The sequence below is a fragment of the Stegostoma tigrinum genome, unplaced genomic scaffold, assembly GCF_030684315.1.
Source record: "Stegostoma tigrinum isolate sSteTig4 unplaced genomic scaffold, sSteTig4.hap1 scaffold_49, whole genome shotgun sequence".
In the NCBI taxonomy this organism is placed as follows: Eukaryota; Metazoa; Chordata; class Chondrichthyes; order Orectolobiformes; family Stegostomatidae; genus Stegostoma; species Stegostoma tigrinum.
The window spans coordinates 5295087-5367175 of record NW_026728419.1 but is presented as its reverse complement, the minus strand read 5'-3'; the positions used below and the strand labels follow the sequence as shown (position 1 = coordinate 5367175).

Here is a 72089-nt window from a genome sequence, read left to right as displayed (position 1 = left end):
AGATGCTCTCACATACAGTCTTGTACATACACACACACATTTATTCACAGGGACAAAGAGAAAGAGAGAGAGACACACAGAAAGACACAGAGACGGTGAGAGAGAGAATGATTACACTTGTAAATGTATCAGCAATTAGACAATTTATGTAGCGAGGGTGGGAGAGACACAGATTTTCACAGGTTTTGGGAGAGAAAGAGACAGAGGATGACACAGATAGGTGCAGTGACAGAGAGAATCACAAATAGACACAGTGACAGGGCAGAGAGAATCACTGATAGACGCATGGAAAGAGAGAGAGAGAAAGAGAGAGAGGGGGAGAGACATAAATAGACACAGGCTCAGATGGAGCGAGAGAAACAGATAGAGACAGGGTCAGAGAGATAGACAGAGAGGCACCGTGGCTCAGTGGCTAGCACTGCTGCCTCACAGCGCCAGGGACCCAAGTTCTCTCCCATCCTTGGGTGACTGTGTGAAGTTGGCACATGGTCTCCAAGTCTGCGTGCCTTTCCCCCGGGGGCTCAGTTTTCCTTCCACGGTCCAAAGGTGTACAGGCTAAGTGGATTGACCATGCTAAATTGTTCAGCTAAGTGTATAGCAAGTGGGTTATGGGGGTGTGGGTTTTGGTGGGAGGCTCTGAAGGAATGTATAGCGTTGTTGGGGTGAATGGCCTGTTCCCACACTGTAGGGAATTCATGAATGAATGAAACAGATATTCACAGGGACATAGAGAGATTACTGATATATATAAGGAGACAAACAGAACCACATATAGACACATGGAGCAGAGAGAGATTATCACACTTATGAACCGATCACAGAGACATCGCAGCTACATTCAGCAACATGGAGTGAGATTCACAGAAACAGAGACAGACAAACAGATTCACAGAGAAACGGCATGAGATAGATAGAGAAAGAGACAGACAAAGCTAAGATGAAAACGATGACACTGTTATCACAAGGAGAAATGGAGACTGAGACAGACACTCTCTCCCCTTTACCATGAGTACAGGGGGACAGAGTTGTACATCATCTAAAGGTCCCTGCAGGGATCACTCAGGATTATTCAGCATCTCCTTCCAAAAATGATCTTCCACAACAGCACCCACTATTCCAGGATTGACTGCTTTCATCCTTTTGGGAACATCCCCATCCCCATTCTCTGCAAACCAGACACAGAGCACACTGACTCCGAACGATATTCCCATTGCAATGCTGTCACTGGGTCTGAATCCATGAAGTGCCACCCTCACAACACTGTGAGTGAGCTACATCTCATGGACTGTAAAGGGTTCACACCCTGACTGATTGTCACTCATATCCCATGAAGGAAGTAGAAGAACATTGGAAGCTGGAGAAGGAGAATAGACAATAGACAATAGACAATAGGTGCTGGAGTAGGCCATTCGGCCCTTCAAGCCAGCTCCATCATTCATTATGATCATGGCTGAGCATCCACAAATCCTGTTCCTGCCTGATCCCCATAACCTTTGATTCCACTATCTTTAAAAGCTCTGTGCATCTCTTTCTTGAAAGTATCCAGAGAGTTGGCCTGCACTGCCTTCTGGGGCAGAGCATTCCATACATCCACCACTCTCTGGGTGAAGAAGTTTTTCCTCAACTCTGTTCTAAATGGCCGACCCCTTATTTAGACACAAAGACAAGGAGACACAGATGCCGAAACCTTACCAATGGCTCACTGCTATGCTGTCTGAGTGCATCTCCCCCACAGTCTCACTGTGCCCAGTTCCCACTTTTGAGAAATGCTGGGGAATAGTCAGAATAGCAAGTGCAGCCTCATTCCAGTGAAAGACCTCATTTACTGCAATCCTGGATAATCGTAGGGGAACTCTCAGCACACAGTCTCCAGCAGATCCTTCAACACAATCACAACATTATAATCACAGGGACAGAGACAGTCACAGAAACACACAGGTACATAAGAGGCAAACCTTGATATTCGAAAGGACAGAGAAATAGGCCTCATCGTATGATCAATACTGCGAACACACAAACTCAGCTAAAGTCCAGGGCACCCAGGTTCAAATCCAGCTCCGACTGAGGGTGGAATTTAAGTTCATTAAAGAATTCAGAGCTGAGAATGCAACAATGATGTTGAAGCCATTGTCACTGTTTGGGAAAAAAAAAACACTTGCTTCACTAATGCTCGTTGTCTGGTTTGGCCTGACAGAGTCCAGGCCCACAGCTCTCTGCACAGTCAGTGATGGGCAAGAAACGCGGGCCTGTCCAGAAATGTTTCCATCCCAGATGTGATTAAAATAAATAAACATTGGGACAGAGAGATTCAGAGACACGGTAGTGAGAGAGACAAGAGAAATATGTACATGGAGATAGAAAGAGAGAAACACAGTACAGGTCATGTCAGAAACCAAGGATCACAAATACAGAAAGGGACAGAGAGAGACACAGCTCTACTCAGGAAGAGAGAGAGAGCTAGAGATAGACATACACACATAGAAAGACACACACAGATCAACACAGGAATGAGAGAGACCTAGGGGTAGACACAGGCACAGAGAAAGAGACACAAATAGATTAACACAGGGATGACAGAGAGAGTCATAGATAGACACCAGGACACAGAGAGAGAGAGAGAGAGAGAGAGAGAGAGAGAGAGAGAGAGAGAGAGAGAGAGAGAGAGGGAGAGAGAGAGAGAAAGAGAGACAGATAGACACAGGGGCACAGTGAGAGAGAGTCACAGGTAGACACGGGGGAGACGGAGTGTCACAGCTAGACACAGGGCTGAGAAATTATTACGGATATGAAATGAGACACAGCTACATTCTGGGACACAGAGAGAGATTTACAGGAATACACAGGGACAGAGAGTTATGGAGAGATTCACAAAGGACACGGAGTGACAGAGAGAGCACAAGAAACAAACGTAAGATGAAGACAATGACAGCTCTACACAGGGAAAGATGGAGAATAAGAGAGAGAGTATATAAAACCTTAATTACTGTAGCCCTTTACCATCAGTTCAGAAGGACAGACCTATGCATCATTTGCAACATCCTCTGCAAGTATCATTCAGGGTTATTCAGCACCTCCTTCCAAAAATGACCTCCCAAAACAGCAACCACTATTCCCAAACGGACAACAGCAATCCATGCCTGGAACATCCCCATGTCCAATCTCTGCTTCCAGACACAGAGCACAATGGCTTCAAATGATATCCCCATTCTGACCCTGTCACTGGGCTCGAATCCCATCTTCAAAACACTGTGGGTGAGCTACACCACATGGATTGCAGAGGGTTCACTCGCCAACCGATAGACACTCATGTCCCATGAAGAAACTGGAAGAAGGAGAGAATTAGAAGCATGCAGGAACAAAGGGAGGCTCAAAGATACACCCAGAAACAGAGCAGCGAAATTAGCACAGATTTGGTCTGAAGTTGCTCTGTGGGGTCAGAGGGACACTCGATGGGCCAGCAGTCATTCCCCTTCACTACCTGCCCTCAGAAAGGCGATGGTGGTTGGTTTCACTGACCCAAAGCAGTCCGCCTGGCTTGGGGAAGGCCAGAGTATGATTTTGGAAGGAGTTCCTGGGTGAGACACAGTGCCAGGGAAGGAGCAATCATCTTGATCACAGCCAGGATATTGTGCCTTTTGCAGGGACACATGCAGGTGGCTGGCAGATGAATTCCAAGTGCTTCTGTCACCTGGTCATTTTCGGTGGTGAGGGGTCATATAGTTGCTGGGAACGAGTGCTGGAATGTTGCTTCCATTGTTATTGCTGTGGGACACATGCCTGACCCTCTGCATTGAAGAAGAGAGAGAGACGATGAATATACTTGTAAATGTCACATCAGTTAGAGAGTTTATGTAGTGAGGGAGGGAGAGATATTTGTAGATATTTGGGGAGGCAGGGTGGGGTAAGAGAGAGAGAGAAATAGGGACAGAAAGAGAGAACACACACACACACACACACACACACACACACACACACACACACACACACACACACACACACACACACACACACACACACACAAAACGATTGAGTGAGAGACAGAGGGAGATACAGAGACAGAGGGAAATTGATAGACACAGTGACAGAGAGAGATCATCACACATGAACTGAGACAGAGACAGTTTCACAGCTGCATCCAGGGATATGGACAGAAATGTACAGGAACACACAGGGACAGAGAGAGACCAAAAAGATTCACAGAGGGAGAGAGAGAGAGAGAGCACAAGATAGAGAGCAAGAGTCACAAATGTAAGATGAAGATAACGACAGATTTACACAGGGACAAATGGGGAATGAGAGCAACACCCTTCACCATCGATTCAGAGGGACAGAGTTGTGCTCCATTTCCAAGGCCCTCCAGAGATCACTTTGGATTATTCAGCATCTCCTTCCAGAAATGGTCTTCCAAAACAGTATCCACTATTCCTGAATGGACAAGAGCAGTCCATGCCTGGAACATGACCATCTCCAATCTCTGCTCCCAGACACAGTGCACACTGGCCCGAATAATATTCCCATTCTGACACTGTCACTTGTCTGAGTCCAGGAAGTGCCACCCTCACAATGCTGTGGGTGAGCTACACTGCATGGGCTGCAAAGGGTTCAATCACTGGCTAATGGCCACTCACATCCCATGAAGGAACTGGAAGAATATTGGACACTGGAAGAGGGGGGGAGAGAGAGAGGGAGAGAGAGAGAGAGAGAGAGAGAGAGACAGAGAGACAGAGACAAACACACAAGGACAAAGGGAGGTTCAAAGATACACCCAGACACAGAGAGCGCGAGCGAGGGAGTGAATCACAGAACGGGTCTGAGGTTGCTCCATGGGATCTAAGAGACACTCGATGAGCCAGCTATCATTTCCCTTTCCCACCTGCCCTCGAGAAGGTGATGGCACTCTGCTTTGCTGAGCCAGTGCAGTCCATCTATTTGAGAGAATGCCACAGTGTGATTTTGGAGGTAGTTCCTGGATGGGGCACAGTGCCAGGAAAGGAGCGATCCAACTTACTCACAGGCGGCATGTTGTGCCCCTTGCAGGGGCACATTTATTAGTGAGGTGGGTCCGATCTCTGCGCTCCTGTTGCCCTGGTCATTCTCGGGGTGTGTAGGGCGGGCAGGGCAGGGTCACATTGTTGCTGGGAATGAGTTTTGTAGAGTGGCTTCCATTGTTGTTGCTGTGGGACACATGTCTGACCCTCTGCTCTGAAGGAAGAGAGAGAGAGAGAGAGAGGATGATTACACTTGTAAATGTCACATCAATGAGGCCGTTTATGTAGTGACGGAGGGAGAGACACACACAGATAGTCACAGGGTGAGAGGAAGACTCAGACCCAGGGATAGAGATAGAGATACACACATAGCAAATGGGAGAAACACAGAGAGAGAGAGAGGCAGATAGGCAGAGAGACAGACACATGCAGAATCACAAGTAGACAAAGAGAGACAGAGACACACATAGGCACAGGGACAGAGACAGACAGTCACAGATTAACATCAGGACCAACACAGACACAGGGCCGGGGGTGTGGAGGGAGATATCGTCACATGGAGACAGGCAAAGAGTGACAGATAAACACAGGTACAGAAACAGAGAGATAGAGTCTCAGATGGACACAACAATCAAGATAGAGACAGAAAAAGACAGAGGGACAGAGAGAGAAAGAGACAAACACTGTCTGTGTGGTCATTGGCATGTTCTCCCTGTGGCTGTGTGGGTTTCCTCCGGGTGCTCTGGTTTCCTCCCATGTGCTGGCTGGGTGGATGGGACAAGATAAGTTGCCCATAGTGTTCAGGGATGTGTAGATTAGGTGGGTTGCAGGGAGATGTGTCTGGGTGAGGTGCTCTGAGGGTCGGAGTGGCGTTCTTGGGCCGAAGGCCCTGTTTCCATACTGTAGGAATACTCTGAATTCTATGAAAACAGTGCTGAGTGATCTCTGATGGGAATATTGGAAACAATGCACGGCTCTGTCCCTCTGAACAGATGGTGGAGGGGTGGAGTTATAAAGGTGTTACACACAGTGTTAGTCTTATTCTCCATTTCTCCCTGTCTAAGGCTGTCATTGTGTTCATCCTACATTTGTGACACTGTCTCTATCTCTTGTTCTTGCGCTGTCCTTCTGTATTCTCTGTGCACCCGCCCGTGCTCTCTGTCGCCGTGTGTTCCTGTGTATGCGTCTCCATAATCCCTAAATGCAGTTGTGAATCTTTCTCGATCTCACTTTACATATGTGATGATCTCTCTCTCTGTCCTTGTCTATCTGTGACTCTGTGACAGAGAAAGAGAGAGATGCAGATCGTCACAGGGACAGACAGACAAAGAGAGACAGATAGACACAGTGACAGAGACAGAGTCACAGATAGACAAGAATAGAGAGAGATCATCACACATTTCAAGTGAGATCGAGAAAGATTCACAATTGCATTTCGGGATTATGGAGAGGCATGTGACTGAACATTACTTTCTGCAGATTAAAATATTCTGTGAATCAGTAATCTCACAGAATTACAGTCAAAGGAGATTGTGAACTTGGCAGATTCATATTGAAACAACCGCCTGAATAAAAACAGCTCATGACAAAGGCACTGAATCCTCACTGACAAGCAACACAGGTATTATCAGCTTTACAGGTAGAGATCAGAATTGTACAGAAAATCTTACCAGAACATGCTGATGACGATGTGTGCTAGAAATTTTTCTCAGTGAAATAACTTCGTGATCTGCCACTTATTTGCTCAGAAATGATTCTGTGCATCATCTATGAAAAGCAGGTGTATAGTTTACTGGCCACCTGATTGACAGACAAAGGAAAGCTGATCGGGTAAATTACACTGTTAGTGACAGTCCATCGCACACAACAACAAGAGTTTCTTACACTGAGAACAGAACGGATTCTAGTTAAACAGGCGTACATACCAAAATGAAAATCTGCTGCTTTGACAAGCATGCTGCCTGTTTGAACAACATAAACATGTTGCCAATGTAGTGAGACATTTGAACTGCCCAATACAACTGTCATGTCTTTCTCAATTCAATAATCACTGTTTCTATGCATTTTTCAAGCTATTATGAGTTGTGTATGTATAATTAGCTCCTGGGACAATCTAGATATTCTGTTGAATAAACACATTTACAACCTGGATATTGCTTAGTCTAATTTTCTAAGTAAAATATAACCTTTTTCAGTCAATCACAGTAACTATCTTTTAAATGGTAGATTCATAATCACAATAAATTTCTAATTATTCTGAGCGAGGAACACCTTGCAAAGGAAATTATTTTTCATGTCCGCACTGACATTGTGTATTTAACAGTTTCCAGTGCCATCATCCAACTCTGTGTACAAGTATCCCTTAGGTCCATAAAGCTGAAACTAAAGCTCTTTTTCTGATATCCTTTCATTACTTTGTTGTTGAGTTACACTTAATAGCACAAAATATTACAGGCATCAATTAAGATTGAATTGTCAATGCAAAAACTGGTACAAATAATCGCATATTATTCAGCTCATTAATTGTAGTTAGTTTCTAATGTTTTTTTTCACTGTATGATCACATTAATTTCACTGATGTAATTACATTACACTTTTTAGCTCTACACATATGTAAAATGAATGTCAAGTAATTCATAAGTGATACCAAAAACTGTTCACGTTTTGTTCTTTTTTAGTCCAACAATTACAGAATATGTTTTCCAAAAATAAGTAAATTCTGTCCCAAAGAACATTCTCCAATAATTTCCCAACTACTGACCTAAGGTTCACATTTCTGTAAATTTGCTGAAATGGGAAAATCCTGGATGGATTGATTAATGAGTGAATTTGATTGAATTTGGGTAAAGGGATATTTCAGCACATTAATTAATGTTTAATGTTTCAGGTCATGTTGCTCTTCCTCAGGACTGATTCCCATTTTTTGTTTCAGATCCAATGACTTCATTCCACAGGGACAAAGCTTCCAATTTGTACCAGGTTAACTCTGGCCTACTCTTTTCTTTAGAAAAGAGTTTGATGCTATTCAGTCTTTACTGGCAATTACAACCTGCATTGTGTAAGATTTGTGAATGACCCTTTATTTTCCCAATCCTTGTGAGTGATGCCAGCAGCAGAAATATTTCCTAATCTGCAAGTGATTTTGGTTGGGAAATCTCTATTTACAAATTCACTCTTATCCTCAAATAGACTGTGTAAACCATAAAAGGTCTGAGCACAAACCCACAAAAACACGAAGGCAGCATGACAGCCTGAGCTGAATGAACCTGGTGATGTGTGAGCTGTCATGAGGAAAACATGACCATGAGCACAACTGGTTAGAATCACATCCCTACAGTGCAGAAAGAGGTCATTCGGTCCATCACTATACTGACCCTCTACTCCCATAACTCAGCATTTACCAGGGTTAACCCAACCACTTAACCTGCACACTAGGGGGCAATCTAGCATGGCTTGTCCACCTAACCTGCACATTTTTGGACTCTGAAAGGATCACAGCTTAGCTATAATGACGCAAATTTTTGAATGAAGAATAAAAAAAACTCAATGTTGAAACAATTCCACAGTTTTTGTTTTAAAAATAAAATCTAGGGAAAGCTGCGCCACAAAGATTTCAGATTTTCTCTGGAGGAAGAGAATTCAAAACTCGTGCCACTGACACGGGGGCACAGTGAGGTCACAGAGGGCTGGGACCCATCAGAAATGTAAAAGGTATTGAGCAAGGTAGGGGTGAGAGAGGGGCAAAAAGGCAGTCTGTCACGGGGGAAGGCAGGAGAGATTAAATTGCAGAAATGTTATTAGTTTTTCATGGCCACAAAGATTGGAGTTAGGCCTCAAAAAAAAACAACAAAAGATGTGCCTGTGCTGGGTGTGTCGAAGACACAGAAACAAATTGAAACGAGAAATGCAAACAAATAGGGGCAGAGTTCACAGCCTGAAATTGCTCTTCTCAATGGTGAATCCAGAAAGCTGCAAACCTGTGTGTTTCAATCTCAACCAACACAAACATGATGGGCCAAATAATACTGGCCAGCCAGCGACACCCACATCTCACAAATAAATTTTTAAAAATGGTCTTGGTCTGTGCTGGAATGTTCTGATACTTTTGTTTTGAAATTTGGAGTTTGTTTCTGACGATGTTTATAACCTCTCAAATTGGGCTAAAGTTTAACATTCTAGGGAAATGTAAAATAAATCAGCTTTGTTTCAAACACATCACTGTAGCTTGTTGTATTTGTCCTGAGGGTTGAACAGCACCCGGAGCTCAGAAAGGACAATCTCAGGGTTGGGGGGGAGGTGGGTGGCGAGTGGGGGCATTCGAATGGCAGCGACAGAACTTCAGCCAGGACACATCCTTCAGGGTCTCACTGAGGGGGTCAGATGGCACTTTACTCTTTCACGTCTCTATTCACTGACAGCCAAGCCACGGTATGGGTTAATCCTGCTGTGTCTAAGAAATGTGTCCCAGCTACTGTCTTCCATGGCTCACAGCTCCCAGACACGGAACAGAATTTCATTCCAACTGGGTTTAGAGTCAGAGGAAGAACAACGGTGAATGCTGGAAATGTGCTTCAAATCAGAGGTTAGCGTAAATCAATGACCTGTTCCTGACTGGAAGTGAATCTGCAGGTTTGTAATTCTGCTGCACTGGTAAAGATAAAACAGTATTTGGTAAATGTATAACATGGAGATCAAAAGTACATGAGCAATGGGAGCAGGGGTATGAGCAGCCTGTCACTGCCTCTGTTGTAACCACACAGAATGCGCCAGGGTGACGTGAGAGAAGGGCCTGGGTTAGAAATTATACTTCACCGACAGTGAGTATACAGGAAGGGTTCAAAAATGTTAATTTTCATTTTCAATAACCATGTGCAACATTTATTGGTCAGGAAGGGGTGTAACAGGAGTTTATGCTGGCTGCAGGAAGGCTTTTCTTTCTGAAGAAGACTTTTTGAGGAAAATTTCTGAATGGCAAATCAAGCCAATCATCGCTTCAAAATCTGAAAGGATTTCTCAATTTATCAGGGCCTGCGTATCAGCTGTGGAATGTGGAAAACGAAATAACTGGGAAAGCACTAGGACAGATGCAACATGAATGGGAGACAGTAAACTGATGATGAAAAGAGCTTTATGCAGTCACTGTGCCTGAATGACAGTGCTGCAGTCGGTGAACTCAGATGTGTTCTGTGTGTAGACAAGGTGTAAAGTGATTGCTCAACGTGGAGAAAGACAAGGACATGGTCACCTTGGAGAAACATTGGAATTGTGGGAAATGTGGGAAGGGACTTAATTACCCATCTCAATTGGAGATTCACTGATTCAGTCACACCGGGAGAAGCTGTTCCACTGCCCCATGTTTGGGAAGGGATTTACATTACATTCAACGTTACATTCCCATCAAAGGCCTCACTCTTCCTCTGACTCTAAACCCAGTTCGAATGAAATTCTGTTCCGTGTCTGGGAGCTGTGAGCCATGGAAGACAGTAGCTGGGACACATTTCTTAGACACAGCAGGATTAACCCATACCGTGGCTTGGCTGTCAGTGAAGAGAGACGTGAAAGAGTAAGGTGCCATCTGACCCCCTCAGTGAGACCCTGAAGGATGTGTCCTGGCTGAAGTTCTGCCGCTGCCATTCGAATGCCCCCACTCGCCCTCCCTCAACCCTGAGTGATGCCATTACCCTGCTCTGTGAGTGGGAAAGGGATTAATTCTCTGTCTCAGCTGCTGGGGCACGAGCTGGTTCACATTGATGAGAGATAACAAGGCAAAGAGCTGGATGAACACAGCAGGCCAAGCAGCATCAGAGGAGCAGGAAGGTTAATGTTTCAGGCCTAGACCCTTCTTCAGAAATGGAAGAGGGGAAGGGGGATCTGAAATAAATAGTTAAAGAGGCCGGGATGGAGCCGGTGAATGTAGGTGGGGAGGTAGGGAGGAGATAGGTCAGTCCGGGGAGGACAGACAGGTCAAGGGGGCAGGATGAGGTTAGTAGGTAGGAAATGGAGGTGCGGCTTGAGGTGGGAGGAGGGGATAGGTGGGAGGAAGGACAGGTTAGAGAGCTGGGCTGGTTTTGGGATGCAGTAGGGGGAAGGGAGGTTTTGAAGCTTGTGAAATCCAAATTAATACCATTGGGTTGCTGGGTTCCCAAGCAGAATATGAAGTGCTGTTCCTGCAACCTTCAAGTGGCATCGTTCTGGCACTGCAGGAGGCCCAGGATGGACGTGTCATCTGAGGAACGGGAGGGGGAGTTGAAATGGTTCGCGACTGGGAGGTGCAGTTGTTTAGTGTGAACCGAGCATAGGTGTTCTGCAAAGCGGTCCCCAAGCCTCCGCTTGGTTTCCCCGATGCAGAGGAGGCCACAACGGGAACAGCGAATACAGTATACCACATTAGCAGATGTGCAGGTGAACATCTGATTGAGGTGGAAAGTCTTCTTTGGGCCTGGGATGGTGGTGATGGGGGAAGTGTAAGGACAGGGGTAGCACTTCCTGCTGTTGCAGGGAAAAGTGCTGGGTGTGGTGGGGCTGGAGGGGAGTGTGGAGTGGACAGGGGGGTCCTGGAGTGAGTGGTGCCTCCGGAAAGCAGATTAGGGTGAGGAGGGTAATATGTCTTCGGTGGTGGGGTTAGATTGCAGATGGCAGAAGTGTCGGAGGATAATGCGTTGGATTGGAGGTTGGTGGGGTGGTACATGAGGACGAGGGGGATTCTGTTTTGATTGCTATTGCCAGGAGGGGATGTGAGGAATGAGTTGTGGGAAATGAGGGCGACACGGTCGAGGGCATTCTCCACCCCTGAAGGATGGAAGTTGAGGTCCTTGAAAAACAAGGACATCTGAGATGTATGGAACTGGAATGCCTCATCCTGGGAGCAGAAGCATTGGAGCCGAAGGAATTGGGAATTAGGGATGGTGTTTTTGTGGGAGGGTGGGTGGGAGGAGGAATATTCTAGGTAGCTGTGGGAGTCAGTGGGCTTGAAATGGAAATCAGTTTCCAGGTGGTTGCCAGAGATGAAAACAAAGAGGTCCAGGAAGGAGAGAAAGGTGTCAGAGATGGTCCAGATGAGCTTAAGTTTGGGGTGTAAGGTGCTGGTGAAGTGGATGAACTGTTTGAGCTCCTCGTGGGAGCACAAGGCAGTGCCGATACAGTCATCAATGTCGCGGAAGAAGAGATGGGGTTTAGGTCTCACATAGACGAGAGGCTGTTTAACTGCTCTGATTGTGAGAACAGCTTTAAAAGATAAGCTGGGTCAAACACCAGCTTGTTCACACTGAGGAACAGCTTCATGCTCTCACTGCTAAAGGTCATTTAGACACTCATGGATCCTCATTAAATATCATTAGATTCACACCGGGGAGAGGCCGCTTCCATGCTCCCTGCGTACGAAAGCATTCACTCGCCAATCTGACCTAAATTCCTATCAGCCTGTTCATATGGATAACAGCCATTTTGAATGTTCTGAATATATTCTGAATGTAAAAGCAGAGGACACTGCTGAGACACCAGTGAAGACACATCGGGGAAGAGAGTGTTCATTTGCTTCATGAGTGGGAAGCAACTCACTCAGTCATGTCACTTATAGACATATCAGTGAGTTCACAAGCGACCTTAGGGGATGGATTGTGTTGTTGCTGCTGTTAATTACAACAGAGTTCATGCTGAAAGTTGTGTTTTATTTCTGTTGATGTTGTTAATCCCAAATCTGGACTGGAACTTACGTACTCTATTGAATCAAAATGTATGAATGTAATTTGAAACAGTGTATCCTCAGTTTCTGGAAGATACGATGAGAATAAGTGATGTCCTGTTGATGACTGCTGCATGTTTAGGGCCCTTCTCTTTTCTAACTCGGGATTCTTTCTGTTCCCAAACTTCGGTTACTCCTATGGGCAAGAGAGTGTCTCCCTTCATCTTGGTATCCAGCAAAGGTCCTGTGATCACTTAAAAACAAAACCCAATCTTTCTGTCACTTTCAGCATCAAGATCTAATATGTGTCCCTCAGCAAACATTATGTAAAGCTGTTGGGAAAATATGGTGCGACTTCAAAAATGAAATTCTCAATGTCAAAGACTGAAAAGTCAAATTTTCCACCCAAGATTTTAACAGAGACAAAGAGCTTGGTGGTAAGTAGTGAGACTCCTGTTTGCATGCACTTACACCTCATTATTATCTATTCCCACCTGATTTATTTGCAATTTGATATTCTCCCGTGTGGCAGTGAGAAACTTGGTGCTGATGATTTCCAGCATGGAAGTCTGACCAGGTAATCAGTCACGCTTGCCTGCTTCTGCATCCTCCATCTCGGCAGCGTTCCCCAACATTTCAGGGTTCATGCTCCATGTGCAGTGATTTCCTGCATCTTCCTTCTTCTGAGGTTGACATTGGAAATGCACGAGCCTCCCATCATCTCCTGGCACATCCCTGGTTCACTTAGAGAACAGTTCACCACTTCAATATGGAGCATACAGAAAGAACTGGGTGGGAATGTGTGGAAGCTCAGAACTGATAGGGTCGACAGTATCACAAGAAACAAAATGGAATGAAGGTTTGGGAGAATCATCTTGATTAAAGGGCTGAGATATGGCTCAAACTGCAATTGAGGAAACAGTTTCTACCAAACTTGGAGTGGGCAGAGTAAGTGGCTATTCGTGTCTGAGGACACAGGCTCAGTGAGTAATGTGAGAGCCTTCTGGGGTCAAACTACACTAATCAGACACTCAGAGACTGGGTTAAAGAAATCTGTAATCATGTGTCCTGTATGTGAAACCCATGCAGCGATCAACAGTGTGTGATTCCATTCCTGGCCACAAACAACCTTAGCCATGTCATTGATCATCCCATGTTGATCACTGTCATCTCTGTGAAGCAGAAGTAATCTGAGGTCACCTTAGAATTGTCAAATGCAGGGATCAGAGATTTTTGTGAATGGAATCAAAGGTTGTTTGGAGTATACAGGAGCAGACATGATCTGATTGAATGGCAGAGCAGGCTCAAGGGGCTGAATGGCCTACTTTTCCCAGTATGTATATTTGCAGGTTGGCAGGAATGACTTTGTCACCTGGTACCCAGAAGCAGCAGTACAAACACTATCAGCTTAAGCAACTGACCAGGGCTCCTGAGACAGCACATTCCAAAATGATAACTTGATCGCCCAGAAAGTCAAGGGCACCAGATACTTGGGAAATAATGGTGTCTACAACTTCCCCTCCAAGCCACACACTGTCCTGACTTGGAAATGCATCATGTTCTTTGACTGTTTTAGGCCAAATTTGCAAGCCTCATTGTTCAATCATCTGTTTCTAACTGGAGAGTAACTAACATGTTTGATGAAGTGCAGGATGTCCTCTTCAATTAAATGTTAGGTGCATAATTAATTTTATTACCTTACTTCAGTCAAAATAAGTTTAACTGTTCAGAAGATAGAAGCAGAGAAGATAGAAGGATCAGGAGGGCATTTGGCCCGTTGAGCTTGCTCCACCATTCATCACATCATGGCTGATCATTCAAATCAACAGCCTAAACTTGCTTTCTCCCCATAACCTTTGATCTCATTTCCCCCAAGTGCTATATCTAGCTGCCTCTTAAATACATTCATCGTTTTAGCATCAGTTACTTCCCGTGGCAATGAATTCCGCAGACTCACCACTCTTTGGGTGCAGAAATGTCTCCTCATCTCCATCCTAAATCGTCTACCCCGAATCCTCAGGCTGTGACCCCTGATTGAACACACCTACCATCAGGAACACCCTCCCTGCAATTATCCTGTCTCGTCCTGTTAGAATTTTATAAGTCTCCATGAAATTGCCCCTCAAACAAACTAAGCTTCAGCGAAAACAATCCTAACCCAGTCAATATCTCCTCATATGTCAGTCCTCCCATCACTTGAATTGGCCTGGTAAACCTTCATTTCACTCCCTTGAGAGCAAGAGCACCCGTCCTCAGAAAAGGAGACCAAAACTGCACTGAACATTCTAGCTGTAGCCTCACCAATGCCTGTATAACTGTTACAACACATCCCTGCTCTTGATCAAGTTCGATTGAAATTCATTACCCAAGCCATCTTATTGGTATCTAAAGATATTTGCTTATTTCCCCTATTAGCCCCAATACCTCAAGCAGTGGCCAGGCTATCAAATGCAGTTTTATTGAAATATTCATAGAAAAAGATACAAAAATCTACAAGAGAAGCTTTCTAGTTATTAGTCTTACCTAAACTTTCCTTTCACTGGAATCTCCATCAGCAAAAAGAGTGAACTTAATCCCTTTCGACCCCTCCACCATTCAATGCAAAGAAGACTGATGCTTATTCCAAATTGCTCGAAGACTTTAACAAAAATCTAACACTGCAGTTTTAAAATGTATAGTTGGTCCTGAGTATCCATAAACTGTTGGAGAAAGTTTTACGTTTTAATGCTCCATATTGCTGTCACACTGATATTTCTGTCTTCGGCTCAATGCACTCTTCCAATGATGCTAAATGTCAGCTCCAAGAAAGCAGCACACCTTTCAATTCAGCACTTTACAGTTTTTTGGATTCACCATCGAGACTAACAATCAGTGTGTGAATGCTGCCCCCTATTCTGTTCTCTTTGTTTGTTTCAACTTGTTTCTTTGTCAGCTGCATACCTGTCCCAGCCACATATTTTGTTTCTTTGTTTCCTTCACAGCCCCAATTCCATTCCCCATGGCCTTGAGAGGCGAATTAATGTTGTGTTCCCTGCTCGTCTAGTGGTTAGGATTTGGTGCTCTCACAGCCTTTCCCAGGCTCAGTCCTCATTCAGAGAATTGTTGTTCTTGTACAAACTGATAAACCCCAGGAATTGTTCACAGTGACAACAGCATAAACAGTGTAACTCTATCTGAATCACTGCGGGTTTTACTTCAGAGATGAAATCAACACACTACACCGGGAACAAATCACATATTTGTCCACTCCTGAGTATTTAGCTGCTCCTAAATACTGGCCACAGGACTACATAAGCCCTGCTCCTTATTGAAACAATAAGACTAATAGACTAATAACTAGAAAGCTTCTCTTAGGAGCTTGACAGCTTCTTGTCAAAGTTGTTTCCCCTTCTGGGACAATCTTAGAACAGAAAACAGAATTTCAGAACTAGGTTCACACACTTAAGACAGAGCTGAGGAGGAATTTCTTCTCTCTGAGAGTTATGAATCTGTGGAATTCTTGACTGCAGAGAGCTGTCGAGACTGGCACATTAAGTCAGATTTCTAATCAGTAAGGGACTCTAGTGGGGAAAGTCAGGAGAGTGGTGTTGAGAATTACCAGATCACCCGTAATCTATTTGAGTCAACCATGACTCAAAGCCTGAAAATACATTTCACTGGAGTGGCTGACCGTGAGTAAAATAACAGAAAGTTCCAGCACAGATAGAAGGGCATACTGAAGCAACTACCTGAGAACAAATGTGTTTCTTTTTTGCCAGTGAAATTCACCTAATCTCAAAGTGGGGGCCACTGAAGTGCAGCAGTGATGGTGATGTCCCTGTTAACACCACAACTCTGCAGCATGTGAACACTAGCAGCTCAATGGTGTAATGAGTAACACATCTGACTGCAGATCTTAGGTTTGTAGGTTCAACACCTACCTGACTTGTGTGCAGTTTGCAGGTTTCCCATCAGGAAATGCCACTGAGAACATCAGAGTCCTGAAGTTGGGTGTTGGGAATTGCAAGTTGCACATGAAGTCTTTACCACAATCCCCTCATCTCCATGGCTTCTAATCATTATGAGTGTGTTACATTCTGATAAGCCAGATGATTGATTGAAGCCTTACCCAAAAACAGAACCAGTTTCTCCCCACTGGGAACAGTGCTTTCTCCTTCCATGTCCAATATTCTGTTGTATTCAGGTTGTGATACGTTTGGTAACTCTCTCAGATCCTGAGTGACGTTTGGTTTCAGTTTGTTAACTGCAAAATCTCCTCGTCTAAAAACCGTGTTCAGCTGATTTGGACGAAACAAGGAGAGTGAGACAGAAACCATAAAATCAAAATGGTAGGTTATAAAATGTGAACTGGATGAATCTTGTAATTTGCAGAGTAGAAGTTGATAGCAGAGCACGAAAAACAATTTCTGACTATTAACAAGTCTGTGTGAAAATCAAGTTGCTAAGTCAAAAGCACACGGTCAGGGGATAGGCAGTGGTGGAAGTCTAATTTAGGCACAATTAGCAGATGTAACAGTAAAACACAAAACAGAGCTAAAATGCAGGGACAGAAGTTAGACAATTGCAGACAGAAGATCTAGGACAGTAGAGATGAAATACAGCAATGGTGAACATGAATTCAGAGCCAGATTAAAGGAGTCACATCAGCCCTGGGCCATGCAAACTCTCACAGATAACAGAACACAGCAGTAGCAGCTCAAAATTTGCTGAATAGTCCATAATGCTCAGCTCTGAAACAATTTCACTGCTTCCTAGATTACAGTCTCTTGCTAGAACTTGCGACTGGAAATATGTCAGAGCACTGTAAACAGAGGATCCAATTCAACACATTACCCTGTTATCCATGGGTTTAAACTTTTGGCCAGTTTGCTGTGTGAGATCTTGTCAAATATCCTAACAAAATCTATGAAAACAATATTCACTTCACTACCCACACTGAGACTCCTTACCAATTTCTCAAAGAATTCAGTCAAATTGCTTAAGTATGACCTTCCCGCATCAAAGCAATGCTGACTATCCCGGACAAGTTCATGCATTTCTAATTGACAGTTTCTCTGATCTCTCAGGATTGATCCTTACAGTTTGCCCACCACCAAAGTAAGATTGACTGGCCTATAGTTGTATGGCATTTCCTTTGTACTTGTTTTAAACAACAACACCACATTTGCATTTCTCCAGCCCCTTGGCACCTCACCTGAGTCAAGTGAAGATTGAAAATTAATCCTCACAACATCTGCTATTTCCTTCAACACGTCAGGGAACTATCTATCTGGGCCTGGTGACTCATCCACTTTCAATGATTCCAGCTCCTCTAACACTACCTCTCTCTATTTTGTCTTGTATTTCACACTACACCTTTTGGATTACTTTATCCACATCATTCCTTTCTTAGTGTGTGTAGCAGGGGAGGTGGTGGGGTGGGGAGCAGAGCCCTGCAGTGGGTATGCCTAAACCAAACAGTGCCTCAGACTCTGTCTTGTTTTGCCAGAGGGAAATGAAGCAAAAGTGAGGGAACATCACCCACTTCCCGCTTTGGGAAATGCTTTAAAGTGTTGTCAACAAGTGACATCATCTCCAAATCTGACTTGAAACCAAGACAGCAACTGGAGCTTCTTCTTAATTCATGGTCAGTGATAACTTTTGTCCCTCACTCAGCAACACAAGAAATTGCTGTTTGCCTGCAGCAAGAATAATGTTTCTTTGTTTTGGAGACCAAATTTGCTCATAGATTTCATTGTGGCCTCACAAAACCCAACACAGCTGCTGTAAGACCACCTTGCTGCCATACTCAAACCCTTTTGAAATGAAGGAGAAAGTTCCATTTGCCTTCCTAACTGCTTGCTGCAACTACAAGCTTGTATTGAATGACTGGTGTACAAGCACACCCAGGTCCCTTTGTACATGAACATTTCCAAATCGACAACCACTTGAATTATACTCTGCCATTCTGAATTTGGTACCAAAGTGGATAACTTCACACTGATACTGCATCTGCTATGCATTTGCTACTCACTCAAATCATCTAAATTACTCTGAAGTCTCTTTATGTCCTGCTCACTCACAATCCCCCTTCTTTTGTGTCAGCAAACCTAGAAATAGTACATTGGATTCGCACATACAAATCATTGATGTACACTTTGAACACATGAGGTCCAAGGGTCTTTGTGGCGTCCCAATTGTCAAAGCCTTAGACACCGAAAAAAGATCATTTATTTCTACTGTTTCCTGTCTGCTAACCAATTCACAATCTACACCAGTAAATTCCCAACAATCTTATGAACTTTGATTTTGCACACTAACCTCTTAAGTGGGACTTTATCACCAGCTTTGAGAAAATCCAAATGACCGCGTCCACCGGGTTCTATCAGTTACATTTTCAAAAAAAAATTGTAGATTTGTCTAACATGATTTACCCATCCGAAGTTGACAGGCTTCAGGTCCAGTCGAAACGCTGACTTGCCTGGTCCCCAGCATAATAGGCAGTCAAAGATTATAGACATGGCCCATGGCAGCTCGTTCTCCACAGCACCTGAGATGGGCAATAAATGTTGATCCAGGCAGCACTGGCCACATCTCACCAACAAACATTTCATAACAAACAATCTAAGGCCCGCTGTTCAGCCCCATCCTTACTTTCAGATTCCTCCATGGTCTTCCTTCTTTGCCTCCACATGGTCCATACCTTTCCCCACAGACAGAACAGGCAAACCATAAACAGACAGAACAGTCAGAGGCTGATCATGGTCACCTTCTGGTTCAGCAATTGCCGCCGGAGGGAGGGGGAGGGGCAGATCCCGAGCACCTTCTCGCTCGGATTCGAGCTGCCCGCGGGTTGCCCCGGAAACCTTCGCAGCAGGAGGGGAACAATAGGTGGGGGCGGGGCTCCCGTGTCCACGTGCCTGAAACCTGAGACATCACCACGGAGCACAGCAATTCCTATTGGCTGCTTCAGTCCTGGGCTCACAATGCAGATGTTGTCTTTCCAGTGAAACCTCCTCCTCTGTGCAACATCTGGGAGCAAAGCAATGTTTCCTCCCTTTCCATTTCTTTAGTCTTCCTGGGTGGTAGGGTGGGGAAACTGTTCACTTGCAGCAAAGGAAGGGAGAGGGAGTGAATCCAGGGAGGGTGCCTACTCTGCAAATGTTGGTTCTGGTACGTCTCTTAAATTTACTGTCATCATTTGCTCTCTTTGCTTTACACATTTGTTTTCCTGCTAAAATGGTGGCCTCTTTCCTCATGTTCATGTTTGCATGATTTCTATTAGAGATGATCAAGATTTAGGGGACAGCAAATTGATTAGCAACAAAAGCCAAAATGTGATTTTCGTTCCTCACAATTTGCAGCACCATACATTAGAGCCTCTCATTTGAGGTCTAACTGTGGAGTGAGCAACATGTAGCAAAATTGTCTTACAGCCAAAATCCCCGTTTATAATCCAGGACTGTGTCATGGTGTATGTTGGTGGGAAAAGGAAATAGCCTTCCTCCCCTGGCTAATCAACTAATCACAAACTGTTTGGTTAACAAATGATTTCAAGGACAGGATAACTGGTTCATGTGTTGCTATTCACTAATCTAGATCAAATTCCATTTACCACTGATCAGCCTGTCTGTAAACTAAGGCTATCCACCTCATTATTTACCATCTATTACTTTTGCGTCATCTGAACTAACTGATCAACCTTCATACATTCAAATCTAAGGCAGTTACCTAAAACAAAAATAAGGGCCCAACATTGGCCACTCTGCCACCCCAATGTGCACAGGCTTGCGGTTAGAAACAAAAAAACCCCACCTCTCTGCTTCCCGAACCTCAACCAATTGTGGATCCAATTTGCCAAATTTCAATGGATTCTATCAGCACTTAGCTTTGCTTTCAGTGTCCCAAAAGCCTTGCTGATGTCCAAAGAGATTAAATAAAAGTATTGGGAATGAAAACAAAGTTGCTGGAAAAGCTCAGCACTTCTGGCAGCAACTGCGAAGGAGAAAACAGAGTTAACGTTTTGGGCCCGGTGGCCCTTCAGAAGGGTCCCTTTGTGGTTATTGGGGAATTGAGAAGAACTGAGAACCTTGCAAGCACCCTGCTATTTCATCCTAACATCATAGGAGACATTTCACTTGACCTTGGATACTGATCTGCATTTAAACCTGCCAGGCTACTCAGTACTTCCTCTCTTTCTCTCTGATAGTTTCTTTACATTCTGTCACAGACCTTCTCGCTGATTCATCTATTTCACTAGTGAGCACTGACACAAAGTACTCACTTAGAACCAGGCCAACACGCTCTAGTTCTACGCACAGATACCTCTGTCGTCGTTAATGGGCCTCACACATTCCCCCTTATCCTTTAACCATATGTCTACCTGTAAAACAAAAGAGCATTTTGCTTTATTTCACTTGGCAGTATCAATTCATATTTCCCTCAGAGCTCTTCTTATCTCTCCATTTATGTTCCCTCTTGCACATGTACCTGAAAGTATCTACTCCCTGTGCACTAAGGCCAAATCATATCTTATTAAAATCAACCAAGTTAGAACTTTGATTACAGGTCCATCCTTGTCCTTTTCCACAACAATCCCAAATCTTTTCAAAAGAGTTCTGATAACTGCCTGCAAAATTCTCCCCGCTGATACTTCAAGCACTTGTCCGCGTTGGTTGTCTGAAGTTAGGTCCCCTCTTTCCTCATTGCAGGGTTCAACATCCTGGCTTCAAAAACTCGATCCGCAACTTGAGCTCTGATTTCTCTCCAAGATGCTGCCAGATCTGCAGAATGTTGTCAACAATTTCTGTTTTGTTTCTGATTTACAGCATCCACAGTTCTTTCCGTGTTTATTTTATACATCTCAACAGTTCCGGAAATGTTATGACCATTTCTAGCTCGACCAGGCTGCCAGGCAGTGAGTTTCAGTTTCCCCCCATTATCTGAGTGAAAAAAATCCTCTCAACTCATCAAAACCTCTCGCCGCTTACCATCCATCCATGTCGCCCGATACTGATTCCACCACGAAGCAGAAAGATTTGTTCTTGTTTTCTCTATTTCCCTCATAAATTTATACATTTCAATCATGTCTCCCCTTAGTCTACAACAAAACGGAAGTTGCTGGAAAAGTTCAGCAGGTCTGGCAGCATCTGGGAAGAAAAGAAAGAAGAGATAGCGTTTCGGGTCCGATGACCCTTCCTTGGTCTATTCCGCTGGAAAGAAACTAACCCCAGTCTGTGAGGGCGGTATGGCTCCTTGCTGGTCCATCAGAATCTGTCCTGCTGGGCAGAATGATCTGTCATTACCTCAAAAACTAAACCGTCTTCTGTGAACCGAAACCAGCGCCGAGATTGACCACAGCCCCGCATCCGCCAGAGCTCCCTGAGCCAGCAGCGTGTAACTGGGGATTGGGAGAAAGGGGATGAGAGAGGGTTGGCGATATGATCTAACACACAGTGAGCTACAGTTCACCTACATTACCGGGAAACCGACAGAGTTCTAAACACTCACCAACTCGACTGCAGGGAAACATTCACCAAGAAAAGGCGGAGCAGAGGCTGTTTCTGGACTGAAAAACACCCTCTACCTGTCAATCACAACATTAGTCCCGCCCACTTCACAGAACTCGCAGTTTCCGGAAACTGAACTCGGACCTGCGCAAAACCGGGGCGGTCCAAGGCGAGTACCATAGGGAGCCTCGCTGTGCTGTCCCCATTCTCTGACCCAGTTACGTGTCTTTATCCCGCGATTCCCATTCCAGTGACTCCCACTTTTCGCTGTTGACCCTGTATCCCGGTATAACCAACAAATTCCCTCCCCATTCTCCTGGTTATCTTGTAGTGTGTGTGTCAGACTGTGTCCCGCCTTGCTGAGTGTCTCTTGCATTTCACTGTTAGTCTTTCAGTTTCGAACCATCAGCAGTGTTTTCTCGTTCTATAATCCTAACACACGGATTAAACATTATTAATAATTCAATTCATTGCTCCATATGTGTTTTATAGCTTCCTTGAAATTGTGATCAATTTTCGAGGGATTTCTCAACTGGGGGAGGATTTAAATGTAATTGCAATGTAACATGTTCCTCCGATTCGATCACGGCTGCTGGCACTGATGAAATCCTCACAAAACATCAATGGAAGGAAGGTGCGTGGAAGGTGGAAGACAGAAGGAGAACAGATATCATGTGGTCAGTTTAGTTATAGATTTCAATGTTCCTCGAGGCTGTAAAGTGACGAAGTGGCGAAAAAAAAGACAGAGATATGCAACCGGACAGCAGAGTGAGATTGAAAAAAAAACTCATTCGAAATGGTGAAATATTAGGGGTTTGATATCCTGCTAATGGAGATAGATCTATTCTGCCTTGTACGGAATTCTCGTTCGAATAACTGGGCATTATTATCGACATCTGATTAAAATATGAACTGGAGCAGAACAACGATTGTAATACACAGAAATAAAGTCAGTTTGACAAGCGAGTCGCTAACCCTCCAACCCTGGCAACGTCCTTGTCAATCTTTTCTGAGCCCTTTCAAGTTTCACAACATCCTTCCTGTAGCAGTGAGACCAGAACTGCACACCGTTCAGTCATGACGGAATGGCACAATTCTGTTCGGATGCATTATGGTCTTGTGATCTGAACACTCAGCAAAACCACCACAGTTTGAACTGACATATCAAACATGGGGAAAGGCATAGCAGCAAAGTAATAGACTAATGGTCACTGTTTCAGGTCAATCTCTTCAGAATGAGCATTTCCCAGCACCAGTATAAACTGCCCATTTTCTGTGCACTGAACATTCCTTCAGCCACTCATCCACAATCACTCCCAGCCGGGACTGGCAAATAAGCATTGTCTTTTGTCATCTACACTTTTCAGGCAGGAGCAGGCTTGGCAGCAGCGCTGGGCTGTGAAGCAACAATCAACTTTATTGAGACAGAGTCAGGAGAAGGTGATCTGCTGTCAGGCAAACTGCAGTGTTAAATGCAGACAACGATATACACTCGAAAACAGTCGTACTGTTCCTGTCAGTGACTAAACAGTAGAGTGTTAAAAAGACTTTTGATAATTTTTGCAGCCTTGATCTTCAAAGTGTCTCTCTTGGGCCTTCATCTTCTGATTTTGGTTGTTCTCCACTGCACAGACACAGATCTATTACACAGGGACATGGTTGCAGGGAGTGCAGGACTGGCAGTTAAACATCCAAGGATTCACAAAATATCGAAAAGACAGGGAGGTGGGCAGAGGGGGCGGGGTTGCCTTGTTAGTTAGAATGGAATTAAATCTATGGCACTAAATGACATAGAGTCAGAAGATGTGGAATCTGTGTGGGTGGAATTGAAGAACCACAAAGGCAAAAAAACTATAGTGGGAGTTATGTACAGATCTCCTAACAGTGATCAGGATCAGGGACGCAAGATGCACCGAGAAATAGATAGGGCATGTCAGAAAGGTAAGGTCACGGTGATCATGGGAGTCTTCAACATGCAGGTGGATTGGTGAATAATGTTGCCAGTGTATCCAAAGAATGGGAATTCATGGAATGTTTGCAGGATGGCTTTTTGGAACAGCTTGTGATGGAGCCCACAAGGGAGCAGGCTATTCTGGACTTAATGCTATCGAATGAGCCAGACTTTATAAAAGACCTTAAAGTAAGGAAACACTTAGGAGGCAGCGATCATAATATGGGCGAGTTCAGTCTGCAGTTTGAAAGAGAGAAGGCAAAATCAGATGTAATGGTGTTACAGTTAAATAAAGGTAATTACAGGGGCAGGAGAGAGGAATTGATGAAAATTGACTGGAAGCAGAGCCTAGCGGGGAAGACATTAGACCAACAATGGCAGGAGTTTCTGGGTGTAATTGAGGACACAGTACAGACGTTCATCCCAAAGAAAAGAAAGATTATCAGGGGTGGGATTAGACAGCCATGGCTGACAAAGGAAGTCCGGAAATATATCAAAAAAAATGAGACAGCCTATAAAGTGGCCAAGAACACTGGGAAATCCGAAGATTGGGAAGGCTACAAAAACAAACAGAGGATAACAAAGAGAGCAATAAGGAAGGAGAAGATCAAATATGAAGGTAGGCTAGCTAGTAATATTAGAAATGATAGTAAAAGCTTCCTCCAATACATAAGAAACAAACGAGAAGCAAAAGTCGATATTAGGCCGCTCCAAATTGATGCTGGAAGGCGAGTGATGGGAGATAAGGAAATCGCTGAAGAACTTAACATGTACTTTGCGTCAGCCTTCACAGTGGAAGACATGAGTAGTATGCTAACAATTAGGGAGAGTCAGGGTGCAGAGTTGAGTATGGTAGGCATTACAAAAGAGAAAGTGCTAGAAAAGCTAAAGGGTCTAAAAATTGATAAATCTCCTGGCCCTGATGGGCTACATCCTAGAGTTCTGAGGGAGGTGGCTGAGGAAATAGCGGAGGCTTTGGTCGTGATCTTTCAAATGTCACTGGAGACAGGGAAAGTCCCAGATAACTGGAAAATTGCTGTTGTAACTCACTTGTTTAAGAAAGGATCAAGGCAAAAGATGGAAAATTATAGGCCGATTAGCCGAACCTCGGCAGTTGGTAAAATTCTAGAATCCATTGTCAAGGATGAGATTTCTAAATTCCCGGAAGTGCAGGGTCAGATTAAAACAAGTCAGCATGGTTTTAGGAAGGGGAGGTCATGCCTGACAAACCTGTTAGAATTCTTTGAAGAGGTAACAAGTATGTTCGACCAGGGAAACCCAGTAGATGTTATCTATCTAGACTTCCAAAAGGCCTTTGATACAGTGCCTCACGGGAGGCTGCTGAGCAAGGTGAGGGCCCATGGTGTTTGAGGTGAGCTACTGGCTTGGATTGAGGATTGGCTGTCTGACAGAAGGCAAAGAGTTGGGATAAAAGGCTCTTTTTCGGAATGGCAACCGATAACGAGTGGTGTCCCGCAGGGTTCAGTGTTGAGGCCACAGCTCTTCACCTTATATATTAATGATCTGGATGAAGGGACTGGGGGCACTCTGGCGAAGTTTGATGATGATACGAAGGTGGACAGGCAGGTCGTACTGAGGAGGTGGGGAAGCTGCAGAAAGATTTAGACAGTTTAGGTCCGTGGTCCAGGAAATGGCTGATGAAATTCAATGTGAGTAAATGTGAGGTTTAGCAAATTGGAAAAAAGAATACAGGCATGGACTATATTCTAAACGGTGAGAAAATTCGCAAATCAGAAGTGCAAAGGGATCTGGGAGTGTTGGTCCAGGATTCTCTAAAGGTTAACTTGCAGGTAGAGTCCATAATTAAGAAAGCAAATGTAATGTTGTCGTTTATCTCGAGAGGGTTGGAATATAAAAGCAGCGATGTGCTTCTGAGGCTTTATAAGGCTCTAGTTAGGCCCCATTTAAAATACTGTGTCCAATTTTGGGCCCCACACCTCAGGAAGGACATACTAGCCCAGGAGCGTGTCCAGCGGAGATTCACACGGATGATCTCTGGAATGGTAGGTTTAACGTATGATGAACGGCTAAGGACCCTGGGATTGTACTCATTCGAATTTAGTCGGTTGAGGGGAGATCTAATAGAAACTTACAAGATAATGGATGGTTTAGAAGGGGTGGACGCTAGGAGGTTGTTTCCATTAGGCAGGGAGACTAGGACCCGTGGGCACAGCCTTAAAATTAGAGGGGGTAAATTTAAAACTGAAATGAGACGACATTTCTTCAGCCAGAGTGTGGTGGGCTTGTGGAATTCATTGCTGCAGAGTGCAGTGGAGGCCGGGACGTTGGAGGCCTTCAAGGCAGAGATCAACTAATTCTTGATCTCGAAAGGAATCAAGGGCTACGGGGAGAGTGCAGGGAAGTGGTGTTGAAATGTCCATCAGCCATGATTTAAATGGCGGAGTGGACTTGATGGGCCGAATGGCCTTATTTCCACTCCTATGTCTTATGGTCTTACTTTATCCTTGTTCTTATCTGATTAACTCCCCACTGTGCCCAGTAACAGTTCATATAAGCAACACTGACCTTAGTCAACCTCGTGATCTTCTGCATATTCATGCTTGTTCTGTTTTCCTCTTAACTCAGGGCTACTACATATATAATCCTTTATTTCACCAGCATTTCTCTATTCACTGACAAAAGAACTGCAAGAGCTTTCCTTAACTGTTAGCTGCACAAAACAGTTTCAAATCCGACTTAAAATCCCAAAATGTCTAACTTGGCATCTTTTTAAACTTTTTTTTATGTTTTGTTTATCTACTGTACTGCATGTCCATAAGGACCTCACCAACCTTTACAGATGCACCATAGAAAGCATCCTATTGGGTGCATAATGGCCTGGTGCAACAACTGCTCAGCCCAAGGGCATAAGAAACTGCGGAAAGTTGTGTGCACAGCACAGATCATCACAGAAGCCAACCTCTTATCCATAGAATAACAGGTGTAGAGCTGGATGAACACAGCAGGCGAAGCAGCATCATAGGAGCAGGAAAGCTGACATTTCGGGCCTAGACCCTTCTTCAGAAATGGGGGAGGGAAAGGGAGTTCTGAAATAAATAGGGAGAGACGGGGAGGCGGATTGAAGATGGATAGAGGAGATGATAGGTGGAGAGGAGACAGGTCAAAGAGGTGGGGATGGAGCCTGTAAAGGTGAGTATAGGTGGGGAGATAGGGAGGAGATAAGTCAGTCCAGGGAGGATGTACAGGGCAAGGGGGCAGGATGAGGTTAGTAGTTCGGAGATGGGGGTGGGGTTTGAGGTGGGAGGAGGGGATAAGTGGGAGGAAGGACAGGTTAGGGAGGCAGGGACAAGCTGGGCTGGCTTTGGGATGCAGTGGGGGGGAGGGGAGATTTTGAAGCTTGTGAAATCCACATTGACATCATTGGGCTGCAGGGTTCCCAGGCAGAATATGAGATGTTGTTCCTGCAACCTTCGAGTGGCATCGTTGTGGTACTGCAGGAGGCCCAGGATGGATATGTCGTCTGAGGAATGGGAGGGGGAGTTAAAATGGTTCACAACTGGAAGGTGCAGTTGTTTTGTGCGAACCAAGCGTAGGTGTTCTGAAAAGCAGTCTTCAAGCCTCTGCTTGGTTTCCCCAATGTAGAGAAGGCCACAACGGCAACAGCCTTCTTTCCATGGACTTCATTTACACGTCTCGTTGCCACAGAAAGGCTGCCAACATCATCAATGACTCGTCCCATCTCGGTAATGCTCTCATCCAACTTCTTCCATGAGGCAGAAGATAGAACACACCCATGGTGTACCGCAAGGGTCGGTGTTGGGTCCACTGTTGTTTGTCATTTTTGGAAATGACTTGGATGAGGGCGTAGATGGATGGGTTAGTAAATTTGCAGACGACACGAAGGTTGGTCGAGTTGTGGATAGTGACGAAGGATGCTGTAGGTTGCAGAGAGACACAGATAAGCTGCAGAGCTGGGCTGAGAGGTGGCAAATGGAGTTTAATGCAGACAAGTGTGAGGTGATGCACTTTGGAGTAACCGGAAGGCAAAGTACTGGGCTAATGGTAAGACTCTTGGTAGTGTAGATGGACAGAGAGATCTCGGTGTCCATGTACACAGATCCTTGAAAGTTGCCACCCAGGTTGACAGGGCTGTTAAGAAGGCATACAGTGTTTTTAGCTTTTATTAATAGAGGGATCGAGTTCCGGAACCAAGCGGTTATGGTGAAGCTGTACAAAACTCTGGTGCGGCCGCACTTGGAGTATTGTGTACTGTTCTGGTCACCGCATTACAAGAAGGATGTGGAAGCTTTGGAAAGGGTGCGGAGGAGATTTACTAGGATGTTGCCTGGTATAGAGGGAAGGTCTCATGAGGAAAGGCTGAGGGACTTGAGGCTGTTTTCATTAGAGAGAAGAAGGTTGAGAGGTGACTTACTTGAAACATATAAAATAATCAGAGGGTTAGATCGGGTGGATAGGGAGAGCCTTTTTCCGAGGATGGTGACGGCGAGCATGAGGGGGCATAGCTTTAAATTGAGGGGTGAAAGATAAGGACAGCTGTCAGAGGTAGTTTCTTTACTCAGAGAGTAGTAAGGGAATGGAACGCTTTGCCTGCAACGGTAGTAGATTCGCCAACTTTAGGTACATTTAAGTCGTCATTGGATAAGCATATGGACATAAATGAAATAGTGTAGGTTAGATGGGCTTGAGATCAGTATGACAGGTCGGCACAACATCGAGGGCCGAAGGGCCTGTACTGTGCTGTAATGTTCTATGTTCTATCAAGGGGTTGAAGAACAGCTTCTTCTCTGCCATTATTAGACTGATGAATGGACTCTGTCACTCCAAATAGTGTTGATCTTGCTTTGCACACCTCCTGTGCAGGCATAACCTTGCATGCCTTGCTCTGTCTAAGCACACTTTGATCTGTAAATCATTGTTTGCTATGATCTGCCTGTGCCGCTCTCAAAAACACTTCACTGTACTTCGGTACACAAGACAACATAAATCAAAATCAAAACATTCTAATGGCAATCAATGTTAGCTTTTAATAATCTTCAAATTCAATGCTGAAACTCATCTTGTTGCTGACTTCATAAAATTGCAGGATGAAACCAGAGCAAGAGTGACCTGGCCCTCCAGATCGGAGCATGGATAAGGGTTAGAAGTGGTTCCAAAAAGGCATTTCAGGGGACTATTCAAAAAGGAAACTGAAAATTTTGTCAAGTGTCCCACACCCCCGGCCTGTCCAAATTTGTACAGACGCACACTTAATCAATTCCAGTTTGTATTCCGCATGCTGCCTATTGCTTTGACCTAGTGACCCTATAAGTTTCAGCAAAGGTGCAGACAGTCTTCTCAAATCTTTGCTCTCACCGCTCAGATGCTTTTGGTGTTCGCTCAGAGTTTCAGGGTACCACATGGTCCTGGAAAAGACTCCCACTTCTACTTGTGCAGGGGCAGACACAGTTATTGTGGGGCAAAGTGTTGTGACGGGAGATAGAGGTGATATGTTAGGTGCTCCCTTGGTTTTGCAGTGAAAATAGTGAGAAGAGGAGAGATCTTTGTGTGACATTCCTTGCTTCCTGTCTCCTCTTCTGTAGCAGCATCCCATCAACACCTTGACTCTGAGGTAGAGGAGATTACTGACATTTTACAAGCGCATTGATACAAATATTGGTCAGCCTGATTAAGGCAGCAGAAATCTTCTGTACCTCTGCGGTCATGACTTGCAATGGATTGAGTGCAGTGCCATGCCTTAAGCTCCATGAGACAACCGTACTCTCTAATGACAGTCTCTGAAATCTTTGCCATCCTTAAGGCCATATGTGTTTTTTTCACTCCTGCAATTCCCCTTCCCAGACGTTTTTCTGACCCACCCGACTTACAACCCTCCAGGAATGGAGCTGCTGACAACCCAAACTATGGAATTTCCTCCCTAAACCTCTCTCTCTCATTCTTTATGATACATCATAAAAATCGATATCTTTAATCGATGTTTTGCTCATCTGTGAAGCACCTAGAACATAGAACGTAGAACAATACAGCACAGAACAGACCTTTCGGCCCTTGACGTTGCGCCGACCTCTGAACCTATCTAAGCCCCTCGCCCTACACTATCCCATCATTATCCATATGCTTATCCAAGGACTGTTTAAATGCCCCTAATGTGGCTGAGTTAACGACACTGGCAGGCAGGGCGTTCCATACCCTTACCACTCTCTGAGTAAAGAACCTGCCTCTGACATCTGTCTTAAATCTACCACCCGTCAATTTGTAGCTATGTCCCCTTGTACAAGCTGACGTCATCATCCTCGGAAAAAGGCTCTCACTGTCCACCCTATTTAATCCTCTGAACATCTTGTATGTCTCTATTAAATCCCCTCTTAGCTTCCTTCTCTCCATTGAGAACAGACCCAAGCCCCTCAGCTTTTCTTCATAGGGCCTATTCTCCAGACCAGGCAACATCCTGGTAAATCTCCTCTGCACCTTTTCCAATGATTCCACATCCTTCCTGTAATGGGGCAACCAGAACTGCACACAATATTCCAAATGAGGCCACACTAGCATTTTCTACAGTTGCAGCATGACATCATGGCTCCAGAACCCAGTCCCTCTCCCAATAAAACCTAACACACCGTAAGCCTTCTTAACAGCAGTATCAACCTGGGTGGCAACTTTCAGGGATCGATGTACATGGGCACCAAGATCCCTCTGCACATCCACACTACCAACAATCTTTCCATTTCTGCCTTCCTATTATTCTTCCCAAAGTGAATCACCTCACATTTAATCCATATTAAACTCCATTTTCCAACTTCCAGCCCAATTCTGCAGTTTATCCAAGTCTCCCTGCAACCTGCAACATTCTTCCACACTGTCCACCACTCCACCGACTTTAGTGTCATCTGCAAATTTACTAACCCATCCACCTATGCCTGCGTCCAAGTCATTTATAAAAATGACAAACAGCAGTGGTCCCAAAACAAATCCTTGAGGCACACCACTAGTAACTGGACTCCAGGCTGAATATTTTCCATCAACCACCACTCGTTGTCTTCTTACAGAAAGCCAGTTTCTAATCCAAACTGCTATTTCTCCCTCAATCCTGTGTCTCTGTATTCTCTTCAATAGCCTACCATGTGGAACCTTATCAAAGGCTTTACTGAAGTCCATGTACACCATGTCAACTGCCCTTCCCTCATCCACATGCTTGGTCACCTTCTCAAAAAACTCAATGAGGTTTGTGAGACACAACCTGCCCTTGACGAATCCATGCTGACTATCTCCAATCAAATTGTTGCTTGCTAGATGACTATAAATCCTATCTCTTATAATCCTTCCCAAAATGTTTCCTGCAACTGATGTAAGGCTCACAGGCCTATAATTACCTGGGTCAGCCCCACTGCCCTTCTTGAACAAGGGCACAACATTTGCAATCCTCCAGACCTCTGGTACTGAACCTGTAGACAATGAGGACTCAAAGATCAAGGCCAAATGCTCCGCTACCACCTCCCTAGCTTCCCAGACAATCCTCGGAAAAATCCCATCTGGCCCAGGGGATTTATCTAATTCATACCTTCTAGAATTGATCACACCTCCTCCTTACTAACCTTAATCCTTTCAATTCTAGTAGCCCATAACTCAGTCATCTCCTCTACAATATTCTCCTGTTCCTCAGTGAAAACAGATGAGAAATAATCATTTAGTACCTCTCCAATCTCCACAACTTCCCACTTCTGTCTTTGACTGGCCCTATATCTACCCGAGACATCATCTTATTCGTCACACACCTATAGAACGCTTTAGGGTTCTCCTTTATTCTACCTGCCAATGTCTGCTCTTGTCCCTTCCTTGCTCTTCTTAACTCTCTCTCTCTCTTTAAATCCTTCCTAGCTAATCTGTAACTCTCCATCGCCTCATCTGAACCATCTTGTCTCATCGTCACATAAGCCTCCCTCTTCTGCCTAACAAGAGATACAATTTTTTTCATAAACCACAGCTCCCTTACCTCAATCGCTTCCTCCCTGCCTGACAGGTACATACCTATCAAGGACAGCAATATCTGTTCCTTAAACCTGCTCCACATTTCGATTGTCTCCATCCCTTGCATTTTGCTAACCCATTCTCTGCCTCCTAAGTCTTGCCTAATCGCATTATAATTGCCCTTCCCCCATCTATAACTCTTGCCCTGGAGCATATTCCTAACCCTTTCCATTGCTAAAGTAAACATAACCGAATTATGGTCACTCTCTCCAAAGTGCTCACCTACCACTAAATCAAACACCTGGCCTGGTTCATTACCAAGTACCAGATCCAGTGTGGCCTCCCCTCTTGTCGGCCCTTCAACATACTGAGTCAGGAAACCTTCCTGCACACATTGGACAAAAACTGATGCATCCAACATACTAGAGTTATCGCATTTCCAGTCAATGTTAGGGAAGTTAATGTCTGCCATAGCTAATCTCCCTGTTATTTTCACTCCTGCTCAGAATAGTTTTGCCAATCCTCTCCTCCACATCCCTGGAACTTTCCAGGGGCCTATAAAAAACTTCCAGCAGTGTGACCTCTCCTCTCCTGTTTCTGACCTCAGCCCATAACACCTCAGTAGACGAGTCCTCATCAAGAGTTCTTTCAGCCACCGTTGTACTGTCCTTGGCTAACAAAGCCACACCTCCCCCTCTTTTACCACCTTCCCTGTCCTCAATGAAAGATCTAAACCCTGGAGCTTACAACATCCATTCCTGACCCTGCTCTATCCATGTCTCCGAAACAGCCAAAACATCGAGGAGAATGACAGAGTAAAAGTTTCCATAAAATACAAGCTGTTGTTTTGCCGTACATTAGGAGAATCAGGAGTGGCCCATTTTTTCCCTCATCTCGGGATGAACACTCACCATCACTCACAGAGCTGATGAACAGCAGGAAAAATCTTCACCACTGACTACCTGCACTCACCTATCACCTTCCCACCTACCTTCCCCAGCCCCCACTCTGTTTATGTTTCAGTTCCCGTCCCCTCCCCCATTTCTGAAGAAGGGTCCTGAACCATCAACTTTCCTGCTCCTCTGATGGTGCCTGGCTCGCTGTGTCCCTCCAGCTTCACACTGTCTCATCCTTGACTCCAGCACCTGCAGCTATTGCTGTCTCCCTGTGAGCGATGTCAGCTTTGGTTCAATCCGAGCACGGGGCGGGGCTTGGAGTTCCCAATTGAAGCGGCCTACCCTCCAACCAATCAGAGCGAGTGAGATGTTTGTCTGTGTGAAAATCACGTGATCGCCCTTGTTCGGGGGCGCAAAATCTCTGCGACTGAAGGTCAGCTGCTTTCGGAAGGTACAGTACACGGGACAAAAAGGAAAGGAGCAAAAACCGGGAGGGAAATAGTTTCGGTATTGACTGAGAGGTTTTAATTGCGGTCGATGCATGTCAGAAAACGTACATTTTAACATGCCGGCCCCGTGTTTTGCAGCAAATGGAAGAATTGCTGCGGACCTGAGGCTGCGATAGGCAGAGGTGATTGCCACCATCTTTATTAGGGGCAATGATCTTTGGGACTCATGCCGGATCGCCATATTTATAGGTGGCAACCTGCAGTGGAACGCCAGCGCAGCCTTTCTTTGGGGGGGCGGCGGGGGGGTATATAGAAGCGAAATGTGTTTTTTTTTCTGGACTTCTTCCCCAGACTGAGACGTGGCGTGTATTTCCTGGGAAGGACTTTTGACGCTGGCGGAGTACTGGCTTCAGGCAGTATAAATTGCTGCAGTTACACGTTAGATACTTAGTGGAGGAGAAATGCCGAAAACGCGTTCAGAACTGCATGTTCAAAAACAGAGTTGGTGGAAAAGCTCAGTAGGTTTGGCAGCATCCGTGAATTAAAAAAATAACGTTTCGGATCCGCTAACCCTTGCTCAGAACTTCATGTTACCTGTTGCACTCTCACTTTCGGAAGTCCTGCTTTAAATATTATGATCTATTAAAGCATATCCGTTTGCCCAGTATTCATATGATTGGGATCAAATCACTGAACGTGCTCTGAGTCCCCTTGTGCTCCCTGGTCAAATTTATTAATATCTGACTTCCTCCGTCTCTAATAATGGGTGTATTTTCCCTCTGCATCTTTCTGTGTCGGGGAGCAGGGTGATTTGAACAGGAGGATTTATACATAACGAACGGAAACCAAGAGAAATGTTTGCCTTTTCCAAACAATCTTGTGGTGTTTTTTGGATTTCTATCCAGGGCTGACAGTTATTTGTCTCTTATGGATTTGTTTTACAGGGTATTAATTGAGAATAATTTGCAGACCAGGATCCATGCAAGTTCTCCATTAAGCAGAGTGATCAGGATCTGAGTATCATTGACACTTAAATGCGAAAGGGAAGAGGTTTAACCATTCTATCCATGGGAGAATATTCCTGGTAAGGTTGTAACTTGAAAGCAGAATATTCAAATTTTTGGTTTGATCACCCCTGGGATAAGTGTTGAGTTCTATACCCTGCAGCTGAGAAAGGAGATATTGGCCTGAGAGGGGCAGATTTGTCCAAACAACACCTCGTCTCCTTGAAAGAACTGTCATATTTAGTCCCAATCGCCCACTTCATGATTTTAATCTATATATTCTTCATTCTTGAATATCTGCAAACTTCCTTTTAAAATTCCTTATGGGCACAAATTCCAGCACCCCTTCAAGTGGAATCTTCCAGATCCTGACAACTCTTTTGATCCTGAAACTGCTGAAGTCTGTGTGGAGTCCTGAGGGTTATAAATTACTGCATTTAACGTGAAGATGCTGTTCCCTGAGCTCCCATTGAGCTGAATTGAAACAGTATGGGAGGCTGAGATCAGAGTGGGTGTGAGCAGACAATGAAAATGAAAATGAAAAGGCTGCACTGTGAGTGCTGCTTGGCTAAATGAGAGTGCTTTGGAGTTGGGTGAAACAGAAAGAAAGTGAAACTGAAAGATTGAGTGTGATGCTCAGTCTCAGTTTGGGCAGTTCAGAAAGTCTCACTGTCCTAACGGAAACAGTCAATTGATAATTGATACTGGAAAGAATTTTCTTACAGTTTTTAAAGTATATATTAGCTTATATAAAGTTAGCGACTTTTGATTTTATAATAGTAATGTTTGAAATGAAGGGGAAGGACCTAGCTTCATTAAATTCTCTTTAAGGCAGAAACTGGCTTAATCTGGAGAGAAGTCACAACAGAAGCCCTCAGGTCTGTGTTGTCCTTGTCTAGCACAATAGAACATAGACCCTTGATGTTGTGTCGACCTGGGAAATCAAACTGAAGCCCATTTAACCCACACTATTCCATGATCATCCATATGTTTATCCAATGACCACTTAAATGCCCTTAAACTTGGCGAGTCTACTACTGTTGCAGGCAGGGCATTTCACGCCCTTACTACTCTGAGTAAAGAACCTACCTCTGACATCTGTCCTACAACTATCACCCCTCAATTTAAAGCTATGGCCCCTCGTGCTGGCCACCTCCATCCGAGGAAGAAGGATCTCAGTGTCCGCCCTATCTACTCCTCATATCAGCTTGTATGTCTCTATTAGGTCACCTCTTAACCTTCTTCTAACGAAAACAGCCTCAAGTCCCTCAACTTTTCCTCAAAAGACCTTCCCTCAATACCAGGGAACATCCAGGTAAATCTCCTGTGCACCCTTTCCAATGCTTCCACGTCCTTCTTATAATGTGGCGACCAGAGCTCCAAGTGTGACCGCACCAGCGTTGTGTACAGCTGCAACATGACTTCATGGCTCTGAAACTCAATCCCTCTACCAATAAAACCTCACACACCATCCACCTTCTTAACAACCCTATCAACCTGGGTGGAAACTTTCAGGGATCTATGCACACGGATCCTGAGATCTCTTTGCTCATCCACACTACCAAGAATCTTACCATTAGCCCAGTACTCTGTATTCCTGTCACTCCTTCCAAAGTGAATCACCTCACACTTTTCCGCGTTAAACTCCGGGATATTACCAGTGTCCCTATTGGCTATTTGTGCAGGAAGTGTATCCGTCTGCAGCTACTGGTTAGCTGTTTTTCAGAGCTGGAGCTGTGGGTGCAGTCAGTATGGAGCATTCATGATACTGAGAAGGTTGTGGTAGCATTCTCAACAGATTGGTCACAAGCAGGTGAAGATTACACAGACAGCAAGGGAATGGGTGGCCATCAGACAAGTAAAAGGCTCAGAAATGAAGTGCTCGAGTCCCTCGTGGTCATCGTCCTCAAACAAATATACTGTTTTGGGTACTGTTTGGTCGGGGGAGGGCTGGTGGTGGTGGGGTGGCCAATCGGGAAGCAGCATCAGTCAAGTTCATGGCACTTGGAGTGACTCTGCTGCGGAGAAGGGGAGGAAAATGATGAATATGACTGTAGAGACAGGGGATTCAATAGTACGGGGCACAGAGAGACATGAATCCGGGATGGTATGTTGCCTCCCTGGTGCCAGGATCAGCGATGACATGGAACAGCTTCAGGACATTCTGGAGTGGGAGGGTGAACATCCGATTGTACCAGTGACATAGGAGGACCTGAAAGCTGAAGATAGGAAGATAAGAGATACATTAAAATACAAGATCTCAAATGTAGTATTGTCAAGCTTACACCCATTGCCACATTGTGGTAGCGAGGAGTTTTGTGTTGTGTTCAGTTGTACAAGCGACCTTTATTCAGAGCTCTGTTACCGCATGTGTGGGAGAGGCCAGAGTCCACTCCAAACCTGGCTTTCACGTGAGGCCTAATTCCCCTCTTAAATACAGCTCAGATTGGAAGAGTGGGCAATGATACTCAAACTTTCCCTGGCTGATTGTAATATTTTTATTCCTTTTGCTAGATGTTGTTTACATGCAATATTGTTGTCATTGTTAGCCACACACCCCAAATCAATATATCCAATCCAGTAAGCAAACAATCATGGACAATACTATGTTCAGCCTTAAACCCTCCCATAATCTCCTGAGGTTAGCTAGAAAATGACTTCATCTGTCTTTGGGACCTGACAATGCTTTTGACAGTTATATTCCTCCTCAGACATTTGCCAGCTGCACCATGTTTTTTGCCAAAAAACAAAATAGTAGCTTATCACTGAGAACTTTTCCAAATTCTCTACTAACTGTAGTGTGGATTGTTAGGAATTGTGATAAAGTCTTTTAAACTCAACTCTGATATAAAGTAACTACAATTTTGTAATACAGTTGAAAATTGTGGAAAAATCCCTCTCTCACTTCAGCTTAAGAGACCAAACAAACAGTGTTTCTGACTTGCTGTTGCAGTTTACAACCCCAACGATTTGCATGCTGCAAATGATTTTTAAATTGAAGTTTCATTTTCCACTCGAAGCGCTTTCCATTATTACTTTCTTGTTTTAATAAAAAGCATCTATTCAAATTCCACTGAGGATGAAATTCAGTCACTTTAGAGCTTTACCAAGCCATTAAACAAAACTTGTTTAGATTTCACAAATAACTAAGGCACTAATCATGTCTTCACTTCGGATTTTGCAATCTATCTTTGTCACTCTTCCGTTGATCTTTGCATGTAAGAATTTATTCAAATTATCCATATCTACATTTCAATTGTTTTATCTCTCTGCAGCCCTGACTTCTCTCTTTATAACCTTTCTTTGCCCCTTCCTATGTTGTTGGTCTTTTACAGGTTGTGTTTACACCATTTATTGCTTTGCCTTCCATAATGATGCAGTGAGCTGCTTTTATTGCTGACAAACATTCGCTCAAGGAATTCAGCTAACCATTTCATGTTAATTGGTTGTTTGCATTTCTGGTTACAATTACCTAAACAGTTCAGAATGCTGTAGGATCAGACTTTTGCTTCTACTTTTTAATTAAGTAACAAACTTGTGATTGTGGCTGGACCAGGCCTTTAAAAACTGCCTCTTATTAAAATGCTTATGTGTTTTGAACTGCCTGTTTACAGAAACCCAAGTAAATTCCCAAATGTTCCTTCTCAACAGGACTCTTTTATGACCCCCACAGGACCTTTCGTGATCTAATCCAGTAACAGTGTGAGCTGCTACAATGCACGTGCTTGTGAAAGCGAGAATAAGAGGACAGATGAGATGAGTGCATGGCTGGAGATATAACTTAAAGCGTTTAGATTCCTGAGGCTTTGAGACTGTTTGTTTCTGGGGAAGGTGGGACATGCACAAGCTTGAACAATTGTCCTGGGCAGAGCTGGGACAGATATTCTTGTTGATGCTTTTGCTAGTTCCACTGGTGAGGATTTAAACTCGTATGACAGGGGAATGGGAACCAAAGTATAGCTTCAGTAGTAAGAGACTCAGATCAGCAAATGGGACATGAAATTAGTTCATGATGTTGTCGGTGGCTGAAAGATTAAAAGAAAGAAGGATTAATCAAGATCAAAACTCTCTCATCATGCATCAGTCCTGAGATCCCAGGAATTGGTCTGGTGAACCTTCTTTACGATCATTCAGTAGCCAGGCCATCCTTCCTTTGGAAAGGAGAACAAAGGTGCACACGACTCCAGGTGTGGTCTCACCAAGGCCCTTATAGAAAGATATCCCTCTTCCTGTACTCGAATCCTCTCACAATGAAGGGCAAAATATCATTTGCATTCTTCACTACTTGCTGCTGCCTGTTTCCTAAAAGAGAACAGGAGAGAAACATGGAACTAAATGGGGTCAGACACTCGGGTAAAATTGTTGAACACACTGTCCCCATTGTATCGGTGCTGGCCATCAAGCACCTATTGAAGCTAGGCCCGTTTTCTGGCACTCGGTGTGTAACCTATATTATGGTGCAATGGATGATCATCTCAACACTTCTTCAAGATTGCAATGGTTCCTGCATCTGTCACCATTTCAGATGCTGTCAGATCTGCTGTGTATCTCCATCTTTTTCTGTTTTTATTTCAGATTTCAGGTATTTTGCTGTGTATTCTCAGCCCTTCAGAAGCATCAGAGGGTATGGGGAGAAAACAGGAATTGGATTCATTTTCTGATGTATAAAATGCCTGCCCTTCATGTCTGTCCAAACTCTATCTCTTTTTTTTTTGTAGGCAAACGCTGACTGTTTTCCTTCCCTGAAGGACATTAAATGAACCGGTTCAGTTTTACTGATAATCCAGCAGTGCCCCTCGGTGTTGGATCCACAATTGACCAGATTAATTTCAGAGTTTCACAATCTTTGTGTGTATTCTTCTGGTTTCTCTCTCTCTACTTTTCTGTTTGAAATTTTGATTGCATTCAGAGAAATCAAACAAAACCACATCCAGATCTGACACTCAATCTGTTTGTCATAACCTAATTATCTCAGGATTTTGAACATTGAAGGAAGAAGCACTGTTCACCAGGGAGAAATGCGTATTGTCTGTGTGTCGAAGAGTCTGTGAAGATTCATCTGAAATGTCCAAACACCAGCGCAGTCACACTGGGGAGAGACTGTGGAAATGTAGGGATTGTGGGAAAGGATTTATTTACCCATCCCAGCTGGAAATGCACCAACGCAGTCACACTGGGGAGAAACCGTTCATTTGCTCTGATTGTGGGCTGGGATTCACTCAGTCAAACAACCTGCTGAAACACCAACAAGTTCACAGTGGGGAGAGACCGTTTGCCTGCTCTGTGTGTGGGAAAGGATTTGCGCAGACATCTCACCTGCTGAAACACCAGCAAATTCACACAGGAGAGAGGCCATTCACTTGCTCTGTATGTGGGAAAGAATTTGCTTTGTCATCCAGCCTGTTGACACATCAGCGAATTCACAATGGGGACAGACTGTTCACCTGCTTTATTTGTGGGAAAGGATTCGTTTCGTCAACCAACCTGCTGAGACACCAGCAAGTTCACACCAGAGAGAAATCATTCACCTGTTCTGTGTGTGGGAAAGGATTCACTCAGTCATCCTCTCTGCTGGAACACCAGCAAGTTCACACTGGGAAAAGACCATTCATCTGTTCTGAATGTGGGAAAGGATTCACTCGCAATTCCAAACTATTGGTACATCAGCGAGTTCACACTGGAGAGAAACCTTTCACCTGTTCTGAGTGTGGGAAGGGATTTACTCACTCATCCAACCTGCTGACACATCAGCGACTTCATACTGGAGAGAGACCATTCACCTGTTCGGAGTGTGGAAAAGCATTCACTCAGACAGTTCACCTGCTGACACATCAGCGAATTCACACTGGAGAGAAACCGTTCACATGTTCCGAATGTGGGAAGGGATTTGCTCACTCAACCAACCTGCTGAGACACCAGCGAGTTCACTCTGGGGCCAGACCATTCACTTGTTCTATGTGTGGAAAGGGATTCACTCAATCATCCAAACTGTTAACACACCAGCAAGTTCACCACAACCACATTTGAAGGATTTTGCTTTTAAATCAAGGATTGAACTTGGATCTTTGGGCTGTTTGTACTGGTGTCATTAGTCCCTGCTCAAAACTTGATCTTCTCTTGGGAAATAAGGTAGGGCAGGTGACTGAGGGGTCAGTGGGAGAAATATTTTGGGGCCTATGATCATCGTTGTATTAGTTTTAAAATAGTTATGGAGAAGGATAGACTTGGTCTAAAAGTTAAAGTTTTAAATGGGACTAAGGCCAATTTTGACACTATTATGCCCCTTAAAAGCACAGTAAGACCGCCTATGTATGGGAATGCACAAGATGGATGACATGCAAAACAAGTATTTTACATCGGTATTTACTGTGGAAAAGAATATGAAAGCTAGAGAACTTAGAAATGAATGTGTATCTTGAAAAGTTCCATATTATAGAGGAGGTGGTGCTGGATGCCTTACAGAGCATAAAGGTGGATAAATCCCCAGGACCTCTTCAGGTGTATTCTCCAACTTTGCGGGAAGTTAGGCTTGCGATTGGGCCCCTTGCTCAGATATTTGCACCATTGACAGTCATAGGTGAGCTGTTAGGCTGGAGGTTGGCTATTCCAGTGCCATTGTTTAAGAAAGGTGGTAACATAAAGCCAGGGAACAATAAACTTTTGGTGAGCCTGATGTCAGTTATGGGTAAGTTGTTGGAGGGAAGTCTGAGGGATAGGATTTACATGTATTTGGAAAGCGTGGACTGAATGGGGATAGTCAACATGGCTTTGCCCATAGGAAATTATGTCTTGATTGAGTTTTTTTTTGAAGAAGTTACAAAGAAAATTGATGGCAGACTGGTGGATGTTTTCGATATGGATTTCAGTAAGTAAAATTCCGCATGGTAGACTGATTAACAAGGTGAGATCACATGGAATCCAGGGAGAGCTGGCCATTTGGAAAGGCCTTTGGCCTGCAGTATGCTGCAAGGATTGGTACTTAGTAACTATAACTCCCGCATTCACATCCAAATCATCTTTATAAATGACAGAAATGAGTGGACCCAGCTCTGATCCTTGCGGCACACCACTGGTCACACGCCTCCAGTCTACAAAGCAACCCTCCACCAGCACTCTGTCTCCTACCTTCAAGCCAGATCTGTATCCAAATGACTGGTTCTCTCTGTATTCCATGTGATCTGACCTTGCTAATCAGTCTACCATGAGGAACCTTGTCAACTGCCTTACTGACATCCATATAGAACACATCCACTGCTTTGCCCTAATCAATCCTCTTTGTTCCTTCTTCAAAAAAAATCAAGTTAGTGAAACATGATTTCCTACACACACAGCCATGTTGCCTATCCCTAATCAGTCCTTCCCTTTCCAAATATTTCAAGTACTATCCCTCAGGATTCCCTCCAATGGCTTGCCCACCACTAATATCAGGCTCACTGGCCTATAGTTTCCTGGCTTTTCCTTAGCACCTTTCTGAAATAGTGGCACCACATTAGCCAACTTCTGATCCCTCATCTGTGGCTATCGATGATACAAATATCTCAGCAAGGGGCCCAACAATCTCTTGCCTAGTTTCCCTCCGAGTTCTCGGATACACCTGATCAGGTCCCAGGAATTTATCCACTTTTATGCGTTTTAAGCCGTTCAGCATCACTACCTCTGAAATATGGCTAATTTTCAAGTTGTTGCTATTTATTTCCCCACAGTCTATATCTTCCATATCCTTTTCTGTAGTAAATACTGATGCATAATACTTGTTTTATTATATTCCCCATTTCTTGCAATTCCACACATAGGCGGCATTGCTGCTTTTTAAGGGGCCCTATTCTCTCCCTAGTTATCCTTTTGTTCTTAATCTATTTGTAGAATCCTTCTGGATTTTCCTTCATACTATTTGCCGAAGCTACCTCATGTCCCCTTTTTGCCCTCCTAATTTCCCTCTTAAGTATACCATTGTCATTATACTCTTATAAGGATTCACTCAATCTCTGCTGTCTATACCTGGCATGTCCTTCCTTTTTCTTGACCAAAACCTTGATTTCTCTAGTCATCCAGAATTCCCTACACCTACCAGCCTTGTCCTTCACCCGAACAGGAATATACTGTCCCTGAACACTCATGTTTTTTTTTTGAAGGCTTCCCAGTTCTGAATCTTTCCGTTTTACCTGCAATATCTGCCCCAATCAACTTTTGAAAGCTCTTGTGTAATCCCTTTAAAATTGGCCTTCCTCCAATATAGAGCTTTAACTTTCAGATCCGGTCTACTCTTTTCCATCACTATTTTAAAACTAATAGAATTATGGTCACTGGCCCCAAAGTCCTCCCCCGCTGATACCCTAGTCACCTGTCCTGCTTTATTTGTCAAGAGCCGGTCAAGATTTGCACTTTCTCTAGTCGGTACATCACATACTGAATCAGAACGTTTTCCTGGACACTCGCTCTCAGCAAATTCCTCTCCATTCAAGCATTTTACACCATGGAATTCCCAGTCTGTGTTTGGAAAGTTAAAATCCCTTCCATAACCACCCTGTTATTCTTACAGATAACCGAGATCTTCTTTCAAAATTGTTTGTCAGATTCCTGCTGACTATTGGGAGGCCTATAGTATAATCCCAATAAGGTGATCATCTCTTTCTTATTTCTCAGTTCCACCCAAATAACTTCCCTGGATGTGTTCTCAGATATATCCCTCCTAAGTGAAGCCATAATGTTATCCTTGTTCAAAAATGCCACTTTTCACAAAGCACATTCTTGCTTTGCTTCCCCTCCCGCTTTGACTTTCTATCCTTTCTATCGGATCTATAATCTTAGAACATTAAGCTGGCATCACTGTCCATCCTTGAGCCTTGTCTCTGTAATTGCAATGATAACCCAGTTCCATGTTTCCAACCTTGCCCTGAGTTCATCTGCCTTAGCTGTTAGGCCTCTGGCATTGAGATAAATGGTGTTTAATTTATTAGTCCTTTTGCGTTAATTTTAATAACAATTATGTAACTGTAGGGTAGGTTTTGAAAATGATGATGTTTTATTGCTGTATATCAACACCTTCACACTGGGTAAAGACAATCCACCTGCACACTGTGTGAAAAGGGATTTCCTAGATCATTAGGACTGGTTTTCATAGAATTCAGAGTATTCCTACAGTAGGGAAACAGGCCCTTTGGCCCAAGAATTCCACAGAAAACCTCAGAGCATGCCACCCAGACACATCTCCCCGTAGCCCACCTAATCTACACATCCCTGAACACTCTGGGCAATTTAGCTTGGCCAATCCACCTAACCAACACATGGGAGGAAACCAGAGCACCCAGAGGAAACCCACGCAGCCACAGGGAGAATATGCCAACTCCACACACTCATTTGCCCAAGGGTGGAATCAAGTCTGGGTCCCTGGCATTGTGAGCCAGCAGTGCTAACCGCTGAGCCACTGTGGATAACCACCAATGAGTTCCCAAGAATCTGTAGGAATTTTTTATGTTGCTCCTATTATCTGTGTCCACGTCATGTTATCTGGGCATGTTTCTCATGATGTTTGAAAACACCACGTGTCTGGTTACCTAGTTGGGAGAAAAAAACAATACAAGTCAACCTTTTATTAAAACTACTGTGCATTGCGTCTTCATCTCAAAAGCAGACTAGTTTATTTTGAAAGGCTCTCCATCTCCCCTAACTCCTCCATCCTCACCTCCCAAGTGTAAGGAACCGGTGGTTTTTATTTTTCACTCAATGACAGTCAGTACATTTCAGGTGAGCAAATGGGAACAGGGTCATCCCATAATGCTTGAAACTTAGTGTACTAATGGTACATTATTACAGTAATAACCATTACAATTCTTTTCCGAACCTTTCAAGTTTTACAACACCCTTCCTTTAGCAAGAAGACTAGAATTACACACAGCAGTTACACCTAAACCAGAATGGGACCTGCATCCTTGTGGGGGGTGGGGGTGCGTTTCCAGTACTGTTGAGGGCCTTGTAAATCCCTGAGCAGTGGGCTGAAATCCAGGGAGAATGTTCAAAATAATAATAAGGGCCAAAAAGAGAAGAAACGAGAGTCTGGAAGGCCTTGTCACAGGCCAGTTTAAGGTACAAGGGAGTTTGTTAAGGGTGAATGGTGTTCAGATGAATAAGGCAGATGATTTGAGGATATAAATTAATGGGGCCATAAAGACATTGCTGTCAATTGGACATGGTTAGCAGCTCAGTATTCCAGGTTACAGGGCCTTCATGCAAGGCAGTGGAGGTGGTAAAGGAGGAGGGGATATTGTTATTTTGTTTAGGGAATCAATTACAGCAATAAGGAGGGCTGGCATCTTTGAAAACTCCACAAATAAATAAGGAGGCAAATTTTGAGAAAGTGTAAAAGTAGCAGGATTGTGGTAGCAGGAGCTTTCAATTTCCTCAGCATTAATGGAGTCATCACAGTGGGAAAGATTTATCAGAATTTTTAAAATACATCCAGGACAGCACTTCTTCAGCCACTAAGGAGAAGTCCCAACAAGGAAGGGGAAGGTCCTGGACTTGACTTTAGGTTACAAAGTTGAGCAAGTGGTTGAAGTTTCAGTGGGATTGCATTTTGCAGGCAGTTATTATAACTTTTCGATTCAGGATTGTAAGAAAAGGAAAAGGATGGGCCTTAAGTCCTAAACTGATGCTGAAGTGATGAAGAAAGTAAATGGAATTTTGGCCTTAATTGCGAATTATTGGTGTTTGAGGATCGGGACATCTTGTAACAACTGTATTGGATGTTGGTGAAGCCATACTGGTATATTATTTACAGTTTTGGTGCTTGTATTTAAGAAGGATATGCTGGCGTTGAATGCAGTGCAAAAAAGATTCACTAAGCTGATTCATGGGATGAAAGGGTTAGCCTGTCACGAATAGCTGGAGGAAGGGAATTTGCAGAGAGGAAATACTAAATAATTAAACAGGTGGTGCCCAGTGTTGGACTTGTACTCATAACCCTGCACTTAAGCAGCGTATGTTCTGACAACTGAGCTAACTTGGCCTCCCACAGTCAGTGTTCAAATCCTGCTTCATAAGGTGACGAATGGGTTTTTCACTGATGCCACTGCAGTCCAAGGAAGTAAAAGGTAATTGCTTTAGAAAATCCTAAGGTTCCAATGTATTCTTCTCATTGACATTGCAATCCATTTTCAGTACTTGCTCCATGATTTAACATTCAAAATTAATTTCGTGATGTTGTTTCCCTACTCTTTAAGCAGCCTGTATGACGCCAGTCACTCGGTCAAATGGTGAATAAATCTGTTTCAATAAACCAATTCTTTTCAGCTACAGTATAAGAAATGTTCCTTTATTTGCTGAGTCTCTCACAACATTTTCTTTGTTCTGTGTGTCAACAACTTTGGCCAATTCTCATGTTATGGACTACATGTTCAGACACTGGTTAAAAAAATTCTAAGGATCAGAGGTTTCTGGTGCAGTTGCATGACTTACTGCTAAGCGGTACAAAGAAATAAACAGGCTTAAAGATTAGGAAGGAAATATGTTTTTGCATTTTTAAGTGTAGAGTTCAGTTACTGTGTGCTTGCTTCTTATAAAATGGATGATTTGAAGTCTTCACAGTGCAATGTTCAAACGACAGACACCTAGACATTGTCAGCAAGTATTTAAGGCATTTGACACATTGAGGGAATTAATTTAGAAACACAAATTGTCCAAAAAAAAGTGCTGGATAAATGCAGCAGGTCTCTCAGTTAGTTATTATAGCTCTTTTTGATTCAGGATGGGTATGGAAAAGGACAAAAATGGGTCTAAAGTCCTTTGCTGGTGCTGCAAATGATAAAGAAAGAAAATAGAATTTTAGCTTTAATTGCTACATAATTGTTAAAAATTGTAACAACTGTGTGGGATGTAGTGAAGCCATTCCTGCAGAGAGAGAGAGAGAGAGAGAGAGAGAGAGAAATAGTTCTAAGATCTTGAAACTAACATGATTTCATTTGTCTTAGACATTGCCAGACCTACTTTGTTTCTATAGCACTTTCTGTTAAACAGCAAAAAGTTCTTTTCTTGAAGAGAAAAGCTTGATAGGTGACCTGAGAGAAATTGGAGACTTTGCAGGGATTTGAGGCAAAATTGGTGTTGAGGTTGCGAACCCATTAGAGATTTGAGAAATGGTAATGCAGTCTCGAGGCCTCTCCTGCTCCATGACTAAAATTTGGTGTCGCGACATTATCATCGAAGACAATAAGGATGACCATGACTTGTCAGTTACTGTGGCTGAACAGTCTAAGGTGCTGAATTAAGACTCCAGTCTTTTCATTGATGTGGGTTTGAATCTCACTGCTGCGAATGTCCCATGAGCAAGTGGCATTTTCTTCTCCGCAGGATTTTGCTGTGTGTAAGAAAAGAGGAGACAATACACATAATTTGCTGCGTGAAGAAAAAATAAAGATAGACTTGAAGTTCTATTAAAGTTATTTTTCAAGCAGCTACACAGACATGTTTGAGTGTACAGGAGACATAGAAACAAAATAGGTACAGCAGGGATGAGGAAGAACAGAGAGAGGGAGGGGAAAACCTACATTACCTCATCCTCAGTATTTATCCAGAACAGCATTCGGTGAGAGTAACCACTGCATAGTCCTGTGGAAAGTAGGTCCCATTCTCACTTTGAGAAAAACTTCTCACGCTGCATGGTACTATCACGATGCTAAATTGGATAGTCTTTTAACAGATCTGCTGACTTATTTTTCAGCACCTGTGATACACTTTGGGCCAATAACACTACAACTGAGAGAGCAGAGATTTTAATCACTCCAACATTATGGGACACTTGAGTATGGGGGACCGGTCAGTGTCAGGGCAGTTAAATCTAGAGGTAACAAAGAATGGATAGGGTTTCAGCAGCAGATGAGCTGAGACGTGGATGGAGTCAGGTGATGTTACTGAGATGGAAACAGTTGGTTTGGTGATGATGTGGTTGAAAGCTCATCTTAGTGTGAAGTATTTCATCAGAGTTGTGAACAGTCTGGTTCAGCTTCACACAGTTACTAGACAGAAGGTTGCAGTCAGTGTAGAAGCTGTCTCAGTGTTTAATTGGAGGAAATTGCTGTTCATCCTGCACTGGATTCAGACAAGTCAGGATGATGTGTGACTTGGAGGGGGTCCTCATGGTGATGGTGTTCCACATAGATCTTCCATACTGGACATTCACAATAGTGAAGTTTAAGGGTTTGTGACATGATGTCAAAGTCCTGATTGAGATGTGGATTTATTCAATACCTGTGTTTCACCTCTTTCTCCACATTCTTTCTTTGTCTGACCACTCACTAGGAGGCCAGAGTCTTGTGTAAGCCCAGACCAGGTGGTAGGTTCTGTTCCCTGATCGACATTAATGAATCACTGGCTTTTGTGGTCACTTCTTTTTTACAGTACATCATTAATCCTATGGGGTGGCACGGTGGCTCAGTGGTTAGCTTTGCAGCCTCACAGCACCAGGGACCCGGGTTCGATTCTCGCCTCGGGCAACTGTATATGCGGAGTTTTCACGTTCTCCCTGTGTCTGTGTGGGTTTCCTCCAGGTGCTCTGGTTTCCTCCCACAAAGATGTGCAGCCTAGGTGGATTAGTGGATTAGCCATGCTAAATTGCCCATGGTGTTCAGGGCTGTGTGGGATATAGGGGGATGGGTCTGGGTGGGATGCTTCAAGGGGCAGTGTGGACTTGTTGGGCTGAAGGGACTGTTTCCACACTGTAGGGAATCCAATCTAATCAAACTACCAGATTTATTACCAGCTGATTTCATAGGCAGCCTGGTGTTTGTGTGGACTCTCTCTTCGTTGCATTGTTCTGTTTTAAATTTATTTCACAGAGTATTCAAAGGGAAACTGACACCAGGCATAATCCCAGCGTTTTATGGGCCCCTCAGTTTATTGTAAACAGAACATTATCAGATTTTGAACATGGAAGGAGAAAGCATTATTCACAGTGTGAAACCATACACGTATTGTGTGTGTGTGGACACCAGTTTTAATTAACTACCAGGACTGACACAATGCAAGCCTTGATTGTGGGGAGGGATTCACTTGATTAACTACAGTCCTGGCACACAAGCTGTTCACACTGATGAGAGACCTTTTTAAATGTCCAAACTGTGGGAAGTGCTTTAAATGTTCTGATGAATCATCAATATGTTCACACTGCTGAGAGACCATTTGTGTGTTTTTTGTAGCCATGTGTTCAGATGATCAACTAAACTCCATTTACACCAGTGAGTTCACACTGGAGAGAGGCCATTCGTCTGCTCTGAGGGTGGGAAGGGATTCACTCATTTATCTCATTTGCTGACACGGAAGTGAGTTTGTCGGTAGCTGTTGGATGTTTGTATTTTGCTTTCAATCACAGTCAGTACTGAACCGTTTCAATGGAATCTGTTTCCATTGGTTTGAATAACTCCAGTTCTCAGTCGTTATATTTAGCATTAGAGTCAAATCAAACAGCTTTCTGTGTGACCTGCAGTATGTTTATTTTTAATGATATGTCTAATAAAAGTTTGTTCTCATTGAACATCTCTTCCCCCTCCCCCATGTATTCTCCATCCTCACCTACAACAACAACAGTGAGGAGCTCAAAGAGCTTCATTGTCTGACTCATGGTGACAATTGATCCACTGCCTCTGCTGCTTCCAATGATTCCAAGGGGCTCCTAAAGTTTGCCCCTGTCTGAACCCAGAACCTGCATGTTCCTCTGGCTATAACTATGTAGGAGACAAACCAATGTGTTATGAGCCCCTCTCAACTGGCTGCCAACATTTTCTCTCCTAATTCTCTCCCTTCCTTGTGTGCTTTTTCATCTGCTTGCCCCAACTTCTGAACCTTCTGTATTCCTCGTGACTGTCAATTTGGACTTTTCTCTTTGACACCTATCATAGGTGCTTGTTTTTTGTTCTTAAATTCTAATTGTCATACAAGCAGCCGTGAATGTTTGCCCTTCCTTTCCTTTCTGAGTGTAATTGAACCATCTTCTCTTTGAAAGTATTGCAATTATTAATTGTACTTTGTCCCGTCAACCTCCACTCAGTCATTGCTGTCCAGCTTTGACCTTGCTCTGTTGAAGACAACTTTCCATCAACTGAGCTTTCTTATTCTGAACTAATGCTGGTTATTATCTGACATTATTCTGTACCTTCCTACACGTGACCATGGTCTCCTGAATGATCCGCCGCTGACACTTGATCTACTTGGCTCCCATCATTCCCAAGAAGTATGATCAAACGAGCGCTCTTTCTTTTTGAACTGAATGCACTGTTTTTGGAAACTTGTCATGCATACAATCCAGAAAAACTTACTGTCACTGCCTGTTACTCTAGCAATATTCCAGTCTGTATTTGAAAAACTGAGGTCTCAAATAATACTACAGAACAGGAACAGTCCCTTTAAACCACAAGCCTCCATTAACGCACGATTTTCTAATCATGAAATCTCTTTCTTTCCCCTGCACAGTTTGTATCTCTCTATTCCCTGCCAATTCACGAATCCATCAAGATGTCTTTTAAGTATTGTGATTGTATCTGTTTATCCCACTTCCTCTGGCAATGCATTCTTGACACATACTATTCTGTGTGTAAAAACTCACCTTTCACACCTCCTTTACATGTTTCCCTATTACTTTAAACGTATGTCCCCTACACAAACTGTCATTTCTACTCTCGACTCCAACTACCCATGTCTCTCCCAGTTTTGTAAATTTCTACCGGGTTGCCCCTCAGCCTCTGATATTCAAATGAAAACAAACCAAATTTATCCAACATCTCCTCATAACTAATATCCTCCAAACAAGGTGATATCCTGGTAACCTGTTTCTGTACCCTTTGGTGGTTTGACGAGCAGAATTGTACACAACATTGCAAATATAACCTCACTAAAGTTCTAGCGAGCTGCAACATGACCAATTTTTATACACTTTGCCCTGACCATCATCTCCACTCGGGTTGCCATTTTCAGGAAACTGTGAAACTGTAGACCTAGATACTGCTCTATGATCGTGCTTCTCAGAATTCTGCCATTTACTGTACACTTCCCTCCTTCACTAGACCCTCCAAAATGCATCACCTCACATTTGTTTGGATTAAATGCCACCTGCCATTTTTTCCACACAAGTCTCCAGTCAATCTATGTCCTGCTGTCTCCTCTGGCATTCCTCCTCACTACCTCACAGCTCCCATGATCTTTGTCATTCACATACTTACTAATTTGATCACCTACATTCTCCTCCAAATTTTTTTTATAATAAATATGTTAACAACAGGCCTACACAGGCCCCACACCCCACCTCTTCCTCCGTTACATTGATGACTGTATCGGCGCCGCCTCTTGCTCCCCAGAGGAGCTCGAACAGTTCATCCACTTCACCAACACCTTCTACCCCAACCTTCAGTTCACCTGGGCCACCTCCAGCACATCCCTCACCTTCCTGGACCTCTCAGTCTCCATCTCAGGCCAACCAGCTTGTAACTGATGTCCATTTCAAGCCCACCGACTCCCACAGCTACCTAGAATACACCTGCTCCCACCCACCCTCCTGCAAAAATTCCATGACCTATTCCCAATTCCTCCACCTCCGCCGCATCTGCTCCCACGATGAGGCATTCCACTCCTGCACATCCCAGATGTCCAAGTTCTTCAAGGACCGCAACTTTCCCCCCACAGTGGTAGAGAACGCCCTTGACCGCGTCTCCCGCATTTCCTGCAACACATCCCTCACACCCCGCCCCTGCCACAACCGCCCAAAGAGCATCCCCCTCGTTCTCACACACCACCCCACCAACCTCCGGATACAATGCATCATCCTCCGACACTTCCACCATCTACAATCCGACCCCACCACCCAAGACATTTTTCCATCCCCACCTTGTCTCCTTTCCGGAGAGACCACTCTCTCCGTGACTCCCTTGTTCTCTCCACACTGCCCTCCAACCCCACCACACCCGGCACCTTCCCCTGCAACCGCAGGAAATGCTACACTTGCCCCCACACCTCCTCCCTCACCCCTATCTCAGGCCCCAAGATGACTTTCCACATTAAGCAGAGGTTCACCTGCACATCTGCCAATGTGGTATACTGCATCCACTGTACCCGGTGTGGCTTCATCTACATTGGGGAAACCAAGCGGAGGCTTGGGGACCGCTTTGCAGAACACCTCCGCTCGGTTTGCAATAAACAACTGCACCTCCCAGTCGCAAACCATTTCCACTCCCCCTCCCATTCTATAGATGACATGTCCATCATGGGCCTCCTGCAGTGCCACAATGATGCCACCCGAAGGTTGCAGGAACAGCAACTCATATTCCGCTTGGGAACCCCGCAGCCCAATGGTATCAATGTGGACTTCACCAGTTTCAAAATCTCCCCTTCCCCCACTGCATCCCAAAACCAGCCCAGTTCGTTCCCTCCCTCCACTGCACCACACAACCGGCCCAGCTCTTCCCCTCCACCCACTGCATCCCAAAACCAGTCCAACCTGTCTCTGCCTCCCGAACCTGTTCTTCCTCTCACCCATCCCTTCCTCCCACCCCAAGCCGCACCTCCATCTCCTACCTACTAACCTCATTCCACCTCCTTGACCTGTCCGTCTTCCCTGGACTGACCTATCCCCTCCCTACCTCCCCACCTATACTCTCCTCTCCACCTATCTTCTTTTCTCTCCATCTTCGGTCCGCCTCCGCTTCTCTCCCTATTTATTCCAGAACCCTCACCCCATCCCCCTCTCTGATGAAGGGTCTCGGCCAGAAACGTCAGCTTTTGTGCTCCTGAGATGCTGCTGGGCCTGCTGTGTTCATCCAGCCTCACATTTTATTATCTGTTAACAACAGGGGTCTGATTCCTACTGAAAGGCACTGGTCACAGATCTGTAGCTACTTTTCATCTTCTATGACAAAGCCAGTTCTGTACCCAACTCACGATGTAACCTGGGTCACTTAGACTTCTGTATCAGCCTGCCACAAGGGACCTTGTCAAAGGCCTTGCTGAAGCTCATGTGGATAACATGCATCTTGGCTTCCTGCCTCTCACAAACTGGATTGTGTTTTTTTTTTGAATAAGTGGTGAAGATGATCGATGAAGACAGTGCAGTGGATGTTGTCTGCATGTACTCTACTGAAGCATTCGACAAGCTCCCTCATGGTAGCTGGGCCCAGAAGATTATGTCATATGAGATCAATCCATGGTGAGTTGCTAAATTGGATTGGGTTAGAGGACAGAGGGTGGGTGGGGACGGTGTTTTTTGATTGGAGATCTGTGACCAGTGGTGTTCCATAAGGTTTGTCATTTTTTCAAAGATTTGGATGAAAATCTAAGCTGTCTGTTTAATAGATTTGCTAATGTTGTGAAAATTGGTGCAGGTGAGGATAGTGAGGTAGGTTGTCAAAGGACACAGCAGGATGTACATCAATCGGAAAGTTGGATGGAGAAATGGCAGATGGACTTGAATTTAGAGAAGAGTGAGGTAATGCAGTTTGTGTTTAATATCTGCAAATCCTTCTCTTCTAATGTCCTGCAAAAGGAACTTACAAGTCATTTACTGTCATTGCAGGATAGAAATTCAAAACAGACAAGTCCAGATCCTGAGGAACATTATTCTCCTCTCTTATTTCTCAAATCTGTAAATTCCTGGCTCTACCCTCCTTCCTCTTTCGACTGAAATCCACATCCAACCTCCCCATTTCTGTCCTCCGCTTCCAGTTTTCTCCCTTTCTCCGTCCTCTCCCCTCTGGATTAAATTCCTAACTCCTTTCTGCTGACTGAAAAATCAAATCAATGAGTCTGATTTGGGGTTTGAGACACTGGTGCAACCGCACCTGGAGTATTCTGTGCAGTATTGTTCTCGTGATCTAAGGAATGATAGTCTGGCTTTGTAGACACAGTGCTATGAAGGTATACCAGACTGATTCTGGGAAGGGGGTTTCTTCATTCAGAGAGGAGTGAATCTGTGGAGTTCAAATACCAAAGAAAGTGGTTGTGGCAAAATATTGAACGTTGTAAAGAAGGTTTAGATTATTGTTCAGAGGGACAAAGGGATCAAAGGGTGTTGAAAGTGAGAAGGTACTGAGTTGGTGATCAGCAATATCAGCATGAATGGCAGAACATCTCAAGGGCTAAAGTGCGATCTGTGCGTGAAGAAGGTCTGAGGCTCCGAAAGCTTGTGTTTTCAAATAAACCTGTTGGACTAATAAGCTGGTGTTGTGTGATTTCTGACCTTGTCCACCCTAGTCCAACACCAGCACTTCATGTTCTTATTTCCTAAGACTCTATATCACCATTTTTAATTTCCCTCCTAGTCATGGCTAGGCCACATTTCTCATTTCATTTTTGTGCCAGAAAGGAATGAACAACTGTTGCAGTTCCCCAATATTTTCTTTAAGTATTTTCACTTGCCTTTCCACTTCTATCCCATTAAGTAAAACTCCCCAATTTATTATGGCCAGTTTGTGTGCCATGCTATCACAGTTTCCTCTTTTTAAATTCAGGATCTTAGTCTCAGAAGCAACTCTACCACTCTCCAACTTAGAGTCACAGAGTTGTACAGCATGGAATCAGAATCTTTGGTCCAATGCGTCCAAGCTAACCGGGTATCCTAATTAATGTGGTCCCATTTCATACCATTTGGCCCATACCCCTGCAAACTCTTCCTGTTCGTGCACCCATCTAGATACCTTTTAAATGTTGTAATTGTACCAGCCCCTACCACTTCCTCTTGTAGCTCATTCCATACACGCACTACCCTTGACATGAAAAAAAAATTGCCCCTTAGGTTCCTTTTACATCTTTCTGGTATCAACTTAAAGCTACGTGCTCCAGTTTTGGACTACGAGCCTTGGAAAATGACGTTGGCTACTCACCTTATCCATGTCTCACGATTTTATAAACATTTATAAGGCCACCCCTCAGCCTCCAACATTTCAGGGAAAATAGCCCCAGCATATTCAGCCTCTCCTTATAGCCCAAACCCTCCAACTTCAGTGAAATCCTTTTAAATCTTTTCTGAACCACTTCAAGTGTCTTTACTGACAGCAACATTTCAAAAGTGGCCTAACCAATATCCTATATAGTCACAATATGACATTTCAACACACCTATACTTAATGCATTGACCAATAAGTGCAAGAATACCAAAGTCTTCCTATCTAACTTTGGCTCCACCTTAAAGGAACTCTTTGAACCTGCACCCCAAAGTCTTTGTTCAGCAATGTTCCCCAGGACCTTACCATTAAGTATCAGTTATATAAATAACACCAAAGGATGATGTGACTGCACAAGTGCAGAGATCCAGCAGGATGTTGCCTGGGCCGGAGCGATGGAGTTTTGAAGAAAAAGTAGAGAGGCTGGGTGGGGACCTAATTGAAGTGAACAAAGCTGTAGAGGGCATTGACAGCTTAGATAGGGAGAATCATTTCCCCTTAGTACAGGGATCAATAACGGAGGGGGGGGGGGTGGTTGAGAACACTTTTAAAATAAGTAGTTGGAGGTTTTAAGTGGTTTTGAGGGAAAACAAATTCTTCCAAAAGGAGGTGAGTGACTATCTGAAAGTCACAGCCTAAAAGTGTCAGAGGGAGGGTTCTGGAGTACTGACCACTTACACATGAGCACTATCCCATCACCTCCTTTCCATTTACCCATTGCCATGTAGTTACAAATTTAATTTTAGATGGGTAGCACTAGAGATTTATTTCAAATAAATTTTAAAAATTATCTTATTTATAGATTCAGACTTGAAATTTTGAAAAAGTAAATATTATGTATACATTGTCTATGAATAGGAAGGGAACAGAGGGATGTAAGAGAAGACAGTTTTAATATGGAAGGGCAAAACCTGTCAGCGCATGCTTGGAGGGCTGAAGAGCCTGCTTCTGTGCTGTATTTTTTTTTGTACTGCGCCCTTTTCCATCAGCTCCATCAGAGTAAAATTTTTATTGATTGAGGGCTTTCAATGGCAGGACTTTTACCCAGCAGTCCCCGCGCTGGTAAAGGTCGCTGATTAACATTACAGGCGAGCACTGCGCAGGCGTCGTGCCGTTGCGCTCTTTGGAATGTATCCGCTGCGAGTAATGGCGATGGGGGATGATGCTCTGCTCTTTTGTCACGTTCAAAGTAAAGATTGAAAGTGCGAAGGGAGAGATGGAAACCACGGTGGCTCAGGAGGGGTTTCTAAACACCTCTGGAAGGTGATGAAAACTAAAAATGAATCTGCAGGTGCTGTATTTCCAGATACAGGCCTTTGACCAGGAAGTGGTTCCAGTTTAGTGGGCGCCATCTTATCCGGGATCCGCGCACGCGCGACCAAACGTCACATCGTGAGTGGAGTTCCAACGGTCTCAGCTGGGTCCTAGCGCCAGGCGTATAACCGTAATTAACAATGGGGTTTTCAGCAGCTTCACCCATTCCCAGCCACAGCTGACCTATGCAGCCTCGAGTTGCCATGGGCCTTGGATACATTCAGTTGAGTGGCTGTGGCTGCAACTCCTGATACGTAGGAGAGCTGAACTTCTCGTTTTGTATCACTTCAGCCCTGATTTCTCATCTGTGGCTGCTCAACGTGGAGAAGAGTTGGTGAGTCAGGGAATTCTGGCTAAAACAGCATTCTGTAATACTTGGGTAAACCCATAGGAGTGGGACATGTATTATTACTGAGCATTCTTATTTAAGAAACTGGAACAGTCGTCAGCCCAGCGAGCTTTCTCTATCATTCTGGTAAGATCATGGCTGATCAGATTGTTACTTTAATTCTACTTTCCTGCCTGCCCTCCATGAGAAGTGTCTTCCATGCCCAGCTGTCCCTGGGCACACACTGCTGACCATTACATTTGATACCTTCCACAATGGTAACATGTCAGCATAAGGGGAGGCAATCATCTCGTGGTATTCTCACTGGCCTGTTAATCCAGAGACCCAGGTGTTGTTCTGGGGACCTAGGTTTGAATCTTGCCACGGCAGATGGTGGAAATTGATTTAAATAAATAGCTAGAATTAAGAGTCTAATGATGACCGTGAATCCATTGTCGATTGTTGGAAAAATCATCTGGCTCACTAAAGTTCTTCAGGGATGGAAATTGCCATCCTTACCTGGTCTGGCCTACATGTGACTCGAGGCCCACAACAATGTGGTTGACTCGTAACTGCCGTCTGGGCAATTAGGGATGGGCAATAAGTGTTGGCCTAGCCAGCGGTGCCCTCATCCCAGGAAGGAATATGGAGTAAAAAAAATGTCTCATTGACACTGGGAATTTCCTCATGACTTTGTTCTTTATTTTTGCTTTTATTAGTTTGAGTGGAAAGAACATTCTGTCACAGAAATATTACAGTGTGGAAGGAGACCTTTTGACCAGCCATGTCTGCACTGGCTCTTCACAATATCAATCTGACTGACTGAGAAGCTAGAATTATTTACTCTACATTGCCATCAATGGACTGATCATGATTCTGGCATTGAGGTTGTTGACTTGCTCACCGAGCTGGCTTGTTTTTGTTTTCAAGGTGAGCAAGTCAACAATCTCACCCACGACCTGAGCTACAAATCGTTGCAAAATACTGACATTCTGTATTTCTTTTACAGACGATTGGGAGAAGCTGATTTGTGAATGGCAAATGCAAAGTAAACATCACTAGTCAGGATCTGATTATCATCAGCTTTTCAATGTGGAAATAGAAATGCTTGCCTCTTCTGTCTGTTGGGGAAAACTTCATCGTGAGACACAGAAACACCCAAATGAGAATGTTACCGTGCACTGACTGTGTAAAGAGCTTTAACCAATTACGATGCCTGAATAAGCATTCCACCATTCTCAACCCAGAGAAATTACACGTTTTTTAATGTAAAAGAGGTTTCAGCAAATCATCCAACCTGGAGAGACACAAAGACACCAGCACCATGTACAAACCATGGAAATGTGAGTACTGTGGGAAGAGATTCAGTTGGCCATCCCAGCTGGAAATACATGGACGCACTCACACGGGGGACAGGCCGTTCACCTGCTCCAAGTGTGGAAGAGGATTCAGAGAGTCAACCAACCTGCTTGCTCACCAGCGGGTTCACACTAATGACAGACCTTTTAAATGTTCAGACTGTGGAAAGTGCTACAAATGTTCTGGGGACCTGATGTCCCATAAACGTGTTCACACCAATGAGAAACCTTTCAGGTGTTCTCACTGCAAGACTGGATTCAGAAAATCACCTGAACTCTGTGTACATCAGCGCACCCACACTGGGGAGAGGCCATATACCTGCTCTGCATGCAGGAAGGGATTCATTAATTCATCCAACCTGTTGAGACACCAGCGAGTTCATTCTGCGAAGAGAACTTTTAAATGTTCTGACTGTGAGGAGACTTTTAAAAGTAGCAATAACCTGCTGAGACACCAATGCACTCACACTGGAGAGAAGCCATTCACCTGCTCTGTGTGTAGGAAAGCATTTACACGATCATCGACCCTGGTCACACACCAGCGAATTCACACTGGGGAGCGACCATTCACCTGCTCCATGTGTGTAAAGAAATTCACATGTGCATCTCACCTTCTGAAACACCAACGCACTCATACAGAGGACAGGCCATTTATTTGCTCTGTTTGTGGGAAGGGATTCACTGAGTCATCCAACCTGCTGCAACATCAGCGAGTTCACAACTGACTGGGAGTCAGATTCTGACAGTATCGCTGCTGGTCATTACAGCCAGGACTGAACTAGCAAGTTGATCTTGAGGAGAGCAAGAAGTGCGTTCCAGCCATTTTCTTCCATGGCACAGAAATCCTAGCCCTTGATCAGAAAACCCTTTACAATTGTGTATAAAGTCAGAAATAACAATGATGAAAGCTGGAAATGTGCTGTCAAATCAAAATTGGTGTAGAACGATGACCTTTCCTGGCTGGAAGTTAATGGGCACATTTCTGCTTTCCGTACATTAGTAAACACAAAACTGGAACAAAACCTTCCATTGCTAATATGGCATCTCTCAGCCTTCTCTTTTCCAAGGAAAAGATCTTCAGGCTTTCCTAGTGAGTATAACCTATTCCTTCATGTGATATTTGTGGTTGAACTTTTACTTTCCTAGCCTTTGCGAATTACGACACATTCAGAAATGTTTCAGATCTGAGGGATTCAGATCGGAATATTTATATTTACATCATTCTCTCTGTGTCTGTTGGCTTAACCACTTAACCATAGGAGTTTGCTGTTAGACTGTTGTCGATCAACCAACAAGCATTCATGAGCGAAGCACATTCCACTAAAAAAGAAAACCAATTTTCCTCTTGCATCTTTTAGATCTTCCTGCTGTTTTATCCCGGTAACATTTTAAATCAAACCCATACACCTCAGTGAATAAAGTTTATATTTTTAAAAATGCGGAACTGAATGTCACTGATGCACACAGAGGAAATACAAACATAACTGCTGAGAATGAGAAGAGCTCAGCAAAACAAACACCTGGAAAGTAAGGACATCCCCAACTTGACTGTGAGCACACAGCTCATGAAAGATTAAAAATAGAACAGAATTATTGAATGAAACACCTCCCAGTACTCTGTGTACTTAACTATCTAGTGAACTCTTAATATTTGCGAACTATGCTTAGTCACTTAGAAGTGAAAAGTTTTAAAAGCTCAGTTAATTATCACTAAACAATTGAGTATTAAAACTCTAAGAAATGGGAGAATTTAAGAAATAGCGGAAAACGCCAATTATAATTTATTTTCCCATTAATTTGGAAGGATTGGGAAAGAAATTTTTTTCCAACTCCCATACCAAGTGTTCATGACACTCTTGTTTAGTTGGAGGACTGAGCATGAACAGCCGTTCCTCCAACCTTTTGGGGTGTCTGAGGAGTGGGACTGGATCTGGAGCTCCCCTATTGGCTGAAACTCTGCCTCACTTGGAAACTGTTTGTGATTTTAAACCCTGTGCGGCTGGAGCAGACATTTCAAAGCTTTGTTTACACTTTAAACCAGGCAGATTGCCTGTGATTGGCATTGACCTGAAAAATTAACCACCTAATGGCTGATGCCTATATTTTTTTGAGTTGAAACAGGTACGGCATCTGTATATGTTTTGCCTGTCAACAAATAACAGGGTCTTGTGTACTAACACACATGGATTCCAGTGCATGCAAATGGACCACACTGTGAGCTGGACTGACAACTCTAAATTGATTGTCAGTGTAATTCTTAGCAATTAGCAACTGTAATTCATAACTATGAAATACTTTGAAAATGTTGTCAAATTGCAGAATTACATCTAATGCTGTCATTTGCATTTTACAAGCATGGACTAGTTGAGTATGGTCAGTACCTTGCCATTGCAAACATTCAAAAGGAAATGCTGTTTGATACGATCAGCCAGTCTTTGGGATTATGGCAGACATGCCTAGCATCACACATATCCCATATTACACATTTATGTGATTGGCAGAACATTTTTTGGTTGGACAGCAGCATTCCAGTACTGTTGAACACCAATCCTGTAATTCTGAATGGCAGTAGCAGTTTGAATCAGCTGGTTTCATTTAATGCTCAAAAATTTAAGATACCTTGCCATTTCAGAGTAATCTGAGGTACACAGGGCACTTCTGAGTTTGGAATGTGATAGCTTCTCGTTTGTCATTTGGTGTAAGTTTGGAAAGAGATTCACTCACTCATCCAATCTGCTAAGATACCAGCCAATTCACAAGTTACTTGCGTGACAGAGATTTGCTGCTAAGCACATTTGGAGATGAACAGTGTTCATTGAGGTCTGTTTCTGATAATATTGGATAATTCTCATCCCAGTTATAGGGATTAATATCCTCAATAAAAGTCAAATCATTCAAATATGTTAAACATACAGTGTGTTTAAACTGCTACTACAATTGTAGTACAATTGATTTGCTGTCAACACAAGGCCTATCTGCTCTAGTAGTGCAAGAAGTGATTGGGAAAGGTTTTCCAGTTGGTTACTTTTCAGACCTAGTCAACCCCATAGATTGACAAATACCTCCGTGTACTCAACATATGTTCAGTATTCACTGTTTATTTCAGGACAGAGTACCTCAAAGTTTAATTCAGTAAATCTTCACATCCCATATCCTGCCATGACATTATTAACGTGGGGCCAAGTTAACTCAGAAATAATGCAACAGCGGAAGAAATGCAACATTTGTACATCTCTAAACACTTAAACTCCAGTCAGATGGTTGACAGGGAGCTGTTGATATGGTCAAGATCACTGTCTTGCCTGCCGCGCTCATCATCAAGCTCTCCACTCCTGTTCACTCTCTTGTCACTGCTCAAGACAATTTGGCCAAATCAGATTGTTCCCATGACTGGGATCCCACTCCCTTTCGCTACTCATCAGACTCAGGATCATCAGATCTGTTTCTTCAACCCTCCAAAAAACCTCCGCATGGTCCCTGGTACAGGCAGTGGAAAAGATTGTGTTACACATTTTAATACACCAGGGACAACCACCCAATCCTTATATTATTTATGGACGGTAAAGTAACATTTAAACCATTAAAAGGAGCTCACCGGTGAGACCAAACAGGAAAGTCCACATGATAAAATTAAAGATCAAAGTACAGGGGATCTAGGATAACTTGATAAGTTGGATACAAAATTGGCTGACTGATGAGACAGTGGGTGATGGGAGGAGGCTGTTTGTGTGACTGGAGGCCAGTGTCCAGTGGTGTACCATTGGGATTAATGCTAGGTCCCTTGCATAATCTTAGCCCGCCTCATTTCCAAAAACCAAGTCTAGTCGTACATCCTTTCTCGCTGGACTGAAAACATATTTTGGATTAAAATCCTCATTTACAGCATTGTGGGTGTCTCCAAACCAAACGCACACAAGCTCACTGCCACCATGTCAAGGTCATTTGAGGACAGGCAGCAAAACTTAGCCCAGTTAATAAAGTGCAAATCCATGAATGAATAAAACAATGCTGTTGAACAGTTCCCTGAAAATATTTAGGAATTCTTGTCATTTACACTTATTTCCGTACTATTTGGTTCTAAGTTACATTGATTGCCATCCCAATTCACTCTCACATCATAGCTAACGATCTCACCAATGGGAATATCTTTACCCACCATCCCGTGCAGTAGTGAATGTCTCATCCTCACCTTAGCAAGTTTCTTCTTCCTTGGAATGAATTTCTGCAGTGTCTCTTGAATTATCCCAAGAAACCTGTGCCATTATGCTCCATTGGTTCCCTTTCATCAAGAATGTGTTACTTCCTGAAAGAATGACAATAAATTGTTTAAAGTTGATTTCTTACCGAACCACGGACTGCTCACCTTAAAATTTGCTTCATGCCCTGCTAAGTCATCTTTGATCATAACATCCATCACAGGGAATACGTTATAAGTTAATTGGTGCGCAGTTACCTGCATTCTATGTCTATACCCATTTGAATAAAGGATTTAAATTTCTTTGTTTCCCAATCTCTGAATCTTCCCCAAATCTAGGGAATTTTCAAATCCAAAACCAAAACCAACACATCAACTCTCTGGTCATTTCCTTTAAATTCCAGGATACTGTCCATCAGGACGCAGCGTGTCTCAGCATGTAGTTCCGACAATTCACTCAATATGTTTCTCTGGTGATTGTAATTTTCTTCAGTTCCTCCATTTCCTGATTAATTCCTGCTTATTGAATAAGTCCAATGAAAAATACCCGTTCAATTCACCTGCCATCTGTTTGTTTTCTATTAGTAATTCGTCAGACTTTTCTCCTTTAGTACAGATGCTTCCTTTATGAACTTTGTTTTAAATATGCAGGGAAACTGCTAAACTGTCTTCGTATTTTGGCTAACTTTGTCTCCTACTTTTTTTTTCTCTCCTTATTAATCTTGTAGTCATTCTTTGCCATTTTATACCTTCTGCTTTGTCTAATCTGCCACCCATACTTCAGCAATTGTATGCTTCTTCTTTGTAGTTGACATCATCTTAAATGCATTTTATAGTTACCCACAGATGATGTAATATTTCCTCCATTTTTTCCCAGTTTCCAATCCTCCAATGTCATGAATCCTTCAATATCCTGCTCCAAATCCATGTCATCCTGTCACCATATCTGTGTGATGATTACTGGAGCATACTTATTGACTTGGAACTTTTCTTTCTCACTCAAATGTATCTGATGGGTGTATACTGATGTATCCCCTTAATTATTTGCCATTGTATCTCAACCGACCTCTGAAGCTAAATTGCCACTTCACTCTAGCTCTGATTTCACACCCACATGACTGCCCTAATTTAAGTTTAAAATAATAGTCTGATACCCACTCCTGTCCCCGAAAATGGTTGTAAAATTCCATCAGATTAGGGTCACTGCTACCTCTGAGTGCCTTCACTGTGAGGTTGTTAATTAAACCTCTGTCATTGCACAACATCAAGTCCAGTACAACTGGCTCTCTGGTCAGCTTTAGAATATGCTGTTCAAAGCGACTATTTTGAGAACATTTTATGAACTCTTCATCAAGGCTACATTGGCGCATCTGATTTTTCCAGTTTAGGTGCAGTTTAAATTCCTCATTTCCCACCATGCTGGTGCTGGTGCTGGTGCTGGTGCAAGTCCCACACAGCCCTGAACCCACTTGTTCTCACCAGCCTGTGATGCACACATTCATTTCTCTAATCTGATTTGAATGTTTGGGGATGGGGGAGGTTATGAGAGCCACATGCAGTCCCAGAATTCCCTGCATCTTGTTACAGAATCGAAGGACAGAATTTGATCCCCAGTGTCTGTGCATGAGCACCACATCGTGTCCCAATCCCTCATCGTTTTCATTCACGTAATTGTCCAATTCTCTTCTAAAGGGGCTGAATGAACCTGACAATGCATTCTCCCACTTGCAATGGGAAAGGTGTTTCACCCTCCTCATATGAGAATTCCTTTGTTAGTCTCATTGAACTGGTATCCTCTGCTTCTGATTTCACCAACACAGTCAACAATGTCTCACTATCGACTCTGTTCTGATATCTCAGGATTCTGCACACACAAATCAGATCTCAAGTTAACTTCCCTTCTCCAAGGAGAAAAGCCTCATGCCACCAATAAAAGCAAAATGTTGCAGACGTTGCATAATTGGAAACAAAGAATACAGTACTACATTCTCAGGGTTTGAAATGTTAACTATTCTTCCTCACCAGATGCTACCAGACCTGCTGTGTTTGTCCGATTTCTGTTTTAGTTTAAAATTTCCAATGTTCACAGGGGTTTGTTTTATTGAAATGAAATCTCCATAGTGCTTTGATTATCTACAGTTCTTTTGTACCAGTGCACCAGTCTTCCTTCTATCCAGTTGCTGCATCCTTTATTTTCATTTCAAATTCATTGTAACTTGTGATATTTAACACCCAGTTATGGCCACCTTCTGGCCAGACTGCCTGTGATGTCACTGTCAAACCATCGAAGCTGCATTTTGCGCTTCAACTTCAGTCCATTTGTGTATCTGACTCTATGACAGTCCATAAACCTCACTCTCTCAGGTCTGAGACCTTCCCTTGTTCTTGTTTGCAAATACTACCTTTTTCACACTGTTTGAATTCTCACATTTCTTATGTGTGCCAATCATCTAAATCCTGTACCATCACTTTGGGTGTGATAACATACTGGCTGTGTGTTAGAAGGATTTCCTCATGCTGAGGAAATACTACATTCTTTTTAGTTCCAACAAGAATTGACTGAGAAAGAGAGAGAAAAGAACATCTCCAGTGACATAAAATCAGGTGAGATGAAATATCGCCATACATTCATTTCTCCACATATGTGTCTGTGTGAGATAGTAACAGTATCTGCCAGATTTGCTGCTTCACTGGTCATGAACACTTGGTGCTTATCAAAATAAGTTTATAAATTTGAAAGGCTGCTATTTGAATTATTTCATGATGGTAATTTCCCATAACTTCTCAAAATGTTTCTCTAACTTCAACTAAAGCTGAGTTTCCTGACATACGCAATGCAGAAAGCTCTACTCGTGCAGACTTTGTGAAAACCCTACTAGTTACAAAACAAAATGCGGTGGGGCCCAAGTAAGCTTGAAGATTAACAACCGGTTGGTAAGAATTCATTGGCAGTACAAGCTGGTGTACTGCACGTGTGTGTTTTGCGCATGTACACTAATGGAGGTTTCAGGGGGGTATCAGTAAATGTCACCCTCAATTCATAAGCTTTAGAGATGAGCAGATAAGCATTCATTGTTGTCACTTAGAAAATTTCCTACATTGCAGACTGTTCTCCTGGGAAGCTGGTGTATACTGTCATAGCGTGCCAAAATACTTTGTAACATGGGAGTCCAAATCACTTTTAGTCATTTAATCTGTGCAACTACCTTCTTAAATGAGGTAAAGCATGTCTTGGCTCCATCCTTGTTAATTTAGATACAAAGCATAGATTCTTGGGTATATCAATTCCCTCAATGGAATCATTATTACCCTTCAGGGTATTACCTGTTTCTTACTTCTCTATTCTCACCTTTTCCTTGACAAACTCATGTTCTCCAATTCTTTATCTCTTTGGAGTTTGATTTTTAAAATCCACCTCCTTTTGCATTTCTCCTTGCTTTTCTGTCTCCATTATTCCCTGTTCACTTTGCCTTCTAATTTCATTACTCTCTATTTTTCATTTTCTATAATTTCAGGTATTTATATTTTTCTCAAAGTCCTGTCTCTTTTCATTTATAACTATATATCAGCCAATTCCAACTGTGATATCCTGCTTCAAAGTTTCCTTTCTTCCAACTCTAAATGTTGTAAAATGACTTGAAGTTTCTCATCCTCACAAGATCCTACTTGTACTTCTACCTTCAATTTATTTGCTAATTCTCTCGGTTTAGTTTTCAAAGATTTTAGATTGATCAGTGAATTATCTTTCACTTCCGGAAAACTCTTAGCCACATCTAAACCATTGTTAGGTTTTGTGCAACGAACATGCCCACTACACTCTGCTTTATGCCCTGGAACTATTCTGTAGCTGTTATTTGGACAAGAAAGACACAGATCGTTTTTAGAGCTAAGGAACTCCAAAATCCCATCAAGAGACCCCATGACCCTCCACATGTTATGATCCCAGCTGAAGTCATTGTTAGACAAGCCAGGCAGAAATCTAATAGATTAACAATGTTATCTCTCACTAAAACATAAGCATATAGTGCTGCAGATTTTGCTTTAACAATTAAATAGAAACTAACTAGCAAAAGAGATGAATATTAAAATAGAATAAAACAAACCATTTACTTATAGTACAATTTGAAAAAAATTATTTTTAAAAACACAGTAAACATATAACTACACAAATTGCAAAAACCCAGTCATAAATTAAAAAGAAACAAAATAGCTTTTGTACATTACCCAATACAGCACTCATTGAAACATAGTAACTGGGAGCAGGAATAGACCATTCAGCATTTGAGCCTGCCTTGCCATTCATTGTGATCGTGACTGATCCTCATCTCAGTACACCATTCCTGCTTTTGCCCTGCACTTCTTGACACCTTTAAAATCTAAAAAAAATCCATCTGCTTGTTGAATATGTTCAGACTTGGCTTCACAGCCTTCTACGGGAGAAAATTCTACAGGTTCACTACCCTTTCAATGAATAAGTGTTTTTCATTTCAGTCCTAAATGGCCTAGCCTGTATCCAAGAGTTATGAAGTACTCACACCAGAGCCTCTGTGTCTGCACCTTTGCAGGTTTAACACACTTTTGGCTTTAATGCTTTAATGCTAGAGCTTCTCCCTGGAGCTATTATATACTCGAGCTTAAATATGCTCAGCAGCTTTAAGGTTTAGTTACAACATGTCTGGTGTGGGGCAAACTCTAACTCCTCATTCTAAGGTTATCTAGTTCACGATATCTCCTTCACTATTTAGAGAACTGAACTGCAGGGAATTCCTATTCCAATAACCTCAGAAGTCCACTCAAAACTCAAAGTGAAAGTGAATTTGCTCAACTGTTTAAAAGAAAGTTTTGTAAATATCAAACCTTGAGGCCCCATTATTTTCCTTATCGGGTTAGAAGATAATCTAAGAAGAACAAAAAATCCGTTAGTGGTGCTCGCAAAGATATCCAATTTACAGCCAGGCCTCAAAAACCTGTTTTAAAATAAACTGCTGTGGCTACAGTAATACGAGATAATTATTAATTTCAGATGCACAGGAAACACACTGCTTACTAACCAAAATCCAAAGAAAAATTGCAATAAATGGAACTTGAGGAGATCTGTCTAATCCAAGTTCCCCACTGAGAAGGCGATAGTTTTCCTGTTGTTGAACTGTTGCAGACAAGGTGGTGAAGGTACAACCATAAGCTTTCTGATAAAGATTTATAGAATCTTCATCAGCAACAATTCAGGAACAGCAACTTATGTCCAAATCAGAATGTGACTTGAAGGGAATTTGGAGATAATGTTTACACAGACCTGCTGCTCTTGGCTTTCCAACTTGTGGAGGTGACAGTTTCCATCAAACATCACATTGAGATGCAAGTGTAGAAATCCTTCCTTGCTAACTTCCCAACTTCTCTTGTGTTGGCCAAAACCTGGTGGTAGGTTGCATTTCCTGATGGACTCTTATGTAAGTTGGTAAAATCTGGCAGCTTTCAGACTCTCCCTTTCACCTGCTGACCCCATGAAAGAGCAGCTTTATTCAGCTCAATTTCACAATCTTGCTTTGAATTTTTGTTTAAAAACCAGAAGTTGCTGGAAAGGCTCAGCAAATCTGACAACTTCTGTGAAGAAAAATCAAAGTTAACATTTCAGGTCTGGTGACCCGGATGTTCAGAGGAAGGGTCACTGGACCCAAAACATTAACTTTGATTTATCTTCACAGACGCTGCCAGACTTGCTGACCTTTCCCAGCAACTTCCAGTTTTGTTCCTGATTTACAGCATCCACAGTTCTTTCAGTTTTTATTTTGTATTTTTGTTGTTTCTCTCTCTCTCTCCCTCTCTCTCTCATTCCCTTTTTTCAATTTGTTTCAGCAGATATTGGATGGAGAATATGTACAAGTGGAAAACTCAAATATCACATCAGGATCTGACAGTGATGCTTGATTCCTGGAAACAGAAAGCACCCCATTCACAGAGTGAAGAAACTGCAGCACGTTGTGGATGTGGATGAGGCTGCAGTTGATCATCTGGATTGCAAAAACACAAGCAGAGTCACATTGGGGAGAAACCATATAAATGTAGGGACTGTGAGAATGTATTCAATTATTCATATGAGCTGGAATATCATTGACGCAGTCATCCAGCAGAGAGGTTGATCTGTTGCAGTGAATGTGGTGAAGCATTTTTTCATTCATCCACCTTGCTGATGGCCTAGCAGGTTCACACTGGAGAGAGGCCATTTAACTTTTCTGTGTGTGGGAAGAGGTACATATTTTTATTTGCAAAATTGAGACAGTGTCATTGCTGTGACTGGGATAAGAGCTTTAAATGTCCGTGTGGACTGAGGGAGAACCAGCACATTCCCATTGGATACTCCCCATTCCAAAGCTCTTACTGCAGCAAGAAATTCAGGCGATCATCCAGCCTGTCGATACATCAGTGAATTCACACTGGGGGGAGAGCTTTCACATGCTCTTGTGTGTGGGAAGGGATTCATTAATTCGTCCAAGCTGCTAGTACACCAGTATCTACGCTGGCGAGAAATCTTTCCAATGCCTAGGTTCAGGAACAATCAAAAGGAAATTGGACAAGTGCTTGAAAGAAAATAGTTTCAGGCTGATTGAGGAGGCAGCGGCGGAGAGGGTGAAGTTTGAAACCCAGTCATGTCACTGCAGACAGGTCGCCATGTCAACACTGACAAACATTCCGTTCCACATTGTTTCACACAAGTGGCTAGAATGTCAAAGTAAAATCTTAAATAATGGGGAAGGTTATTATCTGAAATGTGCAGCCAGAGAGGGTGGTAGAGGCAGATTTACTGGAGATTTACAAGAGGAGATTGCCACTGGATGAATTTCTCAGTCAGGTGGTCACCCAAATGTTACAGGAAGTAGCTGAAGGATTGACAATTGCTGATTTGAGACTCAGGCACCAGCACCAGCACCACCATCAGCTTCCATCCCCCACTCCCTCAATAATAAACCCTCCAGTGCAGACTGTTAACTGGTATCAATTTCCCTCTGCATCTTACAATTGGGGCACTGTCGAATGGAGGTTAGTGCTTGTTCAGCAATTCCCTGTAACTACCGCAGTGCAAGTTCTGTTCTGCAGCCTCTGAGCTGAATGGCTTGAAAAACTTCCTGTTGCCCTGCCCTTACTTGGCCTGTTTGGGCCCACGACCTTCTGGAAAGTTGCTCAGTGGCAAAGTGTGAAAATTTTGCCCACTTGAATTGAGTTTTGTGTCCTACAGAAAGGAGACTGGAGGCGTGGTGTCATGATGCAATGATAAACAGCCTCGCTCTCCATGTCAGCAAAACAAAAGAACTAAGCATTGACTTCAGGAAGAATGGAGGAGAACACATTCCCATCTCAGCCAACAGAGCAGAAATTGAGAGTTAAGTTTCTAGGAGTGATGATAATCAACAAACTGGTCTGGACTTACCAGTTAGACATGACAGTCAAGAAGGCACAATGACGGCTCTTCTTCTGCAGGCAGCATAGGAAATTTGCCAAGGTCATAAGGACCATCACCAACTTTTACAGATGCACCATTGAAAGCATACTGCCCAGGTTCAAAATGCCCTGGTACGGCAACTGCTCTGCCCACGACTGTACAAACTGTAGAAGACGGTGTGCGCAGGCCACACCATCATGGAAGCCAACCTTCCACCCATGGACTACATGCCTACAAAGAAAGGCTACCAACATCATAAAAGACCCCTCCCACTGTGTAATGCTCTCCCACAACCTCTTCCATCAGGCAGAAGATACAGTAGCTTGAACACACGCACCAGCAGGTTCAAGAACAGCTTCTTTCCAGACATTATTAGACTGATGAATGGACTATCTAACTTCAAATCATGTTAAAATGTTGATCTTGCTCTGCACATCTCCTGTGTGACGTAAGCTACACACCTCACTCTGTGCCAGCATCCTATGACCTGTATATCCTTGCTTACTATGGTTTGCCTGTAGTAGTCACAAGACAAAGTTTTACACCGTACACATGGCAGTAAATAAATAAGGTCAAATCTCGAGGTGTTCTCTCGTCTAGACAGGGCTGTCCTCACCACAGTCCTCCCTCCAGTCTGATTGCTAGGTTTCACCTCTGAGCCCTTCACTTACTGCTGTCCTGCTGCTGATCTTCACCTCAGGCATTTTCTTGCTACTAACCACCATTTCTCTAGGTGTAGTCACTGTGTGCCTCAAAGTCTGAATATCAGTTTCTGAGACCCTTGGACAGACTGGACAGGACGTAATACCATTTCAGACAAGCGCCATTGTTTACGAAAGCCCATGTGCAGAGCCATCTGATGGGCCGAATAGTCTACTCCCGTGTTGCTATGACTTGTAATTCTTTTAATGTATATTTCTTTATTCTGGTATTTTAACAAAATAAAACAGAGAAATCCTAGAAAGATACTAGAAGTCCTTGCTCACCTGGCAGATGAAATGACAATTGTATCATCGTGTCTGAGGTTAACATTCTCCTCCAGCTATTTTAATGCAGACTTTGAACAACTTATTTCAACAGGTCTGTTTTAAAAGTTAGCACCAGGCATGGTTACATTGTGATGGCAAAAGTCAATTTCAGATTAGAAATTTCAACCTGTTTACTTTCATTCTGGAACAGTTCACAGTTTGACACCAGTATCTGAACTGACACACATTTCTGGGATTCAGTAACGTTGTTCCTGACTCGAAACAGACTTATAAAGTGGCTTCTGTTCTGTGTCTAGGAGTTGGAACCATTAAAAAGTACCGCTGGAAAACATTTCCAGCACACCTCACTGTTAACCCACGTGGGGAATTTTCTGTGAGAACAGAAAGATGGGAAAGAGCAATGTGCTATTTGCCTCTCTCAGTGTGACCCCGAGGAGTGTGTCCAGGCTAAGGTTCTGTTCCGACCAATGATCCCTCTCCAGATTATCCTTTGAGCTCCAGCAGATGATGTTAAACACTGAGATGGGAAAGAATATCAACAACAATGTTTTTAATTCAGTAAAACTGAATTGTTAACCATGTATCTAGAATACCAAGAATTGTCAATATGAGCAAAAGCAAAACCCAGTGATCAGAACATTATTTACTCCAGGATGTGATTAACTGGAGGATCTAAACCCCTGCAGCCACTGGCGAACTCACAAGTGTCTCAGTTGGTGAGATGACTGAGTGACTATTGGCCCACACAAGAAGCGCGTGACCCGCTTCTCACCAGTGTGTTCCTCCGACACTTCTGCCATCCACAATCCGACCCCACCACCCAAGACATTTTTCCATCCTCACCCCTGTCTGCTTTCTGGAGAGACCACTCTCTCTGTGACTCCCTTGTTCGCTCTACACTGCCCTCCGACCCCACCACACCTGGCACCTTGCCCTGCAACCGCAGGAAATGCTACACTTGCCCCCACACCTCCTCCCTCACCCCCTATCCCAGGCCCCAAGATGACTTTCCACATTAAGCAGAGGTTCACCTGCACATCTGCCAATGTGGTATACTGCATCCACTGTACCCGGTGTGGCTTCCTCTACATTGGGGAAACCAAGCGCAGGCTTGGGGACCGCTTTGCAGAACACCTCCGCTCAGTTCGCAACAAGCAACTGCACCTCCCAGTCGCAAACAATTTCCACTCCCCCTCCCACCCTTTAGATGACATGTCCATCATGGGCCTCCTGCAGTGCCACAATGATGCCACCCGAAGGTTGCAGGAACAGCAACTCATATTCCGCTTGGGAACCCTTAGCCTAATGGTATCAATGTGGACTTCACCAGTTTCAAAATCTCCCCTTCCCCCACCGCATCCCTAAACCAGCCCAATTCGTCCCCTCCCCCCACTGCACCACACAACCAGCCCAGCTCTTCCCCTCCACCCACTGCATCCCAAAACCAGTCCAACCTGTCTCTGCCTCCCTAACCTGTTCTTCCTCTCACCCATCCCTTCTTCCCACCCCAAGCCACACCCCCATCTACCTACTAACCTCATCCCACCTCCTTGACCTGTCCGTCTTCCCTGGACTGACCTATCCCCTCCCTACCTCCCCACCTATACTCTCTCCACCTATCTTCTTTTCTCTCCATCTTCGGTCCGCCTCCCCCTCTCTCCCTATTTATTCCAGAACCCTCACCCCATCCCCCTGTCTGATGAAGGGTCTAGGCCCGAAACGTCAGCTTTTGTGCTCCTGAGATGCTGCTTGGCCTGCTGTGTTCATCCAACTCCACACTTTATGATCTTGGATTCTCCAGCATCTGCAGTTCCCATCATCTCCCGCCAGTGTCAGTGGGTTTTTGTGGACAGCAAGTCCATTTTGCTTTTAAGACTTTGTTCACAGAATATTGAGAAGTTTTCTTATCAAAATAAGCAAGTCACTGTATAATGAGGTAAATGACTGATTTGAATCCTTTGCCACACGCAGAACAGATGATGGCTCTCTCCCTGCTGTATGAATTTGCATATGGACAGTGAATTCCCATGATCCTGTCCAGCTATTCCCTTGGTGAGAACACCTGAATGGTCTCTTGTCAATGTGAGCACCTTGGCAAGTCAGCTCCACAGAACACACACATACACCACACCCTG

The 72089-nt window shown here is 43.6% G+C and overlaps 2 protein-coding genes across 8 annotated transcripts; both read left to right on the top strand.

The window, feature by feature from the left end:
• Positions 1 to 33338: 33338 nt before the first annotated feature.
• LOC132208619 (zinc finger protein 229-like) lies at positions 33339 to 48057 on the top strand. Of its 5 annotated transcripts, none has more exons than XM_059644078.1 (3): positions 33339 to 33420; positions 34363 to 34502; positions 39141 to 48057. In XM_059644078.1, exon 3 carries the CDS (start codon positions 39487 to 39489, stop codon positions 40447 to 40449), a length of 963 nt encoding a protein of 320 aa, XP_059500061.1. In that variant the 5' UTR covers positions 33339 to 33420; positions 34363 to 34502; positions 39141 to 39486; the 3' UTR covers positions 40450 to 48057. The 5 variants fall into 5 exon arrangements, with proteins under 5 accessions (XP_059500061.1, XP_059500064.1, XP_059500062.1 ...); XM_059644079.1 differs by having other exon boundaries at positions 33382 to 33402; XM_059644080.1 differs by lacking the exon at positions 33339 to 33420 and adding an exon at positions 33487 to 33600.
• A 7387-nt stretch (positions 48058 to 55444) lies between these two features.
• Positions 55445 to 69929, top strand: LOC132208620 (zinc finger protein 436-like). 3 transcript variants are annotated; one of them, XR_009444762.1, is made up of 3 exons: positions 55445 to 55598; positions 56987 to 58425; positions 67387 to 69929. XR_009444762.1 is itself a non-coding variant. In XM_059644082.1 (2 exons), exon 2 carries the CDS (start codon positions 57302 to 57304, stop codon positions 58058 to 58060), a length of 759 nt encoding a protein of 252 aa, XP_059500065.1. In that variant the 5' UTR covers positions 55445 to 55983; positions 56987 to 57301; the 3' UTR covers positions 58061 to 60214. The 3 variants fall into 3 exon arrangements, 1 of the variants encoding a protein (XP_059500065.1); XR_009444761.1 differs by having other exon boundaries at positions 55445 to 55983; XM_059644082.1 differs by lacking the exon at positions 67387 to 69929 and having other exon boundaries at positions 55445 to 55983; positions 56987 to 60214.
• The last annotated feature ends 2160 nt before the right edge of the window (positions 69930 to 72089 follow it).

What these genes read in the sequence shown, in the direction of transcription:
- LOC132208619 (XM_059644078.1), top strand. Translation starts at nt 39,487, where the DNA reads ATGTCCAAACACCAGCGCAGTCACACTGGGGAGAGACTGTGGAAATGT.
- LOC132208620 (XM_059644082.1), top strand. Translation starts at nt 57,302, where the DNA reads ATGTACAAACCATGGAAATGTGAGTACTGTGGGAAGAGATTCAGTTGG.